A 72,089-nucleotide genomic window follows, 5' to 3' on the forward strand; every position below is an offset into this window, starting at 1 on the left:
GAGACTCTCCAGTCATCCTCCATAACTGAAGTCCTTTTCCTAGACTCTTGAGCCAGCCTATCCACCAGAGCTCTCAACTCAGGAATGCGGGAGTAAATAAAGTTTCGATCCTGGGCTAACTTGCCTCCAATCTGGGCAGGCACAGTCGTAGCAGTCATAGCAAGCTCTCGCTCAGGGGATGGAATCTCTGGAATGGGTCTTAGGTGAGACACCTTAATAGGGACCTCACTGCTCTCTGATGGATCCTCCTGAGGGTCTGAACTAACATACACAGGCTCCTCTAAAGACGGCGGAATAGGGTCCGCTGGGGTACCGGTCAAACTAATCTCTGAGTCAGAATCACTATCACTACTGGGGTCCTGAGATGAAACATAAAATAGTAGCCAAGATACAACATTAGGGTTGAATAAGACTTTAAATAACTCCACACCCTAACTCTAGTTGCTACCTTGACCTAATCTCTTTACTTAGAGTTTAAATAATAGTCTAACTCAAATCTATATGAGTCGAAACACTCTCGCAATTATATACACCCAAATACCCTTTTATCCTAACTTGTCTCAGGAACTAGATCATGTTGCTATGATACCAACTTGTCCCTCAATCTCAGGGTTAGGAAATAAGGACCCACACACCATTAACAAATATAATAACAACGAATATAATAAACCCCGATTAAACACTAACAGGATCTAAACATGATTAAGTATGAGATAATATTACAACTACCAACCAGAATAAATATATTACAACCCAAAATAATAATAAATTTAAATTTATTCGATTCCGACATGGAACTGAAAGATAACCCATTGTATCTGATCCAACTTAAACAATCCTTCCAACTTAAACGCTTCCTCACACACACTGCTACCTGCTCTGGCATCTGGAAACCTACGATACGGTAGGGACCGCCAGGAATGCTCTGGAGAGTGGTGTGCCTAAGTCTAGTCATCTTCTTTCTTAACTGCCATGGTAGTAAAATATATGAGCAAATAATCTCAGCAAGTAACTATATAAACAGTTCAATAATGCAGTAATAATATCAATATCAACATACGAGGCATTCTACTTTAAATATCTAGGTGGAAGATTTCTATTTCTGGCTAAGAAAGGGTTATGAAGAAGGATTTGGGCTTTCAGGAATCAAGGCTCATGTTAGGGTGAAAGCCGACATTCATCTCAAATCATTAACAGGACTTCAAAGTGTTTCTCAACAGAAGGAAATAATCCATCAGACTTTAAAACTTATCATCAATGTAAAGTGACAGGGTTCACAACATTATAATCAAAATAAAGGCTCGAGTTGTTCTATTTCATTTCATTTCATCTTTTAAAGAATAAAGAGCAACTGCTCCAAGTATATAAACATTTTCATCTTTATAGAGTATAGAAGAACCTTTGATTGGAATATCCATCTTTAAATTATAATAAGGGTGATCATCCCGTACCGACCTCCATCTGGTCGTTATGGTACCTATGGCATTATACCTTATATTGGACTAGCCCCGCTAGCCTCTTATGTGACTGGACTAGTCCTACTAGCCTCTTACGTCTTTATCCAATCCATCAGGAATTCATTTGGAAAACCTTGTCTGGGAAGAAGGAAAAGAGTTGATGAAATTCGTTTTAGCATTACTAAGAATGTGAAATCATTTGGACTCAATCAAGTCCAAAATCATCCTTAAATTCAATTTAAGATTTCAAGGAAAATAAACGGATAAAGCGTAAACAAGGATCAATATAAAGGAACTGAATCAAATGATAAACAGGGTTAACTAGTTCTAATTTAAGAGAGTTTCTACAATCAACTCGTGATAGGGTTCACGGGTCAATGAAGAATTTGGATTGATCAAGAAATTAAGTAAAAAAAGTGTAGAAGTTCTTGTAGGGTTTACGGTATCAGAAGATAACAAAGGAGAAAATACGATATTCAGGGTACAAATCAGCAGGGTTACTATAAAGGATCGAATAGGGTCTAATATCAAATTTTCAAAAGAACAATATCAGGGTTTCTCAGAATCAATAACAGGTATATCACAATTGGAATAAAAAGCCTCTAGATAATCATGACATCAATAATTTCCTCTCTATAAAAAATTCACAAGAGAAGGAAGAGTTACTTGCCTTAAATCGCTTTCTTGTTTAACGGGCATAAAGCTACAACCACCTAAGATTCCTTTCACTTTTCTAGCCTGAATGCCTCCACTATCCGGATCTATAATCCAAAATAGAATCTTTAATCAACAACTTACTCAAAACTCGACATTTCTCAGAACGCCTAACGATTACCACATATCGCGATAACAGTTAACTCCTATACACATGCATAATCATAGTATACTCATATAACACATAGCAACTATATACTTGACCATATTCTCATAGCATGCATTACGATATACTCGTATACTCCAAATTTACAATTAATCATCGAATCACATAGTACGACTCAACGATATCACATAACATATTATACCTTAATACTCCAAACCCCAATTATATAACCTTATGTCGAAACACCTCATCCTTTCCTTTTTAATCCCAAAATTCGAACAAAAAACACATAGTAAACCAAACAAATAACTCGACAACCAAACAACTTATTCCTTTCTTTTTAACTCAAAAATTCGAACGAAAATAATGTAACCAAACCAAGAAAACAACATGTAACCACTTATTGTCATCATGCATTCACTTAATTAACAAGACTCGAATCAAAAACTACCCATTCAAGTTCTTTCCTTTAAAACCGAACTTCACTACAACTTAAATTCAATAAATCATTTCATAACGATCATTTATCACAAAGACTCGAATCAAACAAGTTATTTGATCTACTTCTTTCATAAAAACAAGCTCTATTCGGCCCTAATTAACAAGACAACATGCAACTCTTAAAATAACATGCAAAGTTAATTTTTATATTTAAAGCTTATCTTCACTCTATTCTTAACAAGAAAACCCTTTAAACTCTTTTTCTTTTGCATAAAATCGAACCAAAATCCAATCATCAACATGCAAGTCCAAAAATTATCTATTAACTAACAATGATCAACATGCAAGCACAAAGTTAATTATTAACTAACAATGATCAACATGCAAGTTCAAGAATCAAGCATAAACTCAAGTTCAAACCACAACTCATCCATTCAAATCATTTAAAAGAAAAACCAAACCAAAAATTAGATTTTTAAACCAAAACCCTTTGCAAAACTCGAATCAAAATCAAATCCCCCCTTTTACAAGCAAAAATTCGAACCAACATCAAAATAAAATCAAAAAATAGCACATAATTTAGTGCACAATACTTAAGATCACACTCTAAGAAATTATGTTTTCTTAAATATAACCAAGAGATGTTAATGCAAAAATCTTCTTAAATACTTACATGCAAAGAGTATATAGATAGAGGATTGAAAACGATGAAGATCAATGGCAAGATCATTAAATTCCATGTAGAAATTAGTATTGCATGAAAGAGAGAGAGAGATAGAGAGAGAGAGAGAGAATTCGGGAGAGAGAGTGAGAAAAGAAAAGAGAAAGAAAGAGTGATCCAAAAGGAAGAAGAGAGTGGGGAGGAAGGAAGGAAGAGTGGGTGCATTTATAAGTGAGTGGAGGGGCAAAATGATCTTTTGCCAACTAATTCTAGAAACTTCTTTTCTTTTATTCAAAAACTCAAAAACGAATTTAGATATACACAACTCCCTCAGAAAAGGTGAAAATGACATGAATAACAATTTTAGAATATAGATTTTGAAATTGGCTTTCTAACCATATTTTAAAATAATTTTTGAGCGTACGATTTATTTTTTATATGAATTTTACAAGGTTACGCTTAAAATAGAAATATAACCCGATAAAATCATTTTAAAATACGCCGATCACGAAATAATTTCATCAATAATTTTTAGAAAGTCTGTAGGACTATTTCGAATATAATAAAGCAAATTTAATGCATTGACCATACTCAGATAATTTTATAAAAATATATAAAGGTTCAATAAACCTTATTTAAATCAAATAAATCTCTTAAAATCATTTAATAATTTCCAGATCACATAATCTTGCACATTAACAAGCAACAACAAAAACTCACATATCATGACTCATTTTGAAATATGCTTAAGCATAAAAAATTCTCTTTTTCTTAATAATATTCTTTTTTTGCATAACGGGTCGCGTCTTGACTAACGGCCCGAAGCTGAGCGTTTTCAACTATGCTTCACAATCATGCTCTCTATACTAGCTAATATGTCAAACTGGAATATAATATTCATTTAAATATTTCTATTTAACACATAATTCATATTCATTTGGTTAAACACCTTAATCCCTTTTTAAGACGAGTTCCATTCAACTTGACGGTCCGACAACACAGCTTAGCCTTTTAGCTGACTCATTAAACTGGAACGAGTTACTTTACATTCCCAATTACTATTATACAACAATAACAGTTAATCCATGTTAGGTCACACAACACTGTAGAAGGGGGTTGAATACAGTGTTTTTACAATCAAATCGATTTAACACAAGTATGTAACAAAGATTAAGTATATTGAATAAACTTTATTACAATAAGAACTGTTGTTCTCTCTCAGTGATGAACAAATATCACTAAGAGCTGCTAGGTTACAATATATAACCTTCTCGATAATGATAACTCATATAGTGTAAACCCTAAGTCTGTGTTTATATAGTACACAGTTATAAGATAACTTCTAGTTGATATGGAATATAATTCTGTCTCCTAAAATATATCAATCAGATATCTTATTTTAGTCTCGATATTCTATTGTAAATCAGCTTCCTTCCTTATATGAAAGTTTTCCCGCACTTAAGTTCTGATATGACCTTAAGTTCTGATATTAAGTTTTGACTTCTAGTAAGTCCTGATTTCAATAAGTCCTGATATGTCCTATTTGTTAAGATCTGAAAACTAAACATGAATCATATTAGACATGACATCTCAAATATATCTAACAATCTCCCCCAACTTGTAAATTATGCAAAATACAAGTTAAAATACAAGTACAAATGCAATAAGTGTTTAACTGGATAACTAACTACAACTTACAGTCCTTATAGCTTTAACCAATCTCATTGAGTTAATCTGAATCCATAATGATTCTTGACAAAGTTAGATATCAACTTTTCTTCTTTAATCCTCAGGATTTGAAAGAGTGTAGTCTTGACTTTCTTCATATCCTCATTCTGACTCCCAATCTGATAGATTGTAGTCCTTAAAGCAGAGATATGGTTTCTTTCTAAACCATCATTCAGTCTTATTACCCTCGCATGAGAAGAATCTTCATTGTAGCACATACATTTCTCATTCAGTAACACTTCAAGCTTAGCAGAATTCTTCTTTATTGGAATTTCACTTCCATCATCTTGAACAATACTAGGAATGAATTATGTAACACTTGAACCAGAAATTGTTGCTTTATCTCTGATGGTCTTCAATATAAACTTTGACCATCTCCTTGTAATATCAGACTTTACCTCTAAAAGGTAATGAAAGAATTGAAGTTATTTCAGTGATTTATTCAGCATATCTGATTTTAACATCTGATATGTCCTTCCATTTTCAAGAAATAGAATCAGATTTTCCTTAACATTGTGCTTGTCATGAGCATCCAGTACCACTTGAACAGAGATAACCTTATCATGGTGTTTCTGTGTAACATCTTCAAGCGGTTTGTTAGTCAATAGAAATGGATCTCTAGTAGCAACTTAATCTTAGCTTCATCAGAACCTAGTCCAGCCCTGTCTCTTGGTTCTCTAGCATTTAACCCAATAGTCATGAAAGTAGACAGCATTTGGCTTTTTTTTGGATCTGATGGTATGACATTTTTCCACAGAAGTTTCTTTTTATCAGCTACTTCCATCTTATCTAAATCAACTTGAGCACTGTCAGAGGTTGATTTCTTAATGACTTTATCAGAACTTTTTGTTTCGGTTATAACTTGTTATTCTTTACTCTGAACAACTTGAGCCTTGTCAGAGGTTGTCATTGATTCTTCAGAAATTTTCTTTCTTTTCAGAGTTTGAACATCTTAATCTTCAGCAAGAGTGTCATCAGTAACTTGAACCATTTTGTACACAGATTTTAGCAGGATTTGAGAAATTTTCATCTCCTGTGGCTTGATTGGTTCATCAATTTTTCCTTTCCCTTTGTCTTTGGGATCAATCTCAGATTGTGATCTTGTTTTGGGCTTTGATGCCTCAGTATTTGACTTTTCCTCGATCACAATGCCTTTTACCTTAGGCCTTGGAGGTTTCTTTGCAACAGAAGCTTTTGGCTTTAGATTTTTCTTTTCAGTTTTAAATCTAGCTTCTTCTTCCTTAAGATTTTCTAAATCCATTCCTGGATTATGCTTCAGAAACAATCTTCTAGCAATTTCCTCATCAAGTGTCTGTATCTTGGGATCCTTATAGTAGACAGTAGTTTGCTTTCCCTTGAGCTTCAGAGTTTGCATAAACTTTTGAGAATCTTGACTTTCACCTTGTATCAGAACATTAGGCTTTGTCATCAGATTTTTCTCATCAGAACTTGATATCAGATTTTGAGTATCAGTACTTGCTATCCGTTTTTGAGTTTTAGTAGCTTCAGAACTTGTCTTCTTTTGATGAGAAGATCTTCTTTCATCTGTAATTAGTTTCCTAGAAGAAACCTTATTGTTGTGCTCTTTACTTTGAACTTGACCCCTACCCTTGCTAGGGTTTCCCTGGACATCAGCTTCATCATCTTTCTTCTTCAGTAGTTGATCATTAGAGCATTTGGACTTAACTATCGTCTTCCCCTTTTTTGGCATCATCTGATAATAGGAGTGAGAGAAGAAGTTCCACTGAAGATTGAATATCATTTAATTGAGCCTGTTGAGAAGCTTGATTTTCCAGAACCTCAGAGATTTGGGCATGTTGCTTCTCTTGAGCTTTCTCAATTACTTCTACCTTTTCAAGTGTAACTCAAAATATGTCGATTCAAATTCAACATTTGTTTGTCAAATCAGCACAAATTATTAGTAACCATAATTTTATTCAAAACATTCATCAAGAAATACAGTTCAAGTAGATGAAGTAAAGATTAACAGGCTTCAATGAGAACATTCACATGCACATAATACGATAAATAAAGACTAAATATTGCAATCAAAAGAAATTTCATTAAAATATCAAAAGAGTATATTTTATGAAATTTGTAGATTACATGCAGAAGATTACAAGATAATCATAGTCTAAGATGGTGAACATTAACAACCTTGGTCTAAGAAGAAAAGCTATCGATTAGTTCCTTCTGCTGCTGACAACTAGCACTGCAAGATGGATGATCCGTTCTTGCTGAAGAAGGCCTCTCTCCCTTCTTCTTCCAAGCGATCAAGATGGAGTTGATAGTCCATCTCAAAGAATAAGATATTTGTCCGAACCTCTTATGGAACCAAGTTCCATATCTCATCAGGAATGGCATGGCGTGCCATTCCTGTTCTCAGTCACCACAACTGAACTCAACGTTGAAGTTTTCATAGTTCATAAACATGTTTACAATAACCATTTTTATGAAAGAGGAAAATAGTGAGAATTAAAAGAGAGAGAATGATTTTGTGTGAGAATAAAAGGTGATTTGTCTGAGATAAAATGTCGGTTAAATAGTCAATGGAATATCAAGGGACTAGAGGGCTGATTAATGATTAAGTGTGGAGTTAACTTAATGAGCGTCTCCCTAGACCGATGTGTAATAATTTAGGTAATATGTGAAAAGTCAATAGTTAAAGCAGGAGTTAATGGGCACGGGAAATAAGTAATAATTACTGTGCACATGCAGTTTTTCAAGACAAACACGTTTACCACTAACCTATTTGATTATCAGATAAATATTAAAGTCTGATAAACTTCAGTATATCTTAGAAATAAGGCTTATCTAAGAAAAAGGCTTAAAATCTTTCATTAATAATGAAGTCTACTATAGGATAAATTTGTGCATGAGTCCACCTCAAATGTTTGTGCTCATTTTATGCATCTTTTAGAATTCTTTTTCACAGTGGCTCCTCAGTGTAAATGAGTCACAACTGCTTATTAAAATTTATGCTATTATCAGAGTATTTCTCCAGTAATCAGAGAATGTGAAAATTTAATAAAAAAAAATTATTTGCTTTTCTAATGTATATAACTTAATACCATTAATGCACTTTGGTCTTCCCTTCCACATATTTACTCTAGATCTCAAAGGACTTCCTGACTTTAATTTTCTTTTCTTTTCTTTTCTTCAGATAAGTGAGGCTTATCAGCATTTAGGTTATCCTTAAGATTTACTGACATCAGAATTTGACAGATAAGAAGCAAGAATCTAGTTTGTGACTTAGTAATAAGATACACAAAGTAAATTTTATTAAGCTCAAAATCAGAATTTTCTTGTGTTAATGAATTTCCACATAAACAACTAATTCAAACATGGGATTTCTAGTATGTTAATGACTACTAGGTCAGCATCTAACAAAGTTATCCTCATTGGATTGAATAGTCACAGAACATTCAAATTACTATCAGAGTATATAGATCCACATCAGATAACAATCAACATTTAATGTATTTAAATTTAAGCACATATTACATGAAAATAAGACAATCTGTAAACACTGATCATAAAGTCTGATGCATCAGAACAAAAACTAAGCAAATTTAGAGAAAGAACCTGAAACCATTCCAAGTTCATTTACCAGTCTTTTAAAGGTAGCTTCATATTGTGGTTTTGTAAAGATATCTGTTAGTTGTTGATCTGTTGGAACAAAATGCAATTCCACTGTACCTTCCATCACATGTTCCCTTATGAAATGGCACCTAATACTGATGTGCTTTGTCATTGAGTGTTGAACTGGATTATTTGTCATAGCAATAGCACTTTGATTATCACAGTAAATAGGTATTTTAGAAAATTCTAACCCATAATCCAGTAATTATTTCTTCATCCAAAGAATCTGCGCACAACAACTTCCTGCAGCAATATATTCTGCTTCTACAGTTGATGTGGAAATTGATTTATGTTTCTTGTTAAACCAAGAAACTAATCTGCCTCCGAGAAATTGGCAGCTTCCACTTGTGTTTTTCCTGTCTATTTTGCATCCTGCAAAATCTACATCTGAGTAACCTATTAGCTTAAAATCGGATTCTCTAAATACCACAATCCTAGATCAGTTGTACCCTTGAGGTACTTGAAAATTATTTTCATAGCTATTAGATAAAGTTCTCTTGGATCAACCTGAAATCTTGCACAAAGACAGGTAGCATACATGATATCAGGTCTACTTGAAGTTAAATAGAGTAAAGAGCCAATTATACCTCTGCAGTTAGTAATATCTACTGATGAACCGGTATCTTTATCTAACTTGGTTGCAGTGGCCATGGGAGTGGATGCAGTTGAACAATCTTGCATTCCAAATTTCTTCAGTAAATTTTGGGGGTACTTGGATTGATTGATAAATGTACTTTCTTCATTTTGCTTGACTTGAAGTCCCAGAAAATAACTAAGTTCTCCCATTATACTCATTTGATATCTTGACTGCATTAGCTTTCCAAACCTTTCACAGAGTTTGGCATTTGTAGAACCAAATATGATATCATCAATATATATCTGTACCAAAAGTAAGTCTTTTCCATGGTTGAGGTAGAACAGTGTTTTATCAATTGTACCTCCGTGAAATCCACTTTCCAGAAGGAATTGAGCTAAAGTCTCATACCATGCTCTTGAAGCTTGCTTAAGGCCATAATGTGCTTTGTCAAGCCTGTAGACATGATTTGGAGATTTTGAATCTACAAAGCTGTTCAACATACACCTCTTCTTCCAATTCTCCATTGAGAAAAGCACTTTTCACATCCATTTGAAAGACATTAAACTTTTTGTGAGCAGCATAAGCCAAAAAGATTCTTATGGCTTCCAATCTAGCAACCGGTACAAATGTTTCATCATAATCAATACCCTCCTGTTGAGAGTAACCCTTAGCAACCAGCATTGCTTTATTCCTTTATTCCAGTGAATGACTTGCTAGATATCTAACATAATATAGTTATATGGGCCTGATATTAACACTCTCCATTGAAGCTATTCAGCCAAGTTCCGGTTTTTCTTAGCTGGCATGTGAGGGGGACCGGGAATAAACAAAAGTCAAGCTCTTCCATTACTGATGCTCTTAAGGCCAAATGGCAAACTACAGACCACCTTGGCCCATATCCATTCTAAAATTTTAGATAAAGACGTTCTTGATTCACCCCTAAAGCATAGTAGAAGGCTTGAAGGCCAAAGCTTAGCATTATAATCAGATAAAAACTTTATAGTTAACGGCCTAAATGAATCACCGATCAAACCTCAACTAGCAAGAGGTATGAAGTTCACAAAAATCAAAGGTAATCTATATATTAAGGCTGGTCTTGACTCTACGCGGACAAAACTTGCGCCTAGAGCCTCTAATAGTCAAGGTCCCAACATTCAGAAATGCTTTATTTATAAATACTTTGTATCCTTGTTGTCAGTGATTTTCGACATGTCCACGTTTCCAAATTATCATTGTAATTGAGATCTTTAGCCTTGAGCATGTACCATTGTCAAGCATCCTCGACCTTATTCAATAAAAGATTGAGAGATTTAGGCATGATGACCTTTTTTCCCAAATAATTAGGCTTATATTGGTGTATGTTTTAACGAATCTCGTACTTACAGAAAATCGAATTCGATCAATAATAAACTGATTGAAACTAAACTAGTCTGCGAGTGCTAAACTTGTGTTATGTTTCTACCTTGTGATCGGGAATTAAGCGGGGAAATAGAATATAAAGATCGATTGAGGTGGAGGCGTTTTATATACTTGAGTTAGAGACTTCTTTCCAATTATGATTTGGATTATGTATCTTCATTTGAAAATTTGAAATGTGTTTGAAATCGGATTTTTTTTAATTGATAATGGAAATCTGAAAGACGCTGAGTTTAAAATTAAATTGATCAAATTTTAGAAAAAACACATTTATGGAAATTAGAATTATAAAATTAGTATAAGAAATCTCATATTTCCCAACAAAAAATTATTTGTTAATAATTACCAACGGATTGCCGACCAATTACAAACTTTTGAAAAGTATACACAACATCAACTGTTTCGTAACGGGTTACTAATGAAAAGTTGCCAACGAAATTTTCTATTGGCAAAACCAAAAGTTAAACTGAATTACTAATGAATTACCAACAGATAAATAACTACAAAATACTAACATAAAAATAATAATTTACTAAGGGATTACTAAAGCAAATTGCACTGTCCAATTTCAGCCCTAATCGGTTAATAATTATGGATCCATTATCTTTATTTCCTTCCTAATCTGATATAATTGTAGATCGGTTATATTTGCTCTATTACCAATCCGTTGCAATTCTATATCGGTCGTGCATATTTTTGTCACTAATCTCTTGTAGAATTTTACCATATATGTCCCACCCTAATTAATACTCCCTCAGTCCCTTCCAATTGTTTACATTTCTGAGCAAGTGTCCGGCACGCATTTTAAGGTGCATAAAAAATATAGTTATGTAATTTATTTTTACAATTTTCTTTTTCTAAATAAAAATTGAATATTTTAATTTTTATTCAGAAAAAGAAACTATACTTTATATGCACCTTAAAATGCGTGTCGGATACTCTCTAAAAAATGTAAATAATTGAAAGGAACGGAGGGAGTATAAAACAACTATAATATCATATTTGGATAAAAATTACACGCAGACTCAACGAGGAATGAAATTAAGTTGGTAACCAACTAATTAATTATCAGTCATGAATTAAAATATTGTTCGAATTATGTGTTCACGTTCCGAAAATAACAAGAAAATATATATATATATTTATTTGTTTAAGAATAATATATAATTTTAGTGTCGATAGGTTTTGTGTTGACCTTTCAGGTTCAAAACAGACCACGAGATACACAAAATTAATATTTTGTATTAAATTTTAATATTTGTAATGAACATATGAACATATATATAAAATATATATTTATTTATTTATTTAAGAATAATATATAATTTTATAATAATATATGTAAATATTTTAATAATTTATTAATAATTATGTTTATATTCAATTTTATACAACACAAATAGTACGTGAAATCCGTAAACCTCTAAGTTGTTTAGCTGTACACCGTGCACACCTTTTCTCATACTTTAACAAATAAATGTTCATTTCAAGTACATTCTTTAACTTAACAATTATTCATAAATACTACATCAGATTCTTTTCACCAATTGTTTGCTGACGCGTGCAACTAGTCTGGTTCATAGACGACTAACTTTCTAAATTTTTTTATTATAACAACACAAATATTGTTAAGTTTGCAGAAACTCTACCGCCTCAAAAAATGGTTGTCGATAAATAATGTACTTTCACTGAAATCCCTTCTGATGCTTAAAGATTGTTAGGAAATAATAATCTCAAAACTAGGCAGGGGTGAATGAATAGTTCAAAAACTTTTAAACTGTATTAAAAACAGGGAAAAGATATTAAAATTGAATATGTTCTTTATTTTGCGCAACTAAAGATGGGATGTGTACCACATAAATAACATAATTTACTACTCAATGTGCAATCAATTTATAGTAAACTATTGTATTCAGCTAAGGGACACGTAGCAGCTTTTTTAGGACCACTTAATTCTGTTATACGCTCCTCATCTTTTCCTGCATGATTTATTTTATTTTCTCTCCAAGTTTAACTATAGGCTTGACACAAGTCGATGAAAATCTCCATGTACAATATGTTATGGCGATTACCGTTTTCATTTATGATAATTTTACCTTCATTTTTCTTGTTGTGAAAAGGTCGAATGAAGATATTGTGAACTCTATTTTTCTTGGCTTCACGATCCACTTCATTGTGGACTTCTTAGTATAGAATAACTCTGGAGTTCACGATATTACATATCTCTTAATTTTCGGTGTAGTAAAGAATTAACTTCACGAACTTGAAGAAAATTGAGTTGTCTAGAAGAAAAACTAAGACAAGTACATATAAACCTATCAATAACCCAAATTGTAGACTCCATTTGAATATATGAAGTGATATTGTATCTTGAGTTGGCCTGTTATCATAGTATAGACATATCATGTACGTAACAAAGAACATTTATATTGCTACCACAATCTTGAGTACTTCATTTTATGATCTTCACTCATGTTTGAACATTTAAATTAACATTTTTTAGTGAGTATATTTTTAAGACTGCAGCTCTCTTCTTTAACTTTTCTCTATTCTTTGTCTTCAATTCTTCTAATTCCTATACTTCAAACACTACATATCTTTCTTCAACGCTAATACACTGAAATCTTCTGGTGACATATAATATTAAATTTTTGGATCAAAAATGTTGGAGATGGTCTAAGTTTAACCAAACCACGTTTAAATTCCAAGGTCATGTTTATTATATATGATTATAATCCGGGGATAATAATTCGAGGATAAATAATCCTGTCAAAATTAGTCTCATAATTAATTAGTCATATTCTATATTTATTTGGAAGGATTTAGTGTAGGATTGTACTATAATCTTTTAAAATTTTTATTATCATATGTTTGTTTATTGGGATGGTCCTTAGGATTCTAATATATTTCTTTAAAATTTTCATTTCTATGTTTGTTTTACATGGAATTATAATGGGGGATTATAATCCCTTAAAAATGACTTTTAAGGGAGGATTAAACAATACCTCCTCTTTACCAAGTATTATAGGGATTATAGTCTTATTCTCTATTCCAACAAAACAAACATGAACAAACATGAGATAGGATATTTAAAGGATTATAATCCTTGGATAACCCTTCTCTAATTTTTTACAAAATAAATATGGAATTGAAATTTTTAAAGGATTATAATCATATCCTCTACTTAATAACATAAAACAAAAATGGCCCAAAAGTTTAAAGCTTTTTTATATTCCTTGTATTTTCATCCACTACTCTCAAAACCCCATTATTTTCATTTTATGCCATAAGTAATTTCAACTAACTTGATCATAAGTAATTCCATTATTAGTAAATTGTATGCGATGCTTCTTTCTGGCACAAAAGCAGACTGGTTTTCCTAGATAGAAACTGGAAGTACTGATCTGAAGCAATTAGCTAGCACATTAGGCATGATTTAATATAGCATTCTATTTGGAGTCGCAGAAATCACACTTTACTCATAGTTAGAATTAAGCTCAATAATATTTCTATTTTCCTTGAAGAAAATTCCTTCCAAGTAGTTCTTTTTCAATTCACTCAAATGTTCTAAAGTGTCAATTTTTACTCATTCATCTATCACCAAGTAAGAAATATTGTCAGCTTTCTTCCTCTTTGAGACATGTGTATGAAAAAATCATGAGTTGGTGTCTCCTTCCTTAAGCCAAAACATCTTTGCTCGCTGCTTCCAATGAACCTCCTCGTGTAACAAAAGTTTATTTAATCTTCCCCATTCCTCAAAATAAGATGCCACACCCTCTTCATCTTCACAGTTTACTAGCTTTTTTATCACCTCTCTTTTAGCCTTTACTTTGTCCCTGAACTTGTGAAATAATTTCCTTCCCCATTGTGACATAAATGGCGACATCGATATGAGCTTAGGAAGTGAAACTTCCTCTTTAAGGATGGTTCTTTCAGTTAGGCATTCTCAAAGTGAAATCTAAATTGTTTCCTAGAAATATTTATGTCTATCAGCTGTAGTTGTATAGGCTCATGATCTGAGACAGTAGCATGATTAACTTTCAAAGTGCATAACAAAAACTTCTGCCACCAGCTCTGTGTTGTGAAAGCTCTGTCTAGAAGCTCCCCAACCCAATTAGGTTTATTTTTGCTCTTTTCCCAGGTGTTACTGCCACCAGTTAAGTCTAGCTAAACTAGCCTGCAATCTTCAATAGCTAAGCGAAAGCCATTCATTACTGCATGTGAATGAGGTTACTCACCCTTCTTCTCTGTAGTATACAATCGATTATTGATGTCCCCAAAAATGCACCATGGGATAGTGTCATGAGCAGAAATCTATCTTAATAAATATGAAAAGTCATGCCTTCAACATCTTTCGATAAGATTCAATAAAGGATTTGCATGTTGACTTTGTATCCTTGTTGTCACTGAGTTTCGACATGTCCTTGTTTCCAAATTACCATTGTCATCGAGATCTTTAGCCTTGAGAATCTAGCATTGTGAAGCATCTTGGACCTTATTCAATAACCTTTTTTCTTGAATAATTATGCTTATATTAGTGTATATTTTAACAAACCTCGTACTAACAGAAAATCGAATTCGATCAATAATAAACCGAACGAAACTAAACTAGTCTACGAGCGCTACATAAACTTGTTTTGTGTTTGTACTTGGTGATCGGGGATTAAGTGGGGAAATAGAATAAAAAGATCGATTGAGGTGGAGGCATGTTTATATATTTGAGTTAGAGACTTATTTCAAATAATGATTTGGATTTCGTATCCTCATTTTAAAATTTGAAATGTGTTTGAAATAGGTTTTTGTTTGAATTGATAATGGAAATCTGAAAGACGTTGGGATTTAAGTTTAAAATTAAATTGATCAAATTATAGAAAAACACATTTATGGAAATTAAAATTATAAAATCAGTACAAAAAATCTCATACTTACCAACATATGTTGCCAAAAAAAATCTATTTGTTAACAATAACCAACGGATTGACGACCAATTGCAAACTTTTGAAAAGTATACATAACATCAACAGTTTTGTAACAGGTTACTAATGAAAAGTTGCCAACCAAATTTTCTGTTGGCAAAGCCAAAAGTTATAACAGAATTACTAATCAATTGCCAATAGATAAAAACTACAAAATAGTAACATAAAAATAATAATTTACTAAGGGATTACTAAAGCACATTGCACTGTATTAAAAAAAGGGAAAATATATTATAATTGAATATGTTCTTTATTTCGCGCAACTAAAGATGGGATGTGTACCATATAAATAAAATAATTTTCTACTCAATGTGCACACCCATTTATAGGGATTATAGTCATATGTTTATTTATTGGGATGGTCGTTAGGATTGTAATATATTTCTTTAAAATTTTCAATTCTATGTTTGTTTGACATGCGATTACAATGGGGGATTATAATCCCTTTAAAATGACTTGTAAGAGCGGATTAAACAATAACTCCTCCTTACCAAGTATTGTAGGGATTATAGTCTTATTCTCTATTGCAACAAAACAAACATGAACAAACATGACATAGAATATTTAAATGATTATAATCCTTGGATAACCCTTCTCTAATTTTTTACAAAATAAAAATGGAATTGAAATTTTTTAAATGATTATAATCATATCCTCTACTTAATAACATAAAACAAAAATGGCCCAAAAGTTTAAAGCTTTTTTATATTCTTCGTATCTTTAGACTGACAACATATCAATTATGCCACAATTCATACAATTATACACCTCAATAAGAGAAGTAAAGTATGCTATATTTAACTGCTGTCGACTTGCAACATTTTTTCAACGCGTGAATTGAACTATTTCTGCATATTGCTTAGTTCAAGTTTAATGGTGTAATTCAATACCTTAGATCCAAATTTAATTATGACAGCTCAAAAATAGTTATTAAATATAAATTGACAAATATATGAGTATTACCGGTTCACATATTTCAGCACTAAATCCAAGCTCTAGAAGACGATCTATTTCGTCAAGGATTAACACAACAAGTTCATCTAGTTTTTGTGCACAATATGATATATTATTTTAAACTCCTTACAAAAATATAATTTTGTAACTATATATAATTAAATTTTATATATAAATTAACCAATCTTAACAACATTTATTTGTTGAAAAAATATAGAGAAAATGAATTTTTACGTCACCCAACTTATTTTGTATTTAAAAACTTATCACTCAACTATAATTTTTTTTTGTTTTGCTCACTAATGTTAGGTTAGGATTATTTTTAGTCATTAACTTTAGGTTCGGATTTGATAATTAGTATTTTGTCAATTTTCTATACTATTAGTAAAATATAGTGATAACTTGTATAAAAAGTGTCATATGTGTCTTATAAGAAAGCTTATATGTGTCTAAGTTTGCTAGATACATATGGATGAGTCGTATAACGTCTGAAAAATATACGTATGTTATAGCAATAACGCATATTATTTTAAATATCGGGTTAGAACAGACATTGTAAATAGACGCATAAAATCAGTTCATATATGTCTATTACTTTTTAGGTGGGGTACTAAACTCAAAATCAAAATTATTAGGAAGAGGTATCGCAAAATGTACTAAAATTATTGGGAAATAAAAAAATAAAAAATTCAATAAAATCAAATTAGCAAACTGATCATAAAGTATTTATAAAAAAATTAAAAAATTACATATCAATATTTTAACAAACGACGTTTTAAAAAATACAATGAAATCACCAATCACAACTCCTTCATGCAACTTTTACCAGCCCAAAATCAAAACTATAAAACCATTCATTCTAATAGAATTGTGAAACAAGTATATATATAAACACAAAAATACAATTTGTAACTATATATAATTAAATTTTATATAGAAATTAACCAATCTTAACATCATTTATTTGTTGAAAAAATATATTAAAAGTTACAAATTTCTTTACTTTTAGTTGAAAATTGGATAAAAGAAATGGTAAAACCGTAAATAAATTTGAAAAATGGTTGTATGTTTGGAATCTCATGTATTGAAAACCTAACCTTTGGACTTAAATTTTTCTTGATGTACGTATTATGTTAAATAAAATGTTTAACTAAATGAAAATAAATAAATATATAAAATGTTTAACTTAAACACGGTCAAATATACGATCACCATAGAATATTTTGATAAATGCTAGTTTTATGATCACGGTCGATTTAAATATTGGAGACTATTTTTTGTTTTGACAAGTAAAATTCCATTAATCGAGGGATTCTTCCCTCACTACATACTCCAACACACAGGGAGGAATTAAAATGAATTCCTAGCTATAAAATCACCTCTGTCATTTCAGAGTACGTGACATACCTTAAACCAGGAGCTTCTTTATTGAATTGAGGCGTCCACATTAATCTTCTTCCAGCCCGTGTCTAGGGATTACCGTTTGATATGATCTCGTTGAATTTTACCTTTGCCAGCATGAGTGGATTTCTGTTCTGCCTCTTTCTATTATGAAACTATCTTAGAACCAATATCCAATACTAACTTCGGTGTCATCTCCTTACCTTCCCATACTCTTGTGATTCTATCAAACCATATGCCCGAAAGAGTATTCGTTTAAATTACCAGCTTTGATTTATTTTCACTAGTTAGCCTTTTTAGCACCCAGCTCGACACATATTCCACCTCAGTTGTACATACTCCCCCTAATATAGCACAACATCTTCTAGCAAATTAAAGAGCATTCTAACAACAGATGAACAACAGATGGCCGCCTGATCTTTTGCTGAATGCTTTATTTTATTTTCTCTCCAAGTTTAACTATAGGCTTGAGACAAGTCCATGAAAATCTTCATGTATAATATGTTATGGCGATTACCTTTTTCATTTATGATAATTTGTACCTTCATTTGTCTTGTTGTGAAAAGGTCGAGTGAAGATATTGTGAACTCTGTTTTTCTTGGCTTCACGATCCACTTCACTGTGGACTTCTCAGCATAGAATAACTTTGGAGTTAACGATATTACATATTTCTTGATTTCTCAGTGTAGTAAAGAATTAACTTCACGAACTTCAAGAAAATTGAGTTGTCTAGTAGAAAAACTAAGACAAGTACATATAAACCTATCAATAACCCAAATTGTAGACTCCATTTGAATATATGAAGTGATATTGTATCTTGAGTTGGCTTGTTAAGATAGTATAGACATTTCATGTACATAACAAAGAACATTTATATTGCTACCACAATCTTGAGTACTTCATTTTATGTTCTTCACTGACGTTTGAACTTTTAAATGAACATTTTTTAGTGAGTATATTTTTAAGACTGCAGCTCTCTTCTTTAACTTTTCTCTATTCTCTGTCTTCAATTCTTCTAATTCCTATACTTGAAACACTACATATCTTCCATCAATATTAATACACTCAAATCTTCTCGTGACATATAATATTAAATTTTTGGATCAAAAATATTGGAGATGGCCTAAGTTTAACCAAACGAGCTTTAAATTCCAAGGCCATATTTATTTTATATGATTATAATCCTGGGATAATAATTCGAGGAAAACTAATCCCATCAAAATTAATCTCATGGATTAATTAGTCATATTCTATATTTGTTTGGAAGGATTAAGTGTAGGATTGTACTATAATCTTTTAAAATTTTAACTATCATATGTTTGTTTATTGCGATGGTCCTTAGGATTGTAATATATTTGTTTAAAATTTTCAATTCTATGTTCGTTTTACATGGGATTACAATGGGGGATTATAATCCCTTAAAAATGACTTGTAAGAGAGCATTAAACAATAGGTCCTCCTTACCAAGTATTATAGGGATTATAGTCTTATTCTCTATTCGAACAAAACAAACATGAACAAACATCAGATACCATATTTAAAGGATTATAATCTTAGATAACCCTTCTCTAATTTTTTATAAAATAAAAATGGAATTGAAAATTTTTAAAGGATTATAATCATATCTTCTACTTAATAACATAAAACAAAAATGGCCCAAAAGTTTAAAGCTTTTTTATATTCCTCGTATCTTTAGACCAGCAACAAATCAATTATGCCACAATTCATACAATTATACACCTCAATACGAGAAGTAAAGTATGCTATATTTAACTTATGTCGACTTGCACCATTTTTCTAACGCGTCAATTGGAATATTTCAGCATATTGCTTAGTTCAAGTTTAATGGTGCAATTCAATACTTTAGATCCAAATATAATTATGACAGCTGAAAAATAGTTATTAAATATAAATTGACAAATATATGACTATTACCGGTTCACATATTTCAGCACTAAATCCAAGCTCTAGAAGAGGATTTGTTTCGTCAAGGATTAACACGACAAGTTCATCTAGTTTTTGTGCACAACATAATTTATTATTTTAAACTCCTTACAAAAATACAAATTTGTAACTATATATAATTAAATTTTATATAGAAATTAACCAATCTTAACATCATTTATTTGTTGAAAAAATATATTAAAAGTTACAAATTTCTTTACTTTTAGTTGAAAATTGAATAAAAGAAATGGTAAAACTGTAAATAAATTTGAAAAATGGTTGTATGGTTGGAATCTCATGTATTGAAAACCTAACCTTTGGACTTAAATTTTTCTTGATGTACGTATTATGTTAAATAAAATGTTTAACTAAATGAAAATAAATAAATATATAAAATGTTTAACTTAAACACTGATCACGGTGGATTTTAATATTGGGGACTATTTTTTCTTTTGAAAGTAAAATTCCATTAATCGAGGGATTCTACCCTCACTACATACTCCAACACACGGAGGAATTAAAATGAATTCCTAGCTATAAAATCACCTCTGTCATTTCAGAGTACCTGACATACCTTAAACGAGGAGCTTCTTTATTGAATTGAGGCGTCCACATTAATCTTCTTCCAGCCCGTGTCTAGGGATTACCGTTTGATATGATCTCGTTGAATTTTACCTTTGCCAGCATGAGTGGATTTCTGTTCTGCCTCTTTCTATTATGAAACTATCTTAGAACCAATATCCAATACTAACTTCGGTGTCATCTCCTTACCTTCCCATACTCTTGTGATTCTATCAAACCATATGCCCGATTGAGTATTCGTTTAAATTACCAGCTTTGATTTATTTTCACTAGTTAGCCTTTTTAGCACCCAGCTCGACACATATTCCACCTCAGTTGTACATACTCCCCCTAATATAGCCCAACATCTTCTAGCAAATTAAAGAGCATTCTAACAACAGATGAACAACAGATGGCCTACATACTCTACAAGTTTAGCTATAGGCTTGACATATGTTCATGAAAATCTCCATGCACAACATGTTATGGTGATTTGTTTCTTCATTTATGATATTTTGTACCTTCATATGTCTTATTGTGAAAAGGTACGACAGAAGATATTTTGAACTCTATTTTTATGGGCTTCACTATCTAGTTCACTTTAAACTTCTTAGTATAGAATAACCCTAGAGTTCACAATATTGCATCTTTCTCGACTTCTGGGTGTAATACAAAATTAAACTTCACCAACTTTAAGAAAATTGAGTTGTTAGAATACAAACAAGACAAGTACATAAAAACCTTTCACTAACCCAAATTGTAGACTCCAATTTAAATATAAAAAGTGACATTGTATCTTGAGTTGGCTTGTTATGATAGTATAGACATGTCATGTACCTAACAAAGAACATCTATATTACTACCACAATCCTGAGTACTTCATTTTCTCTTGTTCACTGATGCTTGAACATTTAAATGAATAAGACTAAAGTTCTCTTCTTTAACCTTTCTACATTCTCTGTCTTCAGTTCTTATAAATTATATACTTCAAACACTACATATCTTCAATAAAATCTTCTCCTGACATGTAGTATTATTTACGTGTCATGTTCTAGTATTAAGTTATCACTGTTCATTCACTTTTGCAGTCTCTCCAACAAAATTAAATGAGGAACTAATAACTACTTTTTTAAAGAAAATTACTAATTATATCATATTAAAGAAAATTTATGCATCTCACTGGTTATAAAGTGGTAAACTAAACTATTAGCATCTACACGGTTCTTTTATACACAGTTGGTGTCCTTAAATGAAATTCATTATTCACCGACCACCAAATTAATTATTTTTTTGAATTTTATGGGGTCAAACTGACTAAATTTGACCGATTTTCTTATAATATATAATTTAAGAGAATTATAAATTTTATTGAATATATCTAATAGACTTCAAAATGTTTATATTAGTTTTTTTTAAGAAAGGAAAAAAAATCTTCAATATTTAGTTAAAGTGAAGTCAATTTGATCCAAATAAGAAATCTAAATTGTAAATGAAGGAATATCAAAATAAATTCTGTAAATTAAGGCACCAAAATTTTTTATAACTTTACACTAAAACTTGTGTTATAAATTATATCTCTATTATGTCTCCAACAAAAATATGCATTCAAAATATTATGATGGATTATTAATTTACCGATCAAAAATTTATTGACATTTTACTTTATTTTAATTTATTTTTGGAGAAAAGCAGGAGAAGAAGTGAAGAAAAGGCTGAAACTCTCAAATTATTTACATTTCTCACTCCTAACTCTTAAAATTATGTGATCTTCTTCATTTTCTTTCACTACAAGAAAATGAGGTTAAATACAACTGATTTAAATTCGACCGGAGTTAAATTCGACCGCATGCGGTCGAATTCTTTGGACACGGCTAAATTCGACTGGTCTCGGTCGAATTAAAACGGTCGGATTTAAACGGTCGTATTTACAACCAATTTTAACCGAAAACGGTTGAAATTAAAACGGTCGAAATTAAACCGGTCGAATTTAGCCCCTAAATTCGACCAAATTATTTTTCGGTCGAATTTAGCCCCAAAAAAAATGGAGGGAATTTTCCCACAAATTAAATAATTTGGCACTCCTAAATTCAACCATTTTCGGTTGAATTTTATATTTAGAATGGCGGGAAATTAACCAATACTTTTAAATTTTTTGAAAAAAAGTGAGGGAAATTTCCCGCCCTTTTCTAAGTTATATTTCAATGAAATTCGGTCGTATTTAGGATTTTTCAGAATTTATTTTTAATAAAAATATTTATTTAAATATTAGTGAATATTTTGAAAATATGAATATGGAGAGAACAAAATTTTTCCAAATAAAAAAAATATAATTCTTGAAAAATTAAATTTTGCACTATAAGAATTTTCAATTTCTTTATTTGTTAAAAAATAAAATTGATACTAGTTAGTTGTACTAGTCAAACTCTTACTCCCTCCCAGCCTAAAAATATGGACCCTATTCAATTTCTATATCCTCAAGTAGGGGCTTGAGTTTTAGAGCACAAGCTATTATAAAAAACCTGCACTGCTATAAAAGCTTACTAATAGAAATTAATGCAATATTTGATTGAGACTGCAAAATGAGTCACATTAGCTTCAGTTTATGTTCTGAACGTCCTCTTTATTTAAAACTACTAAAATGAAATAAATTTAGCATACTCAAAATGTTATTGTCTTGCGAAACTGCAATACCTGGATGTAGAATCAAGAACATACATAAGTGCACTTGCACAATGGTATATGAGATTAAGTGATTAGAGAAAATATTCCCAGATACCTCCTTAAGCAATTTTCACCCCGAAAAGCATGACACAATTCTCAGGTGCTTTCCTGGAATCCGTTCTGTTCAAGTTATGGTCAGCCTCGATATCCATCTCGAGCCTGGTACCTGCATTTCCACTGTGATTCTGTTCAAGACCAAAGTTCTGCACCCCTTCCTTCGAATGATATTTTTCGCCATCAGCAACGACATATTTTCCCCTGTTGGCTTCCTCAAGTTGTACTCTATTAGCATTATATTCCACATTAATAGCAAAAGAACTGTGAACAACTGACCCTGTCTCAAAATGCATACACTTGAAGAAAATAACTTTGTCCGCTGATCTCAGATCCTTTGCTTGCACAAAATCCTTCCAGCCACTAGATAAGACATGACTGTTACTTCCCTTACAGACACCATAGCGAAAATTCCACAGTGTCATCGACTGGTCATAGAAAGCTAGCTCATGGGAATCGCATGGGAAGCAACTAGCATAAATTTTCGGAATCACAATTCTGGAGAGCCTACCTACGTCGCTAGGAGTAAGTACCTTTTCAAATAGACGGGTACGTGTACAATCTTGTTCCCTCTGTGCCTCCAAAATATTGACAGACCTGCAAGGAAGGCTATCAGCAATGCAGACTTGTTTCTGAAAATTTGGTTCTTGTGCAATGTTGTCTGTCTTTAGCAAGTTTTTATCGAGGCTATCAATCAAAAGTTTGGCGGTTGTGCTTTCATATGCCATGTCAGCTTCCCCCTCTGTCTTGAAAATCCCTATGCAAATCCAGTTATGATTTACATAAACATGTGCCGCCCAGTTTCCATTCATTAGAGCAACGACTCCCTTAAAACTCGAGCTATGAATAGTTTTATCATGCCTTGCACGCTTGGTACATGATTGATTATGACTCAATCTGTTCGAACCTGAAGCTTTGCCGAACATATGTGCTGTGACATTCAAGAGATTCTTCATCGTTTACTGCAATCACAGGAAAGTTGGTAAATGAAACAAGTAAATACATTTCATTCTTAAACTATCCAAACCTGCAGAGAAAATGATCTGCAGCTAGTAACTCATAAAACATAGAATATAATGTATTTTTTATTAGCTCAACTAAAAAACGACTTTTGGAACTACATTTTCTGCATTCTACTACAGAAGTTTCCGAACTCTCTCATCACAGTCAGCGAGGGAGGATCTAGTAAGTGGCTAGGTGGGACATGTGTCACCCCTTAAATAATATTTTACTATTTTTTGTTATTAAATTTTTTGGATATTTATGAAAATGTCCCTAGAAAATATAAAAATATAAGGGTATATTCACAAAATATGATCATATCTTCCTGAAATTTTATTGGTGGATGCGGCACTGGTTACATGTGAGCAAATATGCGGGTTTTTCATACATCACACATTCATCAAATGTCTAAAAATTCCCAATAAAATGATCACAAACCATTCGAGGAATAAATGTAAAAACTATCCATGGTAGACAAAAATATGTGTTAATCAATATAAGAAATGTCTCCTATTACACAATTACTATAATTTTGAGTACACATTAAATTTAAAGTAAAACGTTCAAATAACTTGAAAGAACACATGACAAACAAAACCTTACAGACACTCAATAATAACATCAAATTGGTTCACACAATATATTTAAGACTAATAAAATCGATAAACATGGCATTTAACTATGGTGTAAGAGCTAAATCATGATTGGAATAATGCCAATAAAACTTACACAAATAGCTGTTAAATTCTTCTCAATTGTTGAGCTCAAAGACAGATCTGTTAGAGGGGCCGGTGCCTATAGCTAATATCTATGTACTGTGTATTTATATAAAGAGATGTTAAATAATTCAAATTTTTCTTGGGTTATCAATGTTTTTCGCGCTAAAATAAAAATTTAATTTTTCGAGTGCCACATACGTAAATTTAGCGTTTGAATTAAAACATAAATATAGCACAAAATGATACCACGAAAGAAGCCACTACCAAAGAAAGGAATTTAATTATTTTCAAAAAAGGAAAAAAAAGAATTTAAATTAGATTTTGAATACTTTGTGATTAAATCATTAAAGTAGGATTTTTTAAACTAGTCAGCAATATTTTCTGCATTAAAGCACGATTACAAAAAATATTTTTTTATATTTCATCCTTATTCTTTAAGATATGTGTCTAAATTCAAATATGAGGAACATACTCATTAAATAATAATGTTATGTGATAAAATCTCTTCCTACAAACTAAAAAGGTTATGATAATTACAAAGTAACATGTACTCACACATAAAACAACTCTATTATTCTAATCTCACTTTTATGGGGTATATGTCAAAATATTAAAAAATGTACTAGCGAATTCATCAAAATCTACCACTTTTTCAACTCAAAAAAATCCACGAACTTTTGATACCTTTATATTTTGATGGATTTTTAAACTTTTAAATTGAATATACTCAGATTTTGAAAAAATTTGTCCAATCTATATTGAAAATTATCAGATATTAAAAGATTTTCTAAAATCCAAATTAAATATCTTTTGATTTCAAGAATCAAAAAAATCATAAAGGACTTCTTTCAAATTTTAATCCCAAATGTATTACGCCTTCAAACTTATTTCAAAAATCGTAAAATTTTAAAAAATAATATCTTATGATCCAAAATTTTATCAGTTAATATAAATAAATTTGTGTTTATAGTATGGAATACGCCACAAGTCAGGTTCAATGGAAAAGTGAGGGTTCATTGAACTTACGGTCCGTTAGACCATCTCCAACGCAGGCCCCACTCCTGCGTTGGAAACCGTGAAATGGATCTGTTTTATTAATTCAGCGTTGGAGTATTAGACAAAAGTTGTCAAGGGTCACTAAGTCGAGCTCGGCCAACTTGTATGACTTCTGTCCTTATATAATATTTTATATCTTTGAACTGCTTATTCCAGTGAATGACTTGTTAGATACCTAATATAATATAGTTACATGGGCCTCATATTAACACTCTCCGTTGAAGCTACTCAGGCAAGTTCCGGTTTTTCTTAGCTGGCATGTGAGGAGAACCGGCAAGAAACAGAAATCGGACTCTTGCATTGTTGATGCTCTTAAGGCCAAATGGCAAACCAGGGCCCACCTTGGCCCATATCCATTCTAAAATTTTAGATAAAGACGCTCTTCATTCACCCCTAAAACATAGTAGAAGGCTTGAAGGCTAAAGCTTAGCATTATAATCAGATAAAAACTTTATAGTTAACGGCCTAAATGAATCACGGATCAAACCTTAACTAGCAAGAGGTATGAATTTCACGAAAATCAAAGGTAATCTATATACTAAGGCTGGTCTTGACTCTACGCCGACAAAACTTGCGCCTAGAGCCTCTAATAGTCAAGGTCCCAACATTTACAAATGCTTTATTTATAAATACTTTGTATTCTTGTTGTCACTGATTTTCGACATGTCCACGTTTCCAAATTATCATTGTCATCGAGATCTTTAGCCTTGAGCATGTACCATTGTTAAGCATCCTGGACCTTATTCAACAAAAGATTGAGAGATTTAGGCATGATGACATTTTTTCCCGAATTATTAGGCTTATATTGGTGTATGTTTTAACGAATCTCGTACTTACAGAAAATCGAATTCGATCAATAATAAACTGACTGAAACTAAACTGGTCTGCTAGTGCTAAACTTGTGTTGTGTTTGTACCTGGTGATCGGGGATTAAGTGGGGAAATAGAATATAAAGATCGATTGAGGTGGAGGCGTGTTTATATACTTGAGTTAAGACTTCTTTCCAATTATGATTAGGATTTTGTATCTTCATTTGAAAATTTGAAATGTGTTTGGAATTGGATTTTTTCTGAATTGATAATGGAAATCTGAAATACGCTAGGATTTAAGTAGTTTAAAATTAAATTAATCAAATTATAGAAAAATACACATTTTTGGAAATTATAATTATAAAATCAGTAAAAGAAATCTCATATTTACCAATAAAAGTTGTCAACAAAAATCTATTTGTTAATAATTACCCACGGATTGCCGACCAATTGCAAACTTTTGAAAAGTATACACAACATCAACGGTTTCGTAACGGGTTACTAATGAAAAGTTTCCAACAAAATTTTATGTTGGCAAAACCAAAAATTAAACGGAATTACTAATGAATTACCAACAGATAAATAACTACAAAATACTAACATAAAAGCAATAATTTACTAAGGGATTACTAAAGCAAATTGCACTGTCCAATTTCAGCAATCATCAGTTAATAATTATGGATCCGTTATCTTTATTTCCTTACTAATCTGTTATAATTGTAGATCGGTTATATTTGCTCTATTATCAATCTGTTGCAATTCTATATCGGTCGTGCATATTTTTGTCACTAATCTCTTGTAGAATTTTACCATATATGTCCCACCCTAATTAATATACAACAACTATAGTATCATATTTGGATAAAAAATACACGCGGACTCAACGAGAAATTAAATTACGTTGGTAACCAACTAATTAATTATCAGTCATGAATTAAAATATTATTCGAATTATGTGTTCACGTTCCGAAAATGACAAGAAAATTTGGTGTTCGTATTTGCATTTTAAGTATATCACACGAAAGTACATAAACACAATACTCAAAACTTAGTGTCGATAGGTTTTGTGTTGACCTTTCAGGTTCAAAACAGACCAAGAGATACACAAAATTAATATTTTTAATTAAATTTCAATATTTGTAATAAACATATGAACATATATATAAAATAAATATTTATTTATTTATTTATTTAAGAATAATATATAATTTTATAATAATGTATGTAAATATTTTAATAATTTATTAATAATTATGTTAATATTAAATTTTATACAACACAAATAGTACGTAGAATCCGTAAACCTGTGAGTTGTTTAGCTGTATATCATGCACACCTTTTCTCATATTTTAACAAATAAATGTTCATTTCAAGTACATTTTTAAGTTAACAATTCTTCTATAAATACTACTCACATCCTTTTCACCAATTGCTTGCTGTCGCCTAGTGCAACTAGTCTGGTTCAGGACTAACTTTCTAATTTTTTGTATTATAACAACACAAATATTGTTAAGTTTGTAGAAACTCTATGGCCTCAAAAAATGGTTGTCGATAAATATTGTACTTTCACTAGAATCCCTTCTAATGCTTAAACATTGTTAGGAAATAAGGATCTCAAAACTAGGTAGGGGTGAATGAATAGTTCAAAAACTTTAAAACTGTATTAAAAAGAGGGAAATATATTAAAATTGAATATGTTCTTTATTTTGTGCAACTAAAGATGGGATGTGTACCATATAAATAAAATAATTTACTACTCAATGTGCACATCCATTTATAGTAAACTATCGTATTCAGCTAAGAGACACGTAGCAGCTTTTTTAGGACCAATTAATTCTGTTATACGCTTCTCATCTTTCCCTGCATGCTTTATTTTATTTTCTCTCCAAGTTTAACTATAGGAGTCCATGAAAATATCCATGTACAATATGTTATGGCGATTACCGTTTTCATTTATGATAATTTTTACCTTCATTTGTCTTGTTGTGAAAAGGTCGTGTGAAAATATCGTGAACTCTATTTTTCTTGGCTTCACGATCCACTTCACTAGCGGACTTATCAGTATAGATTAACTGTGGAGTTCACGATACTACATATTTCTTGATTTCTCAGGGTAGTAAAGAATTAACTTCACGAACTTGAAGAAAATTGAGTTGTCTAGAAGAAAAACTAAGACAAGTACATATAAACCTATCAATAACCCAAATTGTAGACTCCATTTGAATATATGAAGTGACATTGTATCTTGAGTTTGCTTGTTATGATAGTATAGACATGTCATGTACGTAACAAAGAACATTTATATTGCTACCACAATCTTGAGTACTTCATTTTCTGTTCTTCACTGATGTTTGAACATTTAAATGAACATTTTTAGTGAGTATATTTTGAAGACTGCAGCTCTCTTCTTTAACTTTTCTCTGTCTTCAATTCTTCTAATTCCTATACTTCAAACACTACATATCTTTCATCAATACTAATACACTGAAATCTTCTGGTGACATATAATATTAAATTTTTGGATCAAAATTGTTGGAGATGGTCTAAGTTTAACCAAACGAGCTTTAAATTCCAAGGCCATGCTTATTTTATATGATTATAATCCCGGGATTATATTTCGAGGATAACTAATCCCATCAAAATTAGTCTCATGGATTAATTAGTCATATTCTATATTTGTTTGGAAGGATTTAGTGTACGATTGTACTATAATATTTTAATAATTTTAATTATCATATGTCTGTTTATTGGGATGGTCCTTAGGATTGTAATATATTTCTTTAAAATTTTCAATTCTATGTTTGTTTCACATGGGATTATAATGGGGGATTATAATCTCTTAAAAATGACTTGTAAGAGAGGATTAAATAATACCTCCTCCTTACCAAGTATTATAGGGACTATAGTCTTATTCTCTATTTTAAGAAAACAAACATGAACAAACATGTGATACGATATTTAAAGGATTATAATCCTTGGATAACCCTTCTCTAATTTTTTACAAAATAAATATGGAATTTAAAAATTTTAAAGAATTATAATCATATCCTCTACTTAATAACATAAAACAAAAATGGCCTAAACGTTTAAAACTTTTTTATATTTCTGGTATCTTTAGACCAACAGCAAATCAATTATGCCACAATTCATACAATTATACACCTCAATAAGAGAAGTCATGTATGCTATATTTAATTGTTGTCGACTTTCAAGATTTTTCCAACGCGTCAATTGGAATATTTCAGCATATTGCTTAGTTCAAGTTTAATGGTGCAATTCAATACTTTAGATCCAAATTTAATTATGGCAGCTCAAAAATAGTTATCAAATATAAATCGACAAATATATGAGTATTACCGGTTCACATATTTCAGCACTAAATCCAAGCTCTAGAAGACGATCTGTATCGTCAAGGATTAACACAGCAAGTTCATCTAGTTTTTGTGCACAATATGATTTATTATTTTAATCTCCTTACAAAAATACAATTTTGTAACTATATATAATTAAATTTTATAAAGAAATTAACCAATCTTAACATCATTTATTTGTTGAAAAAATATATTAAAATTTACAAATTTCTTTACTTTTAGTTGAAAAATGGATAAAAGAAATGGTAAAATTGTATATAAATTTGAAAAATGGTTGTATGTTTGGAAACTCATGTATTGAAAACCTGACCTTTGGACTTAAGTTTTTCTTGATATACGTATTATGTTAAATAAAATGTTTAACTAAATAAAAATAAATAAATATATAATATGTTTAACTTAAACACTGTCAAATATACCATCACCATCGAATATTTTGATAAATGCTAGTTTTATGATCATAGTCGATTTAAATATTGGAGACTATTTTTTTGTTTTGAGAAGTAAAATTCCATTAATAGAGGGACGAATCCCTTACTACATACTCCAACACACAGGGACGAATTAAGATGAATTTATTTTTCAAAAAACAAGGTACTTTAGCTAACTGATGAGCTATATTATTCTTTTGTCATTTAACGTGTTGAATTCTCAAATCTGGTCTTCGTTGTAACACCTATTTACAACTCTCCAATGTAATGTCCACTTTATTGTCATATACCTAGTTCATCATTAACGCATTCACCATATTTAGAGCATTACTTTTAATCACAATATCCCTTAACTCCATGTCTTCAAACCAACAGCATGCTTCGTACGTAGACTCGTATTGCTTTAACCTCCATTATCGTTGCTTCTCATTCGATACTCTTAGTTTTCCTAGCTATAAAATCACCTCTGTCATTTCAGAGTACTTGACATACCTTAAACGAGGAGCTTCTTTATTAAATTGAGGCATCCACATTAAACTATCTTAGAACCAATATTCAATACTAACTTCGGTGTCATCTCCTTACCTTGCCTTACTCTTGTGATTCTATCAAACCATATGCCCGAAAGAGTATTCGTTAAAATTACCAGCTTTGATTTATTTTCAGTAGTTAGCCTTTTTAGCACCCAGCTCGACACATATTCCACCTCAGTTGTACATACTGTTGGACAAACTTAGTATTTTAGACTAAGTTGTGAATCATTTTCAGACTCTATATGAGTGAGACACATTATGTGTTAGTGGTGTGTATTTATTGGAACGTATTCTTCTCTTCGAGGGGATTCCAACGCATATTAACACGCTCAAAATGAGTAAAAGGTGAATGAGAACTGATATTCCAAAGTTTTACCTTTTAATATGAAAAGTGGTTTTGTACCACATCGAGAGTAGCACAAATCTATTCCTTAGTTTTTCTTATAAATACCATGTACCACAACGAAAAGAAAAACAAGTCCTTTCAAGGCTCTTTTTATAAATAGAGTCTTAGGTCACCAGTTTTATTAAGTCAAGGAAATAAGAGTCATCTCTTTCATTCTTGGTCTCTTTAGTCTTAAATTTTTTCAATATTCCGGTGATAGTTCTCGGGCTCAGTTCAAGTTCGCTGAGAGTATATTCGATCTATCGATTATACTAGTATCTCGTTTTATCCTGGGAAGCAGGTCGCTAAACACGGATGGTGCGGAGCGAAACTGCTTTAAGGAGACAGTTTTCTGGACTCGAGATTAAATCCAATCTCTGTTTGCTTTCTCAAACTCTTCTCCTAATTTAATTATTAATTCTTATATGCTTATGTGATTTATGAATTAGCAATGTTCTTATTAATTAGTTATATATTCAATATATATATAATAATGTCTTGATCGTACAAGATTGATAACAATCTTAAAGTAGTTTTCTTCAATTTTCATACTTTCTTGTGAGTAGACGCAAAAGTCAATTTGATTGTTTAAATTAGATTTATTTATGGGTATATGAGTGGCCATTATTTGCCTCATTAATTAAATTAAATTAAATGCGTTAATTTATTTGATCATTTGTTTCCATGTGCTTGAAATTAATATAAAATTGATTTTAAGTGGTGCTTTGTTTAAGCATAACAGGTACGAGGCAAAAGTAAGCACAAAGTTGTTGGATAATTGGTTTCTTATAAGGCTATTGATGCTTTAATGGTTATTGATTTATGATCAACTTATATTCAAGTGAACATATTTGGTGACATCTCTCTCGGGTCGATCATTATAAATTGGTAGATTAAACCCAAATTTATAATTTGTCCATGTTTTCGCTATTAATGGATAACTTATTATGTTTTGTTAACATGGTGATTGATTTCTTAATTCTGAATTGATTTTGGAATTATTAGTACACTGATACAAGAATCGTATATACTATAGTTTACATGCGTGTTTGCAAGTTCATAACATGATATTGCTATGCAATTAAATGATATGGCTACATAAATGTGACCCTTCATGATGGAACTTGATTATTTGGTGATTAATTTTTTAATCATTGTTGAGTGATGATAAGGCATCAATTATTATTGTTTAATCTTTAATAATGGAGTTATATCACAAACTTGTAATACTGGATAGAATGCAGTAACATGTTTGTTGTTAAATAATGTGACGAGGTGGGCAGCTGAAGTGAACCAGATTTACAATTGCTCATGATTCTCCACATTAAAAAACCTAATGGGCCTGGAGTACAGGTTATGGGTCGGCACATAAATTATATTTTTCTGGTTGGATTTTTCCTCCAGTTAAATAGTAATTTCACGTGTTGGTGTCGGTCTGCTGCGGTAGTGACACACGAGCCTATTATAGTGATCCATATGATACTTAATACGGCGAATATTGATCTCAGTAGTTATGCTGAACTTCGAAGAGAATCCGAAAAGTTGTTAACCCTAATGCATCAGTTGATCAAGGATCACTAAATGTGGGGTTATTGAAGATTTATGTTCTTCCTTGGGCCTTTTATGGTTGTACCAGTAGGTGAGCCAGAAATGTAGGTTCGTGTGAACCATGTAAATATTTTAGAGAAATTCGATAATTGAATTTTTAATGATAAGAACCACGGGAAGTTCTTTAAACATGATATTAAAATCTTATAGGTTTTAATGAATGACGTAAAATCTGCTCAGATGAGAGGTAGTGACACGATACGTGTTTACTGTCTGGTTTGATAGTAAAACATTTATCACTTGTACTCGTAGTCGAGTCAATATTGAAGCTAAATAGAGAGATGTGTGCTCTATAAACTCAAGGGTAAATCCAACTTAATACAGATAATTAAGATGGTAGTGAATAAATTTGATGATGAATAATCATCGGGCAAATTCTGTTTGTAACGTGAATATTCATGAGGTCGTTGCACCTTACTCGCATTAAATAAATGGAGTAGATGCAGGCTTGAGTTGTACTCTGAGAGAGATGCAAAATGATTGTGATCAGCTCAGACTATCATTGAATTTGAGGATATTAGTTACAGAAGGAAATAATTAAATTTCCTATTAGTTTTGGAATATTTTTTGACATTCTGTAAAATATTAAAATTATGGGGGTATCTAAAATAAAAAATTATTGAATTTTCTATGAATAGTGGAATGTAATGAAACATTCTTGAAAATACCTCTGTTGGTAGCATGAGATCCAAAATCAATTGAGATATTTTGGATGGATACATAGACAATGGTTGAGTCTAATAATATCCGATATATGAATCTAATTTTTGAGATTCGTAAGAATACTATTACAGAGTTTAGGAATGCTTATGCGATAAGCTAGTAGATCCTAGTAGATCTGTAATTAAAAGTCATCTAAATGAACTTACGAGTTATTGGATGAATGTGAGGATGAACCTGCAGAGAGCAAAAGACTTGGATAATTGCTAGTCCCGAATGTCTTGATAATTTGCTTGAAGGTGAACTCGTAAATTTAATAGAAGCAATGCGCTTCTCGTATAATTTCTTGATAAGTGAATATATCAAGAGAAAATTTGACTATTACTGAGAGTCAATAAATCAAGATTTTCTAGCACGTGTACTAGAAAATGGATTGTGCATGTTCTCTCTATGTCCTTTGTGGGGGGAAAGGATGTTAAGAAATAGAGAGAGTGGTTCTGTTTGACAGAATCTTGTTTAAAAAATATATAGATCTTCTTACGAGATAGAAGCATTAGGACCCCAATGAATTTTTAAATTGGGAAAATATATCTGGGTCTGAAAGAAGTATAAGGTCAGACTCATATAAAAATATTACAGTCGAAAGTGATGACCTTATATAATTTATGAAATATTCTCGAGTTTTGAGAATAAGGTTCATTAAGATGATACTAAAATTATCGTATTGTGAAATTTAAAAGTGCATCAATGAACATTGAGATGGTCTTTCTAAATAAATATTTGGAGAAATATCTATTTACGTGAACCCGAGGGTTGCTCTAGATAAAGCAAAAGTAGAAAATCTGTATTTTCGGTGATCATGTTGAGTGAAACAACATTGACATGAAATAATGATATATTAAATTTGATATTGCTATGATAAGCAATGGCTTCAAATAAATGACATGGTTGCCATTTTGAGGACGCTCAAAATTGGTTGCTATGTGAATAAGGATTGCCAGTTTAAGGACGCTTAAACTCGGTAATGATGCAAACTGAAATTGCTGGTTTTTGGGATGCTAAAAGCTGGTAATATCAATAACAAGTGAAGCCTTAAGTAATAACTAGTAAAGTTATTTCATAAATATGAAATATGTCAATATGAGATGTTAAAATGATTCAAAATCAGAGAATTGACAAGTGTGCATGTGTTATTTACACATGATATGCAAGTCATAATTGCTTGCATGTGAGTGATCTGATCATTACGAGAAGTAATGACAAGAGGATCATCTCTGAAAATCTTGATGAGATTGAAAAGTTTTTATTTGAAGATTATAATCTTCGTGACTTTAAAAGTTTTAGAAGATACATGTCACATGTTGGTAATGTGAATTTTGAAGAGATCAACGAAGCTAAAGTTGTCATAGCTGGAATGGATTTATATTTATCCAAGCGTAGATGAACAAGGATCTCTCAAGAAGGATTGCAAGTCTGTTGTACTTTTTAAAATTGTACAAAATTAGACAAAGGCTACACAGTTGGTAAACTGGGTAGATGCACGAGTACAATGGAAATTGGTCACTTGGAAGTGATTGCAATGAGATTTAAGGTGTATGATATGTGCTCGTGAGCTTGGACTGCAATACGAAAGATATCTAATTGTACTATGTGAATATAGTATGTAAATTAGATATTTCACTTTAAGAACTTAAAAGTCATTCGAGAATACATTTCACACTTAGCAGTCGTGTCATGGAAATCCTAAACTTAGCTCGATTCATGATGGAATATGAGTCTGGTGCATAAAATAAATGCAGTTAAAAGGCTGAGTAGCCACTTTGTAAGGATATTCCTAAATGACAAGGAAAATGTGTCTTCAATATACATATATCATGTAATCAATATGCAAATTGGGAGATCACATTATTGTGTATGAAATGGTATGTCTCACATCTATGATGAGGACATAATACCATTAAACAACTATTCTCAACGAGAATTATCATGATTGACTATGTAAAGTCAAATGATAATGTTTGGATCCACTAACCAGATGGTTAAACTGAGCGAATCTGTTTAAGACAAGGGAATCTAGTTAGTCCGAGAGATAGTTGTCAAATCGTCGAGAGGAATGAGCCTTGCCTATTGCTTAACGGCGTCATGGTGGACACCCAACCTTGCTGACTGGAGATCCCAAGAACTTGGTTCAATGGGACAACTAAATCATGATGACCAAATCACTGTGGGGGTAAACCCTGGCCTATTTCTATGATGATGAAACATTGAGACCCGTAAGGTACGAGGTTAAGCTTTATGCTTTTAATGATCTTTGACGCATACAAGGATTTGAAGTTTGAATATATAATATTCGGTTGAGTAAACGCGGGTTACTCTATAAGATAAAGATCACCTATGTAAGAGAGAAATATGGCCGCTTCAAAGGAGAATTGTGAGGCACAATTCTTTAGAAACTCTTGCAGAACCAGGACGATGTTCCAGGGCCAAAATGGACATAATCATGAGAACTGAATGAGTCAGGAAAGATATAGTGATGAGTATGTCATCGTTTACACAAACGGTCGAACAGTTCAAGGACATCGCGTCATACTGTCTACCAGTAAAGTCGATATACTAATTCGAGCGAAGGTTCAAGGAGCATTCTCTACCTATCGTATGCTATATCTGACCGCCGGAACTATCACCAAGTCAAGCTCCGCGTCTGTCTGTCTGTGTGGTGCGTGCTACTGGACCATCAATCTCATTTGTGGGGGATTGTTGGACAAACTTAGTATTTTAGAGTAAGTTGTGAATCATTTTGAGACTCTATATGAGTGAGACACATTATGTGTTAGTGGTGTGTATTTATTGGAACGTATTCTTCTCTTCGAGGGGATTCCAACGCATATTAACACGCTCAAAATGAGTAAAAGGTGAATGAGAACTGATGTTCCAAAGTTTTACCTTTTAATATGAAAAGTGGTTTTGTACCACATCGAGATTAGCACAAACCTATTCCTTAGTTTTTCTTATAAATACCATGTACCACATCGAAGAGAAAAACAAGTCCTTTCAAGGCTCTCTTTATAAATAGAGTCTTAGGGCACCAGTTTTATTAAGTCAAGGAAATAAGAGTCATCTATTTCTTTCTTGGTCTCTTTAGTCTTAAACTTTTTCAATATTCCAGTGATAGTTCTCGGGCTCAGTTCAAGTTCGCTGAGAGTATATTCGATCTATCGATTATACTAGTATCTCGTTTTATCCTGGGAAGCAGGTCGCTAAACACGTATGGTGCGGGGCGAAACTGCTTTAAGGAGACAGTTTTTTGGACTCGAGATTAAATCCAATCTCTGTTTGTTTTCTCAAACTTTTCTCCTAATTTAATTGTTAATTCTTATATGCTTATGTGATTTAAGAATTCGCAATGTTCTTATAAATTAGTTATATATTTAATATATATATAATAATGTCTTTATCGTACAAGATTGATAACACATACTCCCCCTAATATAGCCCAACATCTTCTAGCAAATTAAAGAGCATTCTAACAACATATGGCGTACATACTCTACATTAATGTTACACATGGGACAAATGATCGAAGTTTGCACTCCTTAACCTCGAAGCATATTCCTTACTGGTAAGTTATTTCCGCACACACGCCATATGAAGAACTTTAATTTATGAGGTGTATCTAAATTGCCTAACCTGTTCCACCTTTGAGAGTTGCTATTGTCAATAAGATTATTATGCATGTAAAACCAGTAGTGATATCCTGACTTGGCCATGTACTTCCCATTTCCTGAGTGCAGCCATGAAATACGATCTTGAATTTGATTATGTGGTATCCTTGTGTTCATAATGCATCAATGTCATGAAAAGTGTTAAATATTTTTGTCACATCCCATCACTTCATGTTTAGACGGATACTCAACCACATATTCAATATTTTTGTTGTCAGTATAATTGGACTCCAAACAATGATTAATCTATCCTCTCAGCCATTGATTACTAAAAATATTTATGATGCAGCCATCTCCCAAGACCCACTTAAGTCCCTTGTAGAGTTCCACTTTAGCCTCACATATGCCGCTGGCATCATCTCCTTTTTGTGCTTGCAAGATTTGATTATCCGAATAGTACTTTGCTCAAAATATGCTAGCCACTAGTGTCTTTGGATTATTTAGGAAGTGCCACATGTGTTTTCCTAACAGCGCGATATTAAATTCTTATAAATTTTGAAACCCAAGCTTTCTTTGTTTTTAGGCATGTACATTTTGTCCCACGACATCCACCTCAACCCTTTCTTATTGTTGTCTTGAAATTGTCACCAGTATCCATTGAGCATTTTCTCAATTTCATTCAAAAGAGTTTTTGGGAGTAAAATGCAGGACATACAGTAAGATGGAATAGATTACGCTACATTTTTAATCATGATTGCCTTCCCGGCTCGTGATATTTTGCAGTTATTCCAACTTTGAATTCTTTTCCAAACCTTTTTTTTAACAATGCTAAATACTTTCTTTCTCCATCTCCCAATTAATGATGGAAGGCCTAAGTATTTCCCTTCACTTAAGTCACTCTGATTCCTTAGATATTTGTTATCTCGATTTATTTATCTCTTCTTACATTAGAACCGGAGAATATTCCTAATTTCTGAAAATTAACAGCTTGGCCCGATTGTTGTTCTTACAAATTCATTAGATTCTTTACAGAATGTGCTTCCTCAGTTGTTGCTTGAAAAAATAAAAAAATGTCATCAGCAAAAAGCATGTTCATAACGTTATGGCTGATACGAAATTTTCTTATTTCTCCATTTCGAGCTGAGTTATTTAGCGAGTGTGAAAGACCCTGCACACACATGAGAAACAGAGAGGGAAAAAGAGGGTTTCCCAGCCTCAATCCTCGATTAGGTACAATTGGTCTATGAGCCATTCAGACAAATCATATAACTAATTATAGTTGCACAAAATTTCATCCACCTCACCCACTACTCTTAGAACCCCATTATTTTCATTTTATGCCATAAGTAATTTCAACTAACTTGATCATAAGTAATTCCATTATTAGTAAATTGTATGCGATGCTTCTTTCTGGCACAAAAGCAGACTGGTTTTCCGAGATATAAATTGAAAGCACTGATTTGAAGCAATTAGCTAGCTCATTAGCCATGATTTTATATAGCATTCAATTTTGAGTCGCAGAAATCACACTTTACTCATAGTTAGAATTAAGCTTAATAATATTTCTATTTGCCTTGAAAATTCCTTCCATGTAGTTCTTTTTCAATTCACTCAAATGTTCAAAAGTGTCAATTTTTACTCCATCTATTACCAAGTAAGAAATGTTGTCAGCTTTCTTCCTCTTTGAGACATGTGTATGAAAAAATCATGAGTTGGTGTCTCCTTCCTTACGCCAAAACATCTTTGCTCGCTACTTCCAATGAACCTCCTCGTGTATCAAAAGTTTATTTAATCTTCCCCTTTTCTCAAAATAAGTTGCCACACCCTCTTCATCTTCACAGTTTACTAGCTTTTTTATCACCTCTCTTTTAGCCTTTACTTTGTCCCTGAACTTATGAAAGAATTTCCTTCCCCATTGTGACATAAATGACGACATCGATATGAGCTTAGGAAGAATGTTTAATATTGGTAATATCTCCCAGAAAAGTGAAACTTACTCTTTAAGGATGGTTCTTTCAGTTAGGCATTCTCAAAGTGAAATCTAAATTGTTTCCTACAAATATTTATGTCTATCAGCTGTAGTTGTATAGGCTCATGATCTGAGACAGTAGCATGATTAACTTTTAAAGTGCATAACAAAAACTTCTGCCACCGGCTCTCTGTTGTGAAAGCTCTGTCTAGAAGCTCCCTAACCCAATTAGGTTTATTTTTGCTCTTTTCCCAGGTGTTACTGCCACCAGTTAAGTCTAGCTCAACTAGCCTGCAATCTTCAACAGTTAAGAGAAAGCCATTCATTAGTGCATGTGAATGAGGTTACTCACCCTTCTTGTCTGTAGTATACAATCAATTATTGAAGTCCTCAAAAATGCACCATGGGATAGTGTCATGAGCAGATATCTGTCTTAGTACATCTGAAAAGTCATGCCTTCAATATCTTTCGATAAGATTCAATAAAGGGTTTGCATGTTAACTTTGTATCCTTGTTGTCACTGATTTTCGACATGTCCTTGTTTCCAAATTAGCATTGTCATCGAGATCTTTAGCCTTGAGAATGTAGCATTGTGAAGCATCCTGGACCTTATTCAAGAAAAGATTGAGAGATTTAGGCATGATGACCTTTTTTCCGGAATAATTAGGCTTATATTGGTGTATATTTTAACAAATCTCGTACTAACAGAAAATCGAATTCGATCAATAATAAACCGAATGAAACTAAACTAGTTTACGAGGGCTACATAAACTTGTGTTGTGTTTGTACCTGGTCATCGGTGATTAAGCGGGGAAATAGAATAAAAAGATCGATTGAGGTGGAGGCATGTTTATATACTTGAGTTAGAGACTTATTTCCAATTATGATTTGGATTTTGTATCCTCATTTGAAAATTTCAATTGTGTTTGAAATTGGATTTTGTCTGAATTGATAATGGAAATCTGAAAGACGTTGGGATTTAAGTTTAAAATTAAAATGATCAAATTATAGAAAAACACATTTATGGAAATTAAAATTATAAAATCAGTAGAAAAAATCTCATACATACCAACAGAAGTGGCAAAAAAAATCTATTTGTGAACAAATACCAAGGGATTGATGACCAATTGCAAACTTTTGAAAAGTATACACAACATCAACGGTTTTGTAACAGGTTACTAATGAAAAGTTGTCAACCAAATTTTCTGTTGGCAAAACCAAAAGTTATAACGGAATTACTAATCAATTGCCAACGGATAAAAACTACAAAATAGTAACATAAAAACAATAATTTACTATGGGATTACTAAAGCAAACCGCAATGTCATTCCTAATCGGTTAATAATTATGGATCCATTATCTTTGTTACCTTGCTAATCTATTATATTTATAGATCAATTATTTTTGTTCTATTACCAATGTGTTGCAATTCTATATCACTCGTGCATAATTTTGTCACTAATCTCTTATAGAATTTTACCATATATGTCACACCCTAATTAATATAAGACAATTATAGTTTCATATTTGGATAAAAAAATACATGCAGACACAACGAGGAATTAAATTATGTTGGTAACCAACTAATTAATTTTCAGTCACAAATTAAAATATTTTTCGAATTATGTGGTCACTTTCCGCAAACGACAAGAAAATTTGGTGTTGGTATTCGCATTTTAAGTATAGCATACGAAAGTACATAAATATAAAACTCAAAACTTAGTGTCGGTAGTTTTGTGTTTACCTTTCAGGTTCAAAAGACACCACGAGATACACAAAATTATTTTTTTTAATTACATTTTAATATTGGTAATGAATATATATAATATATATATGTTTTTGCTTAATTGAGAACCTTTCTTAATGTGAGATATGTGATCAGATATCAACCATTAAAATTTTAATGCTCTCCTTAAATCTCAGCCTTCCAAGTATTAATTATATATTATTATTAAATTAATTATAATTAGACAAAGATTACGTTCATTAACTCTACTTAACCGATTAACCGGCTTATCTTTCTCTCTCTTCTTTATCCTCTCTCTAACTCTATCATCGATCAGTGAGCTCGATTAAACTTTCAATTTTAAATTGATATTCATCGAAATTCTTAACGTCGATATAATTGAGGTCATCGTTATCACTTTTAGTTACGAGTTCTTCGGTTTTACGCTTAATCATGATTATTGGGGATTTATTGAAGATTAGCTCGAATTAAGGTAAAACGAAGGGTCTGTTTTCAGTTCATATTCATTTGTTGATGCAACTAACTTTCATAGTAGAATCTTTCTTCTCATTACCTGATTTCTCACAACCTTATTGATTATGTGCTTTTTTATATTTTTTGGTGATTATTAATTATAATAATGTTAGTTTTCATGTTTATACATTGATTTTTCATGTTTTCACTTTAGTGATTTTTCCTTTACATAGTTGCTTTTTTGTGTTTCAAACTTAAGATTCTGTTGTGTTGGATATTATAGGTGATTACGTTAGATTCCTTTTAAAATTTAATTATTTATAACATGATTTATTATTTTCTTATTGTGCATTCATTTTATCCTTATATTAGTGATTTTATGTGTCTTAAACTTAAGTTTAGATTATTAGTGTTAATTATGTTTGATTTCTTTTGGATACTTTCGATTTTTGAACATGATTTTTGTATTTTCTAATTTTTATAGTGATTTTCTCCTATATCCGTGATTTATTTTGTTTTAAAGTTAATTTTAGGTTATTGTTGATTATTGTTGGTAATTATGTTAGATTTCTTCAACTTTAAGTTTAGGTTTTTTTAATGTGAATTTAACATATTTTTTAATATTATTTGTTGCAGCGGTCAGTTTTGTTGATGATACTTCTGACCATTAGTTATAGTATTAATGGTAATTAAAACGGAGAAGTTGATTAGTATTGATGGTAACTAAAACGGAGAAGTTGATTCTGGTTTTTAGTCCTGGTGGACATAAGTAATATGTTCCTTTTTCTGTTGAAGATGATGCGAAGCCATTTGTGAACAAAGTGTTTGAGAAATTGGAATCCAGTATTCAGTTTTATAAGGTGTATGCAAACTTATGTGGATTGGAAGTTCATCGCAGTACTGAGAAAATAGATGACGATGGTATTGTTTTAAGTAAGTACTTGCTTTGCAACAAATCTGGTTTTAATGAAAATAATAGCAAATCAGTTAAGAAGAGGAGGACTAAGTCTGTCAGATGCGGTTGTGATGCTAAAATGGTGTTGAATTTTTTTCCTAGAAAGAGGTATTATGTCTCCAATTTTGTTGAAGTACATAATCATCCATTTGTTCCCAAAGCTTGTAGCCATTTCTTTAAAAGTAATCGTCAAATGTCTACCTTCTCAATCAACTTTGTGTTTGATGATAGTAAAGTGAACATTTGTAAAATTAAATCCTTTAGATTCATGAAAGAGTTGGTTAGGGGTTATGAAAATATTGGAGCTACTTTAAAAGATTTCAATAATTTTGATTAAGATTTAAAATCTTATGTTGGTCCTTATGATGGTCAAATGTAAATTGAGAAATTCAAGGTGAAAAAAGAAATAGATCCTTCTTTTTTATGACTATGAAGTCGATTCTTTTGGCCATATTACCAAACTATTTTGGGTTGATTCGACGTCAATAAGGATTATGAGCTTTATGGTGATGCGGTCTCATTTGATCCAACATTTAATAAACAAGTAAGAACCATGTTCTTTTTTTATATTTTGTTTTCTTTCATAGTAATGACTTTTAAATTATGACTACGACTGCGATTTTAGTAGTGATTTATTATTGTTTTTCTATTAACTATCATTTATTAATTTTATTGCTAGGTACAACATGGTTTTTGCTCCATTTACAGGTGTTAATAAACCCAATAAGTGTGCTATGTTTGCATCTACTCTTCTTTCAAAAGAGGATTTAACACATTTCACTTGGGTGTTTATAACATTTTTAAAGGCTATGGGTCGTAATCCAGTTTATTTAGTCACCGATCAATGTCCATCTATGAAGCAGGCCATACCTGTTGTCTTTAAAGCAACTGATGATTTTCCTGCTACCAGGAACCGCTTGTGTATGTGGCATATAACTGAAAAGTTCCATGCTAAGGTATATTTATTTTTCTTTGTTTGTTTTTTTCATAAGAGTGGTGAGTTTAATTGTTTAATGTGATGTGGTTGTCGTTCTTAGTTATTTATTTGTTTAATCATTGTATTTTTAAAATTTTATAGCTAGGCAACTTCTTGTGCAAAGAAACTGATTTAATGGAAAAGATTAAAAAGGTTATATGATTCACAAGTATAGATATTGATGAGTTTTCAGAGTTCTTTATTCGCTTTGAATGTACCATTGATAAGCAACATAAAGAAACAAAAAGGTTCAATCATAACTCTACATATGGTAAACCAACTACTGTTACTAAATTCTTCCTTGAGGATGATGCCGTGAAGTTATACATGCGTGACATTTTTTACAAAGTGCAAGATGAAATTATGGCAGCTCGTGATGATATGCAAATTCAAACATTGGCCCGGAGATAAACGACATTAAGTGTTAAGAAATGAGAGATGTCAAAATGAAAGACATGATTTTTAAGGTAATTTTTTTAGTTCATGTTATTTTGTGATTAATCTGTATTCAGTCAAATTTTATTCTCTTACGAGTGATTAATCCGTATCTTTTAGTGACTTTTTTCTGATTTGTTTAGTTTTGCATTATAACCAATTGGTTTGTGTTTTAGGTTGAAGTCAGTAAGATACACGCTAATTGTTCTTATAAGAAGTTCCTTTTGTGCGACATTTTAAACTGTATTAAAAAGAGGGAAAAGATATTAAAATTGAATATGTTCTTTATTTCGCGCAACTAAAGATGGGATGTGTACCATATAAATAAAATAATTTACTACTCAATGTGCACACCCATTTATAGTAGAATATCGTATTCAGCTAAGAGACATGTAGCAGCTTTTTTAGTACCACTTAATTCTGTTATACCCTCCTGATCTTTTCCTGAATGCTTTATTTTATTTTCTCTCCAAGTTTAAATATAGGCTTGACATAAGTCCATGAAAATCTCCATGTACAATATGTTATGGCGATTACCTTTTTCATTTATGATAATTTGTATCTTCATTTGTCTTGTTGTGAAAAGGTCGAGTGAAGATATTATGAACTCTGTTTTTCTTGGCTTCACGATCCACTTCACTGTGGACTTCTCAGTATAGAATAACTCTGGAGTTCACGATATTACATATTTCTTGATTTCTCAGTGTAGTAAAGAATTAACTTCACGAACTTGAAGAAAATTGAGTTGTCTAGAAGAAAAACTAAGACAAGTACATATAAACCTATCAATAACCCAAATTGTAGACTCCATTTGAATATATGAAGTGATATTGTATCTTGAGTTGGTTTGTTATGATTGTATTGACATGTCATGTACGTAACAAAGAACATTTATATTGCTACCACAATCTTGAGTACTTCATTTTCTGTTCTTCACTGATGTTTGAACATTAAAATGATCATTTTTAGTGAGTATATTTTTAAGACTACAACTCTCTTCTTTAACTTTTCCCTATTCTCTGTCTTCAATTCTTATAATTGCTATACTTCAAACACTACATATCTTCCATCAATGGTAATGGAAAAGATTTCATGGAAAAGATTGAAAAGGTTAATTTGTCCACAAGTATAGATATTGATGAGTTTTCAGAGTTCTATATTCGCTTTGAATGTACCATGGATAAGCAACGTAAAGAAACAAAAATGTTGAATCATAACTCTACATCTGGTAAACCAACTACTATTACTAAATTCTTCCTTGAGGATGATGTCGCGGAGTTATACATGAGTGGAATTTTTTACAAAGTGCAAGATGAAATTACGGCAGCTCGTGATGATATGCGAATTCAAACTATTGGTCCGGAGATAAACGAAATTAAGTGTTATGAAATGAGAGATGTCAAAATGAAAGACATGATTTTTAAGGTAACTTTTTTAGTTCATGTTATTTTGTGATTAATCTGTATTCAGTCAAATTATATTCTCTTACCAGTGATTAATCCGTATCTTTTAGTGATTTTTTTTATGATTTGTTTAGTTTTGCATTATAACCAATTGTTTTATGTTTTAGGTTGAAGTCAGTAAGACACACGCTAATTGTTCTTATAAGAAGTTCCTTTTGTACGGCATTTTATGTAGACACGCATTTTGTGCTCTTAATCATTTAGAAGTGTTCAAGACACGTAAGCGACTTGTTCTTAATCGCTAGATGAAAAATGCTGAAAGTAAGCCTTCGTCATAAGTTGTTGTTTAAAATGAAGTTTATAATATGGAGATTGTATCTGCAGAACTGACAAATATATTGTTTAATTTTCATAAGTGTGTGAGTAAAACATGAAGTGATCTTACTAAACTCGAGCTAGTTAGAAAAATAATCACAGATTTATATTCTTCTCTGGGTGATGATGATTCTATTTCTCCCAAAAAAGATTTTTTGGAAACTTTTGATAGGTAAGCATCCAGATGGAGAAATTACTACTCATTCAACTCTCCAGTGTAAAAATAAAGTTTCCGGTCTAAAGTGGCTTGTTAGCGAAAGGGAAGAATCCATAATAAAAGCCAAGAAGAGGAAGAGGCAGTGCTCATTATGTTTTTCGTATATGCACATGATAAAAGAGGTTGTCTCAAAAAGAAGTAATTTGCAGCTTGTCCCAAGAAGAAGAAATGCGTGGTTGTTTGATTGGAGCAACAATATCCTATTAATATACATTTTTCGATATCAAGTGTTTTTTCTCTTTTTCGTAAGATATTTTTGTGGATTATATTTGTTTCATTTATATAAATGATTTCATCGATATTAAAGATAGGTTTATTAAAAAATTTTGAATAAGATGTTTTTGTGTAGTATATTTGTTTTTTTGGTCTATTAGTTTTGTGAATTTGCAGAATACTTTGTAATTTGTCACTTATGTAAATGACATCTTTCTATTTTGACATTTAATATAGGTTTTTAGTACATTGTAATATTGGTCATTAATTCAGTTCTTTTTGGTGATTTTATAGACTTATGTCTAATTTGTCATACTCAACAATACCAATTATTATTTAAAGTTTCAAAATCTTTGTGTTGAACTTGTATAGTATGGTATCAACATAACCAAATCAAACCAATATTATAATTCATCGAGATAAAATGACAACAAAAAATAAGTAAATATAAATTTTTCTTTTCATTTTATAGTTATAATAAATGTCAACATCTCGGATGATGAATTTAATTTCTCAATCTTGAAACCAAATCAATACTGAAGCAGTTTTAATGATATAAAATTGATTCAAATTTCAGGTGTGTCTTCTTCTCGGATTTCAGGTGTGTCTTCTTCTCGGGTGTCGTCTTCTTGGAACAAAACCTTGTTTTTAATTCTTTTCTTGTGTAGATAGATGCAATTTTGCCTTCACTTGCTGCAAGCACTATGCTGATCACTTTCTCTGATGCCTTTTTATGGTATAAATTTTTTTCTTCACGAATACGTGGTGTCTTTTTTTGTTGAAAGAAGATGTTAGAATGGTGTGACAGGACTTTGCATGAAGCTTTAACATTTTCGCTGATTGGGCAACCTGTTTAAAGAATAAAACCAGAAGAGAGCAGTTATGTTTAAAGAAAGAAAATATGACATTTTTTTATAGTGATTATGTGCTTATGTAAGAAAACATACTTACACTTTCAAATTTTAATTCTGTTATCCAGTGTTTTGGATCCCCTTAGTACGTTTCCATATGCTTGATCAAGAATTTTGCACAATCCTTGTAATTGCCTAGTGTTTGCCATTGTATTACCATGTACTTAGGCATGACCTTTTTCAATGAATATGCAAGGTACTCAAACTTGTTTTCAATTAAGTAATTCACAAAGTATCGGTGCTGCATTTTTATAATTAATGTTGCACTTATAATTTTAAGATTAGTATAATCAAGTACATATGTTCATATGCAAGCACCAGAAAAAATATCTGCATATTTTTTGTGTTAAAAAGTTAAATTAGTGGTAGCAATGAATATAATTTATATGCATCATAGACATACCAAATCAGCATTTTCGATGCTTCTGCTTTGGTATCTTTCAAAATAATGCTTCATATCATTTTAAAAAGTTCATATTGTGCTTCTCTAGTCTTTATTTTATCCAAAGGTGCAATCTGTATATTTTTTAGAATACCAAGTTAATATGTTAATATAATTATCACAGAAGCTCTAAAGACAATAACAATAATACGAAAATGCTTAACGAAAGACCAATATCCATATAGAGACGCATTGGTGATTCTGTGAATTTATAATTTTCTCTAGCATTCATCAAAATTGACCACATGTCGATAACATCACATGATAAGTTTTCTTTTGGCTTTAGTGTCTTGAGCACTTCTGCGAAACATGTGTAATCCCCATAGACAAAAACTTTCGCTCTATAAATAATAAAGTGATTAGTGTTGTTATTTTAGGGGATTAATGTCCAACATGTGGTGTTTTAGTTAATTTTGTGTAAGTGATTAGTGTATTACAATAAGTGATTAATGTATTACATGTAGTGATTTAAAGACTTATTTGTCATCCATATTTTCTTCAATCATCCATCTGTACATGAAATTTCTTTCCTAGAGTAACTTGAATTGATGTCTATGATTCTTTGTATGTATGGTGACCGAAAAGATTATCCCACCTTGATCTCTCTCTTTTTCTTTTTGTCCAGTTCTTTGGGCGGCATTGGGTTTTTGTTTTCAGGTTCTATGTAGTTATCAATGTCACTTTCATGTTCTTCCATCACCTCTTTGCGGACATGACTTATTCCAAGAGAGAATGATAGACAAAATTGATCTTCCTAATCTTTTTCAATCTCCAACATCCCTTTAACCAAGCTATAATGTTTAGATAGTCATCATGATCTGGTGGTAATTCACTTTTTTCAACTCTTGTAACCGGCCGTATCAAGGGCAGCTTGCTCTTCTGGACTTAGAAATATTGGAATGCTATTATTTTTATGAAAATCATTCCCATAACTCTCATTATCCATCCATTTATTTGCTTTGAAAAAGCCTTTAATAATCATCTCAATTTCATCAATTTTCTCATCCTTTGGATGCAATTGTTTTACTTTTTCTAATTCAGATTCATATTGATTCTTAGCTTCAATCAGTTCCATATTTGCCTCTATCGACAAAGTTTCCTTCATACTAAGTGTGTTCCACCAGTCCTAAGAACAAATTAGATTATTATATATGGTAAAATCTATTGTGTGTGGTGGTTAGTTTGACAATGCTATGATAGTATCAGAATAAAAAATATGATGCACTAATATACCTCATGTGCTTCTTTTTATCCATTAACATCTTCTACATCATCTTTTTCCATTTGGGCCACTCGTTTCTCAATTTCTCCAACACCATTTTCCTAAACGAAGATGTTAAAAGTTAGCCATATATATAAACCTATATGGTTAAAAGCTAGCCATAAGTTCTTAGCTAAGAACTTAAGTGTTATATATATAATGATTTAATGTTGATGCGTGTGGTGGTTAGTGTGACAATCCGATGATAATAACTACATAAAAAAGTTATACATTACTATATCGTATGTGCTTCATTCTCTCCATTAACATATTCTAAATATCTCATTTGGGCCAGTCCCTCCTCAATTTATGCAATACCATTTTCCTTAACGTGGAAATAAATAAGATTTTCTTTAATACTTAATGTTAATTAAGCATATATAAATTTATCTTGTATATAATGTGTTTATGGTGGTTTTGTGTGACATTGTGATTATCATTTATAAAAATAATTAAATGCATGAATATACCTCATTTGGTTTGTCATTTATTTTCGGCCTATTATTGACACATGTATCTCCTTTTTCATTTTCGGCAACTTCTTCCTCATTTTCTGTATAAGCTATTCTCTAAACATGAAAAAAAATTGTTCGTCATAAATTACATTGATATACTATGTGCTTTATTTGTGTGTAATGTAATTACCTTCCAAAATAACTTCTCATTTTCTTCCAACTCTTCTACAGATACCAATTCCAATATTACTCTAGAACGAAATGCACTTTCTTCAGCTTCCATCACTTCCATTTCCTTCAATTTCTCTTTTGTCCATCCTCTAAAAGATGGATAAAGTCTAAGGACAAGTTTAGTTCCTTGGAAAAAACTCGATCAACGTACATTATATGTCAAAAATGATCAAGTGGTCATATAATTTTTTTAAAAGTTCAAATTCTATATATTTACAAATAAACAGTACTTACAAGCAAAACAATCATTGGTCGGGTATAGAATAGTAAAGAAGTCCGCATCCACCATTTTTGTGATCACTAAACTTTTTATGAAATATGTTTCCCAGTTATAATTGGTGCATTTGTCAAGGATATCTTTAAAAGATAGAATTATTTGGCTCACAAAATTATTTGTGTAACATCGTATCAACACGTTTGTCATCACCACCAAAAAGTTCATCTTAAAAATGTCGTCGACCTCCCCTGTTTGTTAAATGCGATCAACCACTTCACTGGATTTTATCAAATTTTGGCCTTCAGTGATTGGGAACTGCGATCTCCAATTATCAATTCTTTCACTAATCAGGTTATCATTTCCAAACTGAATTTCTCCTCCTCTACATGGCAGTCCAATTATATCATGCACAGCTGGCTCAGTGATTTCTATACCCCCTATTCAGTATTAATGTACAACTTCTGTCATCAAAATGCTTCAAGAACCTTATAAGCTAGCCTCTAGGGGATTTCCACCAACTCAAAATTTAAGAGACTCTCAAATTCGGCATCTCTAACCCATTGTTGTTGTTTATCTGGCAGTGCATATATCATGTCAGTCAGCAACCTAGGGGTTTGGGACTTTTGGCGATTTTAATATATAGTCGTGATTTTAATGTGTATTAAATTAAAAAGTTATTTTAAAATGGATATTGATTGTACCTTCTTCGCAACCTCAGTTCTTTTCTAAATTTTTTCTTTCGCTCTTCTTCTCTTAGATTTCCCATTTACATTTCCCTGAAACACCTTTATACTCATTGACATTACAAATATGTGTCTAATAAAATTAACAATGCTACAAAATACCTTTTTCAAAAGTTATATCTTTCCCTTCATTTCTGCTTCCTTGTTTACAATTTTTTGATGTCCAGGCGCGTCTTCATCAATTTTCCACACCAAATATGAAGTATAAATTTAATGGTGAAATGTTTTTACTATTAAATAATCTCTGCAAATCTAAGGTGATTTGTATACCTCATCTATAAGTCTTAATTTGCCATTTTCTTTATCTTTCCCGTAATTTCCTCTTTGTTTTTTCTTTGATTTTTATTATTTTTGCACTACAAAATTTTATAATTAGTTAACTGCTTGATAATAGATGGAGATTATATAAATTTTACCTCAACTGCAAGTCTTCTTTTCGACCCTGGTGTTAGCCTTACAAAATAATCATCCGAATTATAAACAGTAACTTCCCCTACTGAAAACAATATTTAAAGCAATTCAGTAGTTTAGAACTAATATTATAGCAAAATATAAGCGGATGATTTTATACAATTAAAGAAGCAAACACCTCTTGTGGACCATCTGTTTGTATATTTGTAATCATCTGCTCAGCATAACATAACTGGCTTATGCAGAATAAAACACAACATTCATTATATAAACCACGCTCCACTTGTAACATCAAACCAAATATCACTAAACTCTTCAAATTTATGACAATTATCCTTCCAAACATCAAACCACTATCGTAGAAGATAAGTACTAATATTATGGATAAATTTATAATACAATAATTTTAGCAAATACCTCTAGCTAGTTCACCAGTTTTATATTGCTATTCACCCGGCCCCTCAACATCATTTTCTATCTCTTGTACTACAGATATATTATCTTCTACATTATTTCCTCCCACATCATTCATTTCAACTTCATCTTCACCAAATTAATGTGAGTTGGGCCAACTGGTCTACATAGTTTCTGTAGTATAAGGCGTGCGCTCCGTGTTACCTGCAATTATCATAAGGAAGCATCATAGAATTCTCAAAAATCCCCAAAACATACTTAAAAATATTTGCGTAATTCTAAGCCTATATGTAAAACAAAAGATCACAACTAATCATTACAGAATCTTAAGTATAACAAAAAATCATCTGCATAATTCTATACTAAAAAAGTAAAGACTAAATCACCACAACACTAAATCATACCACTGTCAATACAATAAAAAATGACCACATTATACTAAAAATCATATGCGTAATCACCACATCATGCTAAAAACCTTAACTAATCATTCTAGAAGTGTTAGTATAAAAAAAGGCACCATATTATTATAATAATCATTCATAATTTAGTGAATATTAATTTTCACATACCTTCAAAAAATTCATCCATAATTTTCTAAAAAGTTCACTAAAAAACAGGTCGATTTCTGAATATAAATAAATAATGACTATAAGTACCAAATTAGAAACTGAAACTTGATAAAAAAACAGAAAATTGATGATTATTACCTTTAATCGAGTGCATCATCGATGATTTAACAAAGAGAAGAGGAGAGAGAGAAAGTGTGTGATTTAGTGAGAAATGTGGTTACTGGTGTGTACGTGTGTATGCGTTTGTAGAGAGTATTCAATGTGTCTATAGGGGGTTTCAAATGTTAAAAATAAAAATTGTCATTTTCTTATTTTATTTACTAAAAAACACTGATTATATTTAAAATTAGACTTCATTTTTTGTTTAGATGGGCGGCTGTGATGAGATCTCATATCTCATTATAAAAATGGTTCTCAATAGAGTGCGACCCTATATATATATAATTTTATAATAATATTTGTAAATTTTTTAATAATTTATTAATAATTTTGTTCATATTCAATTTTATACGACATAACTAGTATTTAAAATCTGTAAACCTCTGAGATGTTTAGCTGTACGCTGCACACCTTTTCTCATACTCACGTTCATTCCAAGTACGTTCTTTAACTTAATAATTTTTCTATAAATGTTGACGCCTAATGTTGGTTCATAGATTACTAACTTTTTAATTTTTCATATTATAACAACATAAATATTGTTAAGTTTGCAGAAACTTTATCACTTCAAAAACTGATTGTCAATAAATAATGTACTTTCACTGAAATCTATTCTACTACTAAAATATTGTTAGGAAACAAGGATCTCAAAACTAGGCAGGGATGCATGACTAGTTCAAAAACTTTTAAACTGTATTAAAAAAGAGAAAAGATATTATAATTGAGTATGTTCTTTATTTCGCGCAACTAAAGATGGGATGTGTACCATATAAATAAAATATTTTACAACTCAGCCTCTACATCACTAGTAGATGGTCCCTCGACCAATCTTCTCCGGGCAACCTGCTCGACCATCTGAATCGAGACTCTCCAGTCATCCTCCATAACTAAAGTCAGTTGCCTAGACTCTCGAGCCAGCCTATCCACCAGAGCTCCCAACTCAGGAATGCGGGAGTAAATAAAGTTTCGATCCTGGTCTAACTTGCCTCCAATCTTGGCAGGCACAGTCACAGCAGGCATAGCAAGCTCTTGCTCAGGGGATGGAATCTCTGGAATGTGTCTTAGGTGAGACACCTGAATAGGGACCTCACTGCTCTCTGATGGATCCTCCTCAAGGTCTGAACTAACATACACAGGCTCATCTGAAGAGGGTGGAATAGGGTCCGCTGGGTATCAGTCAAACTAATCTATGAGTCGGAATCACTATCACTACTGGGGTCCTGAGATGAAATATAAAATAGTAGCCAAGATACAACATTAGGGTTGAATAAGACTTTAAATAACTCCACACCCTAACTCTAGTTGCTACCTTGACCTAATCTCTTTACTTAGAGTTTACAAAATAGTCTAACTCAACTCTATATGAGTCGAAACACTCTCGCAATTATATACACCCAAATACCCTTTTATCCTAACTTGTCTCAGGGACTAGATCATGTTGCTATGATACCAACTTGTCCCTCAATGTCAGGGTTAGGAAATGAGGACCCACACACCATTAACTAATATAATAACAACTAATATAATAACCCCGACTAAACACTAACATGATCTAAACATGATTAAGTATGAGACAATATTACAACTACCAACCATAATAAATGTATTACAACCCAAAATAATAATAAATTTAAATTTATTCGATTCCGACATGGAACTGAAATATAACCCATTGTATCTGATCCAACTTAAACAATCCTTCCAACTTAAATGCTTGTTCACACACACTGCTACCTGCTGTGGCATCTGGAAACCTACGATACGGTAGGGACCGCCAGGAACGCTCTGGAGAGCGGTACGCCTAAGTAGTCATCTTCTTTCTTAATTGCCATGGTTAGTAAAATATATGAGCAAATAATCTCAGCAAGTAACTATATAAACAGTTCAATAATGCAGTAACAATATCAATATTAACATACGAGGCATTCTACTTTAAATATCTAGGTGGAAGATTTCTATTTCTGGCTAAGAAAGGGTTATGAAGAAGGATTTGGGCTTTCAGGAATCAAGGCTCAGTTTAGGGTGAAAGCCGACATTCATCTCAAATCATTAGCAAGACTTCAAAGTGTTTCTCAACAGAAGAAAAAAATCAATCAGACTTTGAAACTTATCATCAATGTAAAGTGACAGGGTTCACAACATTATATTCAAAATGAAGACTCGAGTTGTTCTATTTCATTTCATTTCATCTTTTAAAGAATAAGGAGCAACTGCTCCAAGTATATAAACATTTTCATCTTTATAGAGTATAGAAGAACCTTTGATTGAATATCCATCTTTAAATTATAATACGGGTGATCATCCTGTACCGACCTCCATCTGGTCGTTATGGTACCTATGGCATTATACCTTATAATGGACTAGCCCCGCTAGCCTCTTATGTGACTGGACTAGTCCTACTAGCCTCTTACGTCTATATCCAATCCATCAAGAATTCATTTGGAAAACCTTGTATTGGAAGAAGGAAAATAGTTGATGAAATTCGTTTTAGCATTACTAAGAATGTGAAATCATTTGGACTCAATCAAGTCCAAAATCATTCTTAAGTTCAATTTAAGATTTCAAGGAAAATAAACGGATCAAGCGTAAACAAGGATCAATATAAAGGAACTGAATCAAATGATAAACAGGGTTAACTAGTTCCAATTTAAGAGAGTTTCAACAATCAACTCGTGATAGGGTTCACGGGTCAACGAAGAATTTGGATTGATCAAGAAATTAAGTAAGGAAGAATGTAGAAGTTCTTGTAGGGTTTACGATATCAGATGATAACAAAGGAGAAAATATGATATTCAGGGTACAAATCAACAGTGTTACTATAAAGGATCAAATAGGGTCTGATATGAAATTTTCGAAGGAACAATATCAGGGTTTCTCAGAATCAATAACATGTATATCACAATTGCAATAAAAAGCCTCTAGATAATCATGGCATCAATAATTTCCTCTCTATAAAAAATTCACAAGAGAAGGAAGAGTTACTTGCCTTAAATCGCTTTCTTGCTTAACGGGCATAGAGCTACAACCACCTAAGATTCCTTTTCCTTTTCTAGCCTGAATACCTCCACTATCCGGATCTATAATCCAAAATAGAATCCTTAATCAGCAACTTACTCAACACTCGATGTTTTTCAGAACGCCTAACGATTACCATATATCACGATAACAGTTAACTCGTATACACATGCATAATCATAGTATACTCATATAACACATATCAAGTATATACTTGACCATATTCTCATAGCATGCATTATGATATACTCGTATACTCTAAATTTACAATTAATCATCAAATCACATAGTACGACTCAACGATATCACATAACATATTATACCTTAATACTCCAAACCCCAATTATATAACCTTATGTCGAAACAACTCATCCTTTCCTTTTTAATCCGAAAATTTGAATAAAAAACACATAGTAAACCAAACAACTTATTCCTTTCTATTTAACTAATAAATTCGAAAGAAAATAATGTAACCAAACCAAGAAAACAACATGCAACCACTTATTGTCATAATGCATTCACTTAATTAACAAGACTCGAATCAAAAACTACCCATTCGAGTTCTTTCCTTTAAAACCGAACTTCACTATAACTTAAATTCAATAAATCATTTCATAATGATCATTTATCACAAAGACTCGAATCAAACAAGTTATTTGATCTACTTCTTTCATAAAAACAAGCTCTATTCGAGCCTAATTAACAAGACAACATGTAACTCTTAAATTAACATGCAAAGTCAATTTTTATATTTAAAGCTTATCTTCACTCAATTCTTAACAAGAAAACCCTTTAAACTCTTTTTCTTTTGCATAAAATCGAACCAAAATCCAAAGCTTATCTTCACTCAATTCTTAACAAGAAAACCCTTTAAACTCTTTTTCTTTTGCATAAAATCGAACCAAAATCCAATCATCAACATGCAAGTCCAAAAATTATCTATTAACTAGCAATGATCAACATGCAAGCACAAAGTTAATTATTAACTAACAATGATCAACATGTAAGTTAAAGAATCAAGCATAAACTCAAGTTCACACAACAACTCATCCATTCAAATCATTTAAAAGAAAAACTGAACCAAAAATTAGATTTTTAAACCAAAATCCTTTGCAAAACTCGAATCAAAATCAAACCCCCCCTTTTACAAGCAAAAATTCGAACCAACATCAAAACCAAATCAAAAAATAGCACATAATTTAGTGCACAATACTTAAGATCACACACTAAGATATTATGTTTTCTTAGATATAACCAAGAGATGTTGATGCAAAAATCTTCTTAAATACTTACATGCAAAGAGTATATAGATAGAGGACTGAAAATGATGAAGATCAATGGCAAGATCTTTAAATTCCAAGTAGAATTTAGTATTGCATGAAAGAGAGAGAGATAGAGAGAGAGAGAGAGAGAATTCGGGAGAGAGAGGGAGAAAAGAAAAGAGAAAGAAAGAGTGATCCAAGAGGAAGAAGAGAGTGGGGAGGAAGGAAGGAAGAGTGGGTGCATTTATACGTGAGTGGAGGGGCAAAATGATCTTTTGCCAACTAATTCTAGAAACTTCTTTTCTTTTATTCAAAAACTCAAAAACGAATTTTGATATTACAAAACTCCCTCAGAAAAGGTGAAAATGATATGAATAACAATTTTAGAATATAGATTTTGAAATTGGCTTTCTAACGATTCATTTTGAAATATGCTTAAGCATAAAAATATCTCTTTTTTTAATAATATTCTTTTTTCGCATAACGGGTCGCGTCTTGACTAACGGCCCGAAGCTGAGCGTTTTCAACTACGCTTCACAATCATGCTCTCCATACTAGTTGATATGTCAAACTGGAATATAATATTCATTTAAATATTTTTATTTAACACATAATTCATATTCATATGGTTAAACACCTTAATCCCTTTTTAAGACGGGTTCCATTCAACTTTACGGTCCGACAACACAACTTAGCCTTTTAGCTGACTAATTAAACTGGAACGAGTTACTTTACGTCCCAATTACTATTATACAATGATAACAGTTAATCCATGTTAGGTCACACAACACTGTAGAAGGGGATTGAATACAGTATTTTCACAATCAAATCGATTTAACACAAGTATGTAACAAAGATTAAGTATATTGAATAAACTCTGTTACAATAAGAACTGTTGTTCTCTCAAAGTGATGAACAAATATCACTAAGAGCTGCTAGGTTACAATGTATAACCTTCTCGATAATGATAACTCATATAGTGTAAACCCTAAGTCTGTGTTTATATAGTACACAGTTACAAGATAACTTCTAATTGATATGGAATATAATTTTGTCTCCTAAAATATATCAATCAGATATCTTGTTTTAGTCTCGATATTCTACTGTAAATCAGCTTCCTTCCTTATATGAAAGTCTTCCCGCACTTAAGTTCTAATATGACCTTAAGTTCTGATATTAAGTTCTGACTTCCAGTAAGTCCTGATTTCAGTAAGTACTGATATGTCCTATTTGTTAAGATCTGAAAACTAAACATGAATCATATTAGACATGACATCTCAAATATATCTAACAATCTCCCCCAATTTGTAAATTATTTAAAATATACAAGTTAATATATTTGATGATGTCAAAAACATTTAAGTACAAATGCAATACGAGTTTAACTAGATAACTAACTACAACTTACAGTCCTTGTAGCTTTTACCAATCTCATTGAGTCAATCTGAATCCATAATGATTCTTGACAAAGTTAGATATCAGCTTTTCTTCTTTAATCCTCAGGACTTGAGAGAGTGTAGTCTTGACTTTCTTAATATCTTCATTCTGACTCCCAATCTGATAGATTGCAGTCCTTAAAGCGGAGATATGGTTTCTTTCTAAACCATCATTCAGTCTTATTACCCTAGTATGAGAAGAATCTTCATTGTAGCACATACATTTCTCATTCAGTAACACTTCAAGCTTAGCAGAATTCTTCTTTATTGGAATTTCACTTCCATCATCTTCAACAATACTAGGAATGAATTCTGTAACACTTGAACCAGAAATTGTTGCTTTATCTCTGATGGTCTTCAATATAAACTTTGACCATCTCCTTGTAATATCAGACTTTACCTCTAAAAGGTAATAAAAGAATTGAAGTTATTTCAATGATTTATTCAGCACATCTGATTTTGACATCTGATATGTCCTTCCATTTTCAAGAAATAGGATCAGATTTTCCTTAACATTGTGCTTGTCATGAGCATCCAGTACCACTTGAACAGAGATAACCTTATCAAGGTGTTTTGTGTAACATCTTCAAGCGGTTTGTTAGTCAATAGAAATGGATCTCTAGTAGCAACTTCAACTCCTATCTTAATCTTAGCTTCATCAGAACCTAGTCCAGCCATGTCTCTTGGTTCTCTAGCATTTAACCCAATAGTCATGAAAGTAGACAGTAGTTGGCTTTTCTTTGGATCTGATGGTGTGACATTTTTCCACAGGAGTTTCTTTTTATCAGCTGCTTCCATCTTGTCTAAATCAACTTGAGCACTGTCAGAGGTTGATTTCTTAATGACTTTATCAGAACTTGCTATTTCGGTTATAACTTGTTATTCTTTACTCTGAACAACTTGAGCCTTGTCAGAGGTTGTCATTGAATCTTCAGAAATCTTCTTTCTTTTCAGAGTTTGAACATCTTAATCTTCAGCAAGTGTGTCATCAGTAACTTGAATGATTTTGCACACAGGTTTTATCAGGATTTGAGAAATTTTCATCTCCTGTGGCTTAATTGGTTCATCAATTTTTCCTTTCCCTTTGTCTTTGGGATCAATCTCAGATTGTGATCTTGTTTTGGGCTTTGATGCCATAGTATTTGACTTTTCCTTGATCACAATGCCTTTTAACTTAGGCCTTGGAGGTTTCTTTGCAATAAAATCTTTTGGCTTTAGATTTTTCTTTTCAGTTTTAAGTCTAGCTTCTTCCTCCTTGAGATTTTCTAAATCCATTCCTGGATTATGCTTCAGAAATAATCTTCTAGCAATTTCCTCATCAAATGTCTGAATCTTGGGATCCTTATAGTAGACAGTAGTTTGGTTTCCCTTGAGCTTCAGAGTTTGCATAAACTTTTGAGAATCTTGAGTTCCACCTTGTATCAGAACATCAGGCTTCGTCATCAGATTTTTCTCATCAAAACTTGATATCAGATTTTGAGTATCAGTACTTGCTATCAGTTTTTGAGTTTTACCAGCTTCAGAACTTTTCTTATTTTGATGAGAAGATCTTCTTTCATCTGTAATTAGTTTCCTAGAAGAAACCTTATTGTTGTGCTCTTTACTTTGAACTTGACCCCTACCCTTACTGGGGTTTCCCTAGACATCAGCTTCATCATCTTTCTTCTTCAGTAGTTGATCATTAGAGCCTTTGGACTTAACTATCTTCTCCCCTTTTTTTGGCATCATCTGATAATAGGAGTGAAAGAAGAAGTTCCATTGAAGATTGAATATCATTTAATTGAGCCTGTTGAGAAGCTTGATTTGCCAGAACCTCTGAGATTTGGGCATGTTGCTTCTCTTGAGCTTTCTCAATTACTTCTACCTTTTCAAGTGTAACTCAGGATATGTCGATTCAAATTCAACATTTGTTTGTCAAATCAGCACAAATTATTAGTAACCACAATTTCATTCAAAACATTCATCAAGAAATACAGTTCAAGTAGATGAAGTAAAGATTAACAGGCTTCAATGAGAACATTCACATGAACATAATACGATAAACAAAGATTAAATCTTGCAATCAAAAGAAATTTCATTAAAATATCAAAAGAGTACATTTTATGAAATTTGTAGATTACATGCAGAAGATTACAAGATAAGCATAGTCTAAGATGGTGAACATTAACATCCTTGGTCTAAGAAGGAAAGCTATCGATTAGTTCCTCCTGCTGCTGACAACTAGCACTGCAAGATGGATGATCCATTCTTGCTGAAGAAGAGCGTCTCTCCCTTCTTCTTCCAAGTGATCAAGATGGAGTTGATAGTCCATCTCAAAGAACAAGAGATTTGTCTGAACCTCTTGTGGAATTAAGTTCCATATCTCATCAGGAATGGCAGTGGTGTGCCATTCCTGTTCCCAGTGGTGACAAGAACCATAGTTCATAAACATGTTTACAAGAACCATTTTTATGAAAGAGGAAAACAGTGAGAATTAAAAGAGAGAGAATGATTCTGTGTGAGAATAAAAGATGATTTTTCTGAGATGAAATGTCGGTTAAATAGCCAATGGAATATCAAGGGACTAGAGGGCTGATTAATGATTAAGTGTGGAGTTAACTTAATCTGCGTCTCCCTAGACCGATGTGTAATAATTTAGGCAATATGTGAAAAGTCAATAGTTAAAGCAGGAGTTAATGGGCATGCACTACGCCCTAGATGGGCTGATAAGACACTCATTTTATATCACCTTAGGCCCGTTTTATGTTGCAATAGGCCTATTATAACGCCAAATCACCATTTCATCCGCAAATGTTGCCATTGCTATATAATGTAATGTTTTGATTATCAATCGTAACACACCTAAAAACATTACCTTAGGGAGATAGAGTAACACTAGATAAATCAAACATAACGGCAATTCAGTGTTACCTTAGCATTTGAAAAAATCATGTGGGACCCACCTGACTGGATTGCCACGTAGGCAGCCACGTCATATAGAGGGACCCACTGACACGTGGCGAGCCAATACCACGTGGACTGCCACATGGACTGCCACGTGGACTGCCACGTGGATTGGCTCATCATGTGGGACCCACTACCACGTCATCATGTGCGCCCACTGCCACGTCATCAAGTGGGGGCCCATTGCCACGTCATCAAGTGGGTCCCACTACGATGTGGGACCCACATGTGGGCCTACTTTTAATGCTGACGTAACAGTAAACAAATCTAATGTAACACTGTATTTTGGCAAAAGAAACACAAATTTAGATTTTGTAATAGTGATAAATATAGCTATTCTAACAGTAATAGATAACATTTCGAAATGTAGTTTTGATAAACACAATATTGCCATTAGCAAAATAATAATTCAACCATACCAAAACATATTTCCCCAACAAACTAGTCTTACACCATTCAGAACACCAACTCCGCCAACATAATAACCACTTCGCCAAAATTATAGTACGATTCACTACATCACTCCACCAAAATTATACTAACACACCAAACAATCCCCAAATTCCAACTCCAACCAAACAAAATAAACACCATCCACCACCAATTATAGTGAGTACCAAAAGTTATAAACCAACAATTCAAAAGTCTAAATAACATAACTGTCCATACTATTAACTCAAGCTAATGATTGTAAAGAGAAATGTCTAAGAAGAAGTCCTGGCAGTCCGGGCAGTCTCGACAGTCTTGGAAGTCCCAGCTGTCCCGATAATCATTACTGTACCATTTTCATCATCCTCGCTTGAAATATTAGCATCAATTTCTCCAATGTCCAGATTCAAGCCTGGATTAGCTGCTGTGATCTTTTTGAGAATAACTGACAAGTTATCCTGCACTTTCTGGGAAACCTTTTCTTCCAGTTCAGCCTCAAGTTCTCCCCTGATCTTTGCAGTCAAATCTTCCAAATAAGTGTCTGCAGGAGCCGAATCTGATTCCATCGATTTCTTGTTCTTTCTCTACAATAAAAATGTTGTTAAATATTAATCAATTTTACCATAGAATTATGCTACACAACTACACAACTACTAACAAGGTTTGCATTAAGGTGGCCTATACTAATACTTAACAGCCTTTTATTTCCGCTAAGTCTCTTATGTTATTTGTTTTACCAAATAAATTAAACCAACAAAACAGACTTGGCAAAGCATTTTTTATCTCTTAATTTTCAAGAAATAGACAAATTGAACTAAATAAACCACTTTATTTACCGTGCAGCATTTAACCTCCATAAAAAAAGTAAAGTCCTTACATTTCTTTTTTGCGGAGCAGCCGTAGTCTTGTATGTTCAGCCATCTTGTTCATGAGATTGCAAATAAATTTCAACTAGTGATGGCGAGGCGAGATTAGGATCAATATCTTTCTGTTATAGAGCACAAAAGAAAAAGACAAGGTTATCTAGCTCAAAGTTACCACATAACTATAGATTTACTTAAAAAAAATTACACATCAACTATTTAAAAAATGCCTAAGCACTAACATTCAATCAAAGGACGAACAACGAGGTAGTCATTACTATTCAGTAGACACAATCCAAGTGTGTACAAGAAGTCAATGAAGGCAATATTAATGCAGTTCTGAAATTAAATATCTAAATTCAAGCAAATACCAGCAAAAAATAGACATGCATCTGATTTCTGAATAATTAAAGCACAAAAATGTTTGATGGCACTTGACATGAACAACTAAATTATTGTGTCTGCGAGCTCTATTTTATTGGTTTTTTCGGGTTGTTCACAGTGAATTATTTAAAGTTATATAAATGCGGATTGGTTTGTAATAATCTGAATATCATAACTAATCAGACAACTAAATAATTGCTAGTTATAATGATGATATCGACAAGGACATATACATTATTTAAAAAGAGGGGGGGTTCTAACATGTCCCATTTTAAAATTAGATTTAAGAACATGTCCCCATCTAATTAAATTATAAATTTATCCTATAATCAAAATTTAATCCAATTTAAAAGGGGAAATATTCATAAATGTACTAGTTAATTTAGGAATCATACCAACTTCTCTCCAACTTCTGCACTACTGTTGGCACCCTGATTGTGTGGGTCAGTTACCGAAGCGCGGATTACTTTGTTATCATGTGCTAATTCCTGTAAAAAAAATTGCACAATCCAGTTTGAGAATCTTTAAAATCATTAAAATCATATTAAAAAGAAGAACGAAGGCACCTTCACCGACTCATCTCCTCAATACTTTATCAGCAATTTAAAATCCTCGAGTGGAATCTCCTTGGGCCTATGTTCAAGCCTTTCATCATCAGTGGCATGCTGTGTATAATGCTTTGCCTTCATCCGAGACTTGTAAGTCCTCCACCATCTATTAATTGTCTCATAAACCCAAGACTGAGCTTCATTCAGAATAATATAATGGTCCTAATATATAATAAACTCAAGATCAATAAAATGAAGGGGTTAATTCAAAATTAAATGAAACTGAGGTTTAGGTAATAGAATTTACCCAAGTATAGTCCCACATTTTCTTCTTCAATTGTTCAGGAACCATGCGCCAGTTGACATAAGTAAGAGAGACATTGTCCTTTGCAACTGTTCCGAGAAAATTACTCAGCTCTCTCGTAACTTTTCCATCTCTTGAAATAGGTACATTTTGTTTGTTCAAAAAAATCACCGGTCTTTCATCACGTGTCCTTGCGTGAACAGTTAGCAGTTTTGTCCTTCCTCTCCATTTTTTGGGCTTTGGTACTTCAAAGTACATGCACACAAAAAAAAGGTGACTGCGAATTTAATAATTAATTAAATTCTTACTGCCTCTCCATCAATAAATAATTAGTGTGCATAATTCATGCGTAGTTATATTTAGAAAGTAAAAGTACCTGCTTCAGTTTCTTCCTCAACAACATTTTCCGAATTAGAAGCGTGCACATTCTCGGTTGTTGGAGGAAGAATGCCCTGATTTTGACGTTCCCGCATTGCTAAATAAGCAGATACAGACCCACGTGATTCTGAATTGCTCGCGGATTTTAAGATTTTACTACATGTTGGTTTCAGGAGCTTAGATTTACTGGTCATTTCCTTGTCAGATGTTTTACCAGCTTGCAATGGTTCATTCTCTGTTGCAGCGGTGATATTAGCTCGCGAACGAGTGCTTGGTCCAAGGGGGACATGGTTCTTTTTCTTCCCATTATCTGTTCTCTACAATTATTAGGATTGCAAATATAATGTGAGGCCAAAGCAATAAAGAGTATAAAATAAAAACAAAATATATAGGAAAGTTGATAGAGTGATAAACAAAATATCAGGTCTTAAACGAATAAAAAAACACAAATTACACTCTTGAGAAACAGAACATGATTACTTAAGTATAAAAAATCTCTATTTGAACCCTTTAGTTTCACCTTTCAGCAAAGACTCAAAACCTTGAAATTATCTAGAGAATTCAGAAAATACAAGGAAGGCCAAAGTAATGAAGACTGTAAAATAAATCCATACCTCAGATGAATCATCACTATCATGGTCGTCCTCACTTTCCGGATTATAATCATCATCCTCCGGAGAAGCTTTGTCTTTTTCTTTGGATTTCTCAATAACTGTTGTTGATCGAGCTCTCAAATCACCCACTAATTTTCTGATCCCAAGTTCTTCCAACCTTCTATCATTTTCCTTCATTCGATTAAGTCTTTCTTGCTCACAGGCTGGTATAGCGGTGGGGGGGCACCTGCAATAATTATAAATCAGCACTGTTATTAGTGTAGCTCAACTATGCATTGTACTTTCTTTCTAAAAATTTGGAAGGAGTGTTGAAGTGAGTATTACAAGTGTTACAGTCCAGGTTAGAAAAAAAAAGAGGAACATTGACAAGGATACCTCAATGTCAGGTATAGCAAGTTCAAGGGGACATCTTACTTGGAGTGCATCACCTTGTAGCTGATCTTTCATTTTCTCATTATTTTGCAAAGTACGGGGTCTTTTTCTTTTGATTTCGGTCAGTGGTGGTGGGGGCAACTATAATAATTTATGAAGACAAGGTCAATGATTAAATTGACACAACACAACAATAATCATTATAACTTATGTTTTTAAGAAGGCAAATTAAAAAAAATACATCTTTATCCGGAATAATATCATCTTGTAACTGCAGTTTCCTTCTAGCAGACCCTTTATCGTTTCCTTGCCCAACAGTTGCATCTTGCTGAGTAGGCAACCGAGCTGGCGATGATCGTAACGCATACCTCCGACTAGGCTCATGTGTCTTCTTAACAATCTTCATTGGGTTTTGCTTCTACTGGAGTTCATGTATGGTAATATATTTCCGCTTTTGTATTTTCTTCGGTGAAACTGTATTTATGCAAGAAAAAAATCCAAGTCAAAGAATTATCTTCAACTAATATGGACATCCAAGTCCCATTATGCATATATAAAGAGATACAGAAATAGATAGAGATGTGTATTTAATGGGGACCTAATTATTTATCAGCAATAGGCATACCTTCAAACAGGCTTTTCCTCATCCTGACAATCATGTTTGGCTGCATCTCACACAATGGCTCAATTGCAGGGTCAACAACTGTGTCTACATATGCTTGACCTCTTCGCCATCGTTGCACTTTTCTATCTCTTGAATGATGTCTAGGTCAGTCCTCAGCAGCTTCCAACCACCATGTTTTCCTTCTTTTGCATAGACTCCTCCGATTTCATTGAGTTTGAGGAGATTCTTCACCTCCTCCATCAGATCATTATAAGCCCACATATCAGCATCTACATTATAAATAGTCAAGCAATCTCCACCAGATTAACTTGTCCTCCGAAACTCCCCACTGTGGTACAATCCAATATTAACGTGTTTTTCTGCCATCCTGCACAGAGTTCAAAGAGATGTCAATGGCTGACCATTAAACAAAAATATTTCAAATGTATCTCTGCCAAATCCTAGTATGCCATAAACACATATCTCGAACTAATTGGTAAACACATATTAGATCAAATAATAAACATCAAAATATTCATGAATTGGCACTCGACACAAATAATCACAGCAAGAAATGCAACAAACACAATTTCGATCACAAAAAGATATTAAGCATCTACTTCATATCCTATATTTGTTTTTATTACACGTGTAGGATATTTGCAGCTAACATACAAGATTATAAAAATAAAAAAAAATAGTTATCATATGCATCTACTGAATCAACTAAATTACAGTAAGGAGATTTAATCCCAACACTACGAAATATAACGAGGGCATGCTGAACTTACCAAGACAATAAATATAAACTACAAATCAGACGACGACGATAACAAATTTAAACTACAAAGATGGATTTCATTGAAGAATTCATGGAAGAAATAAATTAAGATATTCAATTACATCTAAATAGTCCAAACACAGAGAAAATACAAAATGAAGTTCACTTCTGTGATTAATTTTAAACTTATAAATGTTTAGCAGTTTGGTTACTTCATTTATCGGGAATGGGAACTCTTGTTGTGGGGATATCATCTTCGCACCAATTGTGGGGATATCATCTCCGCACCAACTCATTTCATCAACATGAGTTTAAAGTCCACAAACAAATTCAGTCTCACGGAGATCAATATCATTGACATCTTCATGTGCATCCACGTTTCCATTATCACACCACTCCCTCGGTAGTTTCTTAATTACGTAATGTACATTCTTTTCAATTGGGTCTTCCACATAAAAAACTTGTTGCACTTGTTTGGTCAGGACATGAGGATCAGATTTATGACATAACCTATTGAAATTTACTCGAATGTGACCGTGTGGATCTTTTTGTTGTTGGTACCAACGACACTTAAATAGGACAACTGTAAATAATCCCCAATAATCAAGTTCTATGATATCTTCTATCGATCCGTAGTAGCTGATATCCCCAACTATAGGGTTCTCGTCTCTAGAACTAGAGAAACTAGTTGTTTGTGCAGTTAAATATACACCACTATTTTATGTTGTGCATCGAGAATTTCTATCACTTGTGTGGAATCGATAGCCATTAACAACATAACCAGTAAACCTTCTAGTTGTTCAATTAGGCCCCAACGCAAACACCCCCAAGACAGATGAAACCTCCACCATTTTCCCAACCTCTTCTCGTAATCAGTCCCAGAATTCTGCCATGCATCTTCGTGCCCTCTTGTATCTGTTTGTATTTGCGTGGCTGTCCACCAAGGCTTGATGTTCCCTAAAATTATACTATGTTAAAACAGTGCAGAAAAGAAAACGTTCTTGAATTATCAATTAAAATTATTTACGTTAGAGCTTATTAAACTTACTCGAGGAGCCTCTCTACTTCTTTGTTACCAGTATTGAACAAAACATAGCGATGACTTGCCTTCAAATCAACATCTTCCAAATGAATAATAGTTCCATCTTTATTCCTTCTCGTTCCGATATGATATTCAGCTTGTGTTGGCCCTCTTTCAAAAACTGTTGAGCACATGTAACAAGTTAATACCTTAATATAATTATCAGAGAAGCTTTTAAGACAATAACAATAATACAAAAATGCTTACATAAAGACCAATATCCATATAGAGACGCTTTGGTGATTTTGTGGATTTATAATTTTCTCTAGCATTCATCAAAATTGACCACATGTCGATAACAGCACATGATAAGTTTTCTTTTGGCTTTAGTGTCTTGAGCACTTCTGCGAAACATATGTAATCCCCATAGACAAAAACTTTTGCTATGTAAATAATAAAGTGATTAGTGTTGTTATTTTAGGGGATTAATGTCTAACATGTGGTATTTTAGTTAATTTTGTGTAAGTGATTAGTGTATTACAATAGGTGATTAATGTATTACATGCAGTGATTTGAAGATTTATTTATCATCCATATATATTTCCTTCAATCATCCATCTGTACATGGCAATTTCTTTCCTAGAGTAACTTGAATTGATGTCTATGATTCTTTGTATATATGGTGACCGGAAAGCTTATCCCACCTTGATATCTCTCTTTTCCTTTTTGTCCAGTTCTTTGGGTGGCATTGGGATTTTGTTTTCAGGTTCAATGTTGTTATCAGTGTCACTTTCGTGTTCTTCCATCACCTCTTTGCAGACGTGACTTATTCCAAGAGAGAATGACAGACAAAATTGATCTTCCTAATCTTTTTCAATCTCCAACATCCCTTTAACCAAGCTATAATGTTTAGATAGTCATCATGATCTGGCGGTAATTCACTTTTTTCAACTCTTGTAACCAAATCAAGGGCAGCTTGCTTTTCTTGACTTGGAAATATTTGAATGCTGTCATTTTTATGAAAATCATCCCCATTGTTAGTTCCTTAACAATGTAGCAAGAATTTAGAAAGGGGGTTGAATGGAATTCTTGAACCTTTTCTTGAAATAAAAATGTTCAATCGATTATAGATATATTTGTTTTGATTAGCACAATACGGAATGTAAACTTAATTGAATCAAAACATAAGTAATTAAAAACAAGAGTCTTTAAAAACTTTCTGGTGGATTTAAACAATTCCACTAGATATATATATATATATATATATATATATAATATATCGGGAGGACTTTATGTGCAGAAATGCTCACAGCTGCTTACAGATGGAGCTACTGAGAATACAGGAAATGCTAAAGATTCTGCTTACAAAGATTTCACTATTTTTGTGTTTTTCAGCTATCTCAGTTATTTTTATATTTAATACTCTCTTGGTTTATATAATACCAAGATTACAAAGTCAAAAAGACTGAACAAATATAAAATCTAACAGTCTTAAGCTTTGCTGCTTTTCGTCCTCTATTACCCAGTTAATGGGCTTCCACAGTGTATTTGTATACATCTCGACGGCTGTGTGTCAGCTTTCACTGTTCAACTGCTGTTTGAATTCTTCATATGATCATCCGTCGACTTTCAGAACATCCGTTGATGATTTAATTGATCATCCGTCGACTGCTATATTAAACATTCGTTGATAGTCATTTGATCATCCGTCGATGGCTTTGTTAATCATCCGTCAGTAGCTATTTTGGCACTTGACTCTATATCACTTATGCAGAATTACAAGACATCAATTATGTACAATTAATCAACCTATTCTGCATATCTAGTTAAAGTCAACATGACTTATATGCTACTACAGATTCTACACAAAGGTGCATACATAACTGTGCTACAAACTTATTATTACATAAGCTACTCACTCGATGGATAATAAGTTAATCATACGTCGGGACTATAATGAGTTATTCGTCGGGACTAAAATTCTTATTCATCGAGTGCTACATAATTTCACTAAGTAAAATCTACTTAGATGTTTTGTTTATGAAATCATCAAGTACACAACATATGCACAACAATCTCCCCCAATTTATGTCTACTAGAATTGTAGCCATAAATTAAGAGATACTTGATGATAACAAAACATCCTGAAGATATATCTTTAAAGATAAGTAGATAAATTGAAAGTGCTTCAATTAATTAAAATGTGCAAGGTTTGGCTTACAGTCAATTCAAGATGCTCCTCTAGCCTGAGCATATTTTTCTAGTTCCGTGAAGGTCTGGATCTTCTTCCAAGTTTTCTGTTATTTTCTTCAATTTGATTCTGGAGCTGCCTGTGGAATTATAGTTCATCAGATTCTGAGAGATCTAGCTTTTCTTGCATTTCCAAGAGAGTCTCATTGCTAGAGATACTCAGTTGGTCTTCTAATCTGAAGAATCTTCTCACACCCTTGTCATCCATGAATTCCATCAGCCAATAGGGCCTTAAATGCACTCTTCTCCCTGTATATGGGATGATTAGAGTCTTTGGGAGTGCATCTTTAGCTCTAACACTCCTCAGCTCTTCAATCTTCTTCAATACTAGTCTTCTTGTAGTTACATTGAACCCAAGGTTTTTCTTGAACGATGAATAGACTTTGATCAGCACAGCTTGGCTTTCTTGAAGAATCCTGTGAAGTGGCCACTGAATCTCCCTTCCTCCTTTGTACTTGAACACCAACCTTTCAGGTAGGTTTCTGTATGCATCAATTGCCCTTACTTCATCCAGTTCATCCAGGTAAAGGTTTAGATCTGAAAATTCTTTGATGTCACAGAAGTACAAGTAGTCTCCCCTGTTGACCTTGGGTTGAGCTTTAACTACTGACTTAGATTTGAGAGGTGACAGCTTCACTTTCTTGATTGCCCTTGACTTTATCCTTTTTGGCTTGCTAAGGATTGGTAATTTGAAGTCAGGAATTGGTATTTTATCCCACTCTATTGGCTCATCCTTTGGCTCAATAGGTTCACCATGTATGTTCCTGTAAGGATCCACCACCCTTATATCTTCAAATACCATAGAGGGCTTTGATGCTTGAGTTGTAGCTTGAGTGGATTCCTTATAAAATTGATCTTCCAATTCCTTGTCAACAACATCCAGTTTCCTTTTTGTTCTTCTAGCCAATTCTTTCTTTCTTGGGGATTTCTTCTGTTCTTCAATCTTCTTCTTTGATTCAGCAGTTTCAGATGGTTGAGAGGGAATTTGTTGAGAATAATTTACAGCCTGTAGCTTGGCCAAGATAGCAATATGTTCTTTCTTTTATTTAGACTTCTTTGCATCTAGAGCAACTTGCCTCTTTTCCTGGTTTAATCTGGCTTTTTCTTCTTTCTTTGCTTGAGCAAATTGTGGATGTCCAGCTACCACAAAAATTTCTTTTCCAATTCTGAATATCTTAGCAACTCTCCTTTTTGAAGCTGAATCAGCTGGATCTTTATAGAAGACAATAGATCTTGACAGAAGCTTATTTTCATCAGGCTTGGGTGTCTCATACACAGTGTCCATAGGGTTCTTCCAAGATGATTTTGGATAATTTGCCCTTGGTTTAAGAATTGTTTCAGCCTTTTTAGACTTGATGCAGGAAGATTGTCCTTTTTCCAGATAGTTCATGCTCATCTCATTCACACTGATTGGCTTGACATGAGAGTGATGGATGGCTGACTGAACTGGCTCCTTGACTAGTTCAAACTTTTTCAGTATCTCCTCATCAATCTTATTCCAGTTGATCAAACTCAACTTTCAAATTTGCTGCTGCTACTTTAATTAGATCAATACCATCTGCAACTGTTGGCTTGGAGATTGTAATTGAAGGTACAATTACTTTGCTGATTTGTACTTGAAGTTTCTCCCCCTCAGTTGGTACTTTCTCCCCCTTACTTGATTCTCTCTCCCCCTTTTTGTTATCATCAAGTTGAGGAGTTAGGCCTTGTGCTTTAGCCAGTTACATAAGAAGATTTGTCTGAGTCTGTTGATTTTGAAGAAGGATAGCCACTGAATTCTCAGTAACTTGAACTCTATTTTCCAGCTTGGCTAGCTTCTTTTCAGAATCTGATTCTCTCCTTAATCTCAGTAGTAGATCTTGCATGGTACCATATGGCATTACTGAATCCAGCTTCTCAGAATTGTATGTCTTCAAGTCAGCTATATCTCTTTTCAGTCCATCCACACTCATATTCTGTCTTAAGTGCTGGATCTTCATGAGATGTAGAGAGTCTAGGTGAGCTTGAAGAATAGCCTTGGTACCAGCATCTGAAGTCTCCTGAAGGGCCTTTTGAATAGCCACCACTTGCTTGACCAAAGACACATCAAATTGTCCTGGTGTAAATTCCTTTGTCCATGCCCATCCAGGTAAATTTCAAACAGAACTTGGGCCTTCATCTCCCCGTAAGTTCATGCTTCCATCCAAAGAAACAGAGTCATCATCATTAGAATTTACTCCAAATTCTTCAGATGGCTCACTAGCTTGAGAAGGTATCCTATTCACAGCAGCTTTATCTCTTTGAAGAGATTCTGAGGTGTGTACTAAATTAAAAGTCTGTTCTGCCTCCACATTGCCCTGAGCAGCCAACAATTGATAGGCTGACACATGATGAGTAAAAGTGTCAGCATCCAAGGAAATGTTATCAATTTCAGCTTTGTAATGTTGCTGAAATTGTCTTCCCTTTTTAGCATCATCCACAATCATTGACTCACTAGAAATGGCTGGATCCACCCTTATTTCTCCTGTACCTACCTTTTTCTCATAATCTCTCTTTTGTTACATCAGGGTCTCACCCTAGCTCCCCACACACACACACTCACCTTCACCTACTAAGGTAGGACTCCTCTCACTCACTTTTGCCAATCCTGAATAAATGGATTGCTGAGATTCACTCTTTTCCTCTCCTTTTGCCTGGTAGCAACCCAGCCTCTCACTCAAAGCACTCTCCTCTCTCAATCCTAAGAGTGACTGTATTA

At 32.5% G+C, this 72,089-nt stretch overlaps 2 protein-coding genes across 2 annotated transcripts; one reads left to right on the forward strand and one right to left on the reverse strand.

Annotated features, from left to right (window-relative positions):
* Positions 1-23,358: 23,358 nt before the first annotated feature.
* On the reverse strand, positions 23,359-24,309 carry LOC141661282 (AP2/ERF and B3 domain-containing transcription factor At1g51120-like). The gene has a single exon (XM_074468266.1). It carries the CDS (start codon positions 24,307-24,309, stop codon positions 23,359-23,361), a length of 951 nt encoding a protein of 316 aa, XP_074324367.1.
* Positions 24,310-45,216: 20,907 nt separating this feature from the next.
* Positions 45,217-45,832, forward strand: LOC141661283 (protein FAR1-RELATED SEQUENCE 7-like). The gene is made up of 2 exons (XM_074468267.1): positions 45,217-45,549; positions 45,695-45,832. The coding sequence occupies exons 1-2, from the start codon at positions 45,217-45,219 to the stop codon at positions 45,830-45,832; spliced, it is 471 nt and encodes a 156-aa protein (XP_074324368.1).
* The last annotated feature ends 26,257 nt before the right edge of the window (positions 45,833-72,089 follow it).

Source organism: Apium graveolens, chromosome 5 (assembly GCF_009905375.1).
Source record: "Apium graveolens cultivar Ventura chromosome 5, ASM990537v1, whole genome shotgun sequence".
Taxonomy (NCBI): domain Eukaryota; kingdom Viridiplantae; phylum Streptophyta; class Magnoliopsida; order Apiales; family Apiaceae; genus Apium; species Apium graveolens.

Excerpts from the sequence above, each read along its gene's own strand:
- LOC141661282 (XM_074468266.1), bottom strand. The coding sequence starts at position 24,309 with ATGAAGAATCTCTTGAATGTCACAGCACATATGTTCGGCAAAGCTTCA.
- LOC141661283 (XM_074468267.1), top strand. The coding sequence starts at position 45,217 with ATGGAAAAGATTGAAAAGGTTAATTTGTCCACAAGTATAGATATTGAT. Across the intron at positions 45,550-45,694 it reads TGAAAGACATGATTTTTAAG|GTTGAAGTCAGTAAGACACA; the intron begins GTAACTTTTTTA and ends TTTATGTTTTAG.